General features: G+C 42.1%; 6 protein-coding genes and 1 long non-coding RNA gene across 12 annotated transcripts in view; 4 read left to right on the top strand and 3 right to left on the bottom strand.

The window, feature by feature from the left end:
- taf6 (TAF6 RNA polymerase II, TATA box binding protein (TBP)-associated factor) overlaps nt 1–5,340 on the top strand; it is a 13,176-nt gene extending 7,836 nt beyond the window's left edge. The window contains exons 10-15 of one of the 2 annotated variants that reach the window (XM_049483216.1): nt 1,216–1,398; nt 2,014–2,088; nt 2,168–2,293; nt 2,404–2,574; nt 3,437–3,631; nt 4,804–5,340. In XM_049483216.1, the coding sequence (XP_049339173.1) occupies nt 1,216–1,398; nt 2,014–2,088; nt 2,168–2,293; nt 2,404–2,574; nt 3,437–3,631; nt 4,804–5,085 (1,032 nt within the window). In that variant the 3' untranslated portion in view covers nt 5,086–5,340. Of the gene's footprint in view, nt 1–1,215; nt 1,399–2,013; nt 2,089–2,167; nt 2,294–2,400; nt 2,575–3,436; nt 3,632–4,803 lie in introns of both variants that reach the window. The other variant, XM_049483215.1, reaches the window with a different exon arrangement.
- A 3,761-nt stretch (nt 5,341–9,101) lies between these two features.
- LOC125804042 (transmembrane protein 272-like) lies at nt 9,102–23,233 on the top strand. Of its 2 annotated transcripts, none has more exons than XM_049483195.1 (5): nt 9,102–9,353; nt 19,796–19,874; nt 21,580–21,630; nt 22,084–22,290; nt 22,797–23,233. In XM_049483195.1, the coding sequence occupies exons 2-5, from the start codon at nt 19,808–19,810 to the stop codon at nt 23,003–23,005; spliced, it is 534 nt and encodes a 177-aa protein (XP_049339152.1). In that variant the 5' UTR covers nt 9,102–9,353; nt 19,796–19,807; the 3' UTR covers nt 23,006–23,233. The 2 variants fall into 2 exon arrangements, with proteins under 2 accessions (XP_049339152.1, XP_049339165.1); XM_049483208.1 differs by lacking the exon at nt 9,102–9,353 and adding an exon at nt 11,064–11,148.
- Nucleotides 23,234–30,181: 6,948 nt separating this feature from the next.
- Nucleotides 30,182–32,320, top strand: sat2b (spermidine/spermine N1-acetyltransferase family member 2b). Its single transcript, XM_049483095.1, has 6 exons — nt 30,182–30,365; nt 30,668–30,719; nt 31,163–31,246; nt 31,327–31,428; nt 31,629–31,669; nt 31,850–32,320. Exons 1-6 carry the CDS (start codon nt 30,303–30,305, stop codon nt 32,042–32,044), a joined length of 537 nt encoding a protein of 178 aa, XP_049339052.1. The 5' UTR covers nt 30,182–30,302; the 3' UTR covers nt 32,045–32,320.
- A 527-nt stretch (nt 32,321–32,847) lies between these two features.
- Nucleotides 32,848–36,457, top strand: naa38 (N-alpha-acetyltransferase 38, NatC auxiliary subunit). Its single transcript, XM_007240841.3, has 3 exons — nt 32,848–33,038; nt 34,779–34,947; nt 36,142–36,457. The coding sequence occupies exons 1-3, from the start codon at nt 33,006–33,008 to the stop codon at nt 36,252–36,254; spliced, it is 315 nt and encodes a 104-aa protein (XP_007240903.1). The 5' UTR covers nt 32,848–33,005; the 3' UTR covers nt 36,255–36,457.
- A 524-nt stretch (nt 36,458–36,981) lies between these two features.
- Nucleotides 36,982–41,718, bottom strand: LOC103031271 (claudin-15-like). Of its 2 annotated transcripts, none has more exons than XM_007240843.4 (5): nt 41,278–41,718; nt 38,547–38,711; nt 38,143–38,224; nt 37,929–38,039; nt 36,982–37,646 (listed from the first exon to the last, which is right to left on the bottom strand). In XM_007240843.4, the coding sequence occupies exons 1-5, from the start codon at nt 41,489–41,491 to the stop codon at nt 37,550–37,552; spliced, it is 669 nt and encodes a 222-aa protein (XP_007240905.1). In that variant the 5' UTR covers nt 41,492–41,718; the 3' UTR covers nt 36,982–37,549. The 2 variants fall into 2 exon arrangements, with proteins under 2 accessions (XP_007240905.1, XP_007240904.1); XM_007240842.4 differs by lacking the exon at nt 41,278–41,718 and adding an exon at nt 40,399–40,934.
- A 5,214-nt stretch (nt 41,719–46,932) lies between these two features.
- On the bottom strand, nt 46,933–60,187 carry LOC107197245 (claudin-15). 2 transcript variants are annotated; one of them, XM_049482904.1, is made up of 5 exons: nt 59,768–60,187; nt 55,018–55,182; nt 54,686–54,767; nt 48,307–48,411; nt 46,933–47,575 (listed from the first exon to the last, which is right to left on the bottom strand). In XM_049482904.1, the coding sequence occupies exons 1-5, from the start codon at nt 59,982–59,984 to the stop codon at nt 47,488–47,490; spliced, it is 657 nt and encodes a 218-aa protein (XP_049338861.1). In that variant the 5' UTR covers nt 59,985–60,187; the 3' UTR covers nt 46,933–47,487. The 2 variants fall into 2 exon arrangements, with proteins under 2 accessions (XP_049338861.1, XP_049338843.1); XM_049482886.1 differs by lacking the exon at nt 59,768–60,187 and adding an exon at nt 55,782–56,546.
- On the bottom strand, nt 56,588–59,403 carry LOC125803989 (uncharacterized). Of its 2 annotated transcripts, none has more exons than XR_007440471.1 (3): nt 58,698–59,403; nt 57,156–57,642; nt 56,588–57,071 (listed from the first exon to the last, which is right to left on the bottom strand). It is a non-coding gene; the product is annotated as an uncharacterized LOC125803989 (long non-coding RNA). The 2 variants fall into 2 exon arrangements; XR_007440478.1 differs by having other exon boundaries at nt 56,588–57,642; nt 58,698–58,781; nt 58,866–59,403.
- Nucleotides 60,188–67,695: the final 7,508 nt, after the last annotated feature.

The raw sequence follows: 67,695 nt of genomic DNA, 5'->3' as shown, positions 1-67,695 counted from the left end.
CTGCTATATGAAGCTCCAGATGGGGTTTCCCGGAGATCGTGGGGGGTTTGGGTGGGGGGTTGATGCCTGTAAGTCATGGAGATGATCAGGGTGGGGGCGATGGTGTACAGAGTTACGTGTTACGGGCGAGGGGTCTGGTGTTACGCAGGATCAGGATCATCATTACCGAAATAAAGTAACATCTGATCATCTTCATTTTTCTTATCTGAGCTTCCCAGAAGCATCTTAGATAAATATATTACTGGTGATCACTAAACCCTCTCACTACCAGTTAATAACCCCCCCCCCATCTCATCTTCTTCAGAGGATCTTTATTACTTCATTATGATTCATTTATGATTAATGAAGTGATAATGCTCTATAATGCTGAGGGAGGGATATAAAGAAAAGAAAAACACAGGGAGAGAAATAAGGAAAAACACACAGTAATATGCATATATTGTTCAGTTTCAGTGAAATGTGAATATACGTTGTGTTTGTTGAGGGATGAAATAAGTAACGCTAGTGAATTTCTTGATTTCTTCTAATATAATACAACAGTTAGTTCAGACGCAGCAGTGTGATGTTCTATGAGTGCCGCTATCAGCCGGTAATGCACTGTCCCCCCTCTACATGTATTACTCCGCCCACATACAGGTAACCTAGCAACGATGCAGCGCATACAAGCCAAACAGCGCAGCTACAAACAGAGCAGCAATGGAACTATTTTAACTGGTGGAGTTTTAAAACCAATCAGATCCTATTTTCTCCTCCTCTTTAACTCTTTAAAATCTTTCAATAATTAGTGATAATGGATCTGTGGTATAATCACAATAATACACTTGAGATTCGTGATCTAACTACATGCTATGATCTAGATCGCAGCACAGTAGTGCCAATATTACACATTATAGCACAAACCTCGAGTGTATTATTGCTTAATTATAAATTGAGTCAGATTATCTTCATCACTTTAACAATAGAGAAAGTAAAAAAGAGGTGTTGTGCTGAAATGCGTCTCTCCTTGGTGAGGTACAGGAACATCATGCAGCAGTATGGGTACAACAGATTACAGTGCTGGTGAAATCTACGAGTCTTATATCATTCTGTCTCTCTCTCTCTGTATCTCTCTCTCTCTGTCTGTCTCTCTCTCTGTCTGTCTCTCGCTCTCTCTCTCTCTCTCTCTCTCTGTCTCTCTCTGTCTCTCTCTCTGTCTCTCTCTCCGGGTTGCGGTAGCTGCATGAGCTGTTGCCGGCGGTGGTGACGTGTATCGTCAGTAAGCAGTTGTGTCTGAGGCCGGATGTGGATAATCACTGGGCTCTGAGAGACTTCGCCGCCAGACTGATGGCCCAGAGCTGCAAGACCTTCAGCACCACCACCAACAACATCCAGTCCCGCATCACCAAGACCTTCACCAAGGTCATGACCCTGTCCTGCATCCTCCAGATCACTTACACTCTCAGCACAGTCACATTAACCACCAGTTCCACCTTAAAACACACTCGCAGTACAGTTACATTAACCACCAGTTCCACCTTAAAACACACTCGCAGTACAGTTACATTAACCACCAGTTCCACCTTAAAACACACTCGCAGTACAGTTACATTAACCACCTGTTCCACCTTAAAACACACTCGCAGTACAGTTACATTAACCACCAGTTCCACCTTAAAACACACTCGCAGTACAGTTACATTAACCACCAGTTCCACCTTAAATACACAATCAGAAGCTATTCCTAGTTGGCTTCTTATGTGAATTTTCCATTCCACCTTAAATGATGCAGGAGTTCAATTCTGCTGAAGTTAAACTTTTTGCCATTTTAGGTGGAGTTTTCTGTTCTATTCACGCAAGAAGCGAACTGTAACCATTTAAGGTGGAATGGACAATTCAGTTGGGGCTCCACTGCCCCCTGCTGGTTTGGATGAGTTAGTTTTGTGAATGTATCTAATCTGTTCTCCCGTGCTGTACGGAGGTTCTGGTTCTGTTGTTCTGCTGAATAAACCCGCTGTGTTTCTCTGTGCTCCTCAGTCGTGGTTGGACGACAAGACGCAGTGGACGACGCGGTACGGCTGCATCGCGGGACTATCAGAACTCGGACCTGACGTGAGTTCTGTTCTCCTGTAGCAGGTTCTTGAGATCGTCCTGTAGAAGCTGTAGATGAACGATGTGTCTCGCTCTGCAGGTGATCAAGACGCTGATTATCCCGCGGCTGACGGTGGAGGGGGTCCGGATTAAAGCGGTGATGGAGGGTCCGGTTGTGTCCAACATCGATAAGATCGGAGCGGATCACGTGCAGAGTCTGCTGCTGGTGAGCCTGTAGGGGGCGCTGCGTTGTGGGGAGCCGGTGGCGTTTGGTTAAAGATGTGATTGTGTTTGAACTATCGCTTTAATGAAGCTCCGCCCCCTTCTCTGCAGAAGCACTGCGCAAGTGTGATCGCTAAGATCCGGCCGGCGCCGGACGTGGTGGATCAGTATCGCACGGATTACGGTTACCTCGGACAAATGCTCTGCTCACACGTAGTGAAAGCCCGAACCCAGGCAGCCCTGCAGGCCCAGACCGTCAACAGAACCACCCTCACCATCACACAGGTACCGCACTACTACACACTACTATACACTACTACACACAGTATACACACTATACACTACTACCATACACTACTACACACACTATACACACTACTACACACTATACACTATACTAACACAGCCCTGCAGGCCCAGACCGTCAACAGAACCACCCTCTCCAACACACAGGTACCGCACTACTACACACTACTATACACTACTACACACAATATACACACTGCTACACACTACTATACACTACTACACACAATATACACACTACTTCACGTTATACACACCCTATACACTATGCACTTTATACACAGCCCTGCAGGCCCAGACCGTCAACAGAACCACTCTCACCATCACACAGGTACCTCACTACTACACACTACTACACACTCACTATACACTATTACACTCTACTACACACTACACACACACACTTGATGAATGATTAGATGGTGTTTCCTGTGCTCTGGTCTATATTTATCAGGTTGTTAATCGCCTAATTTTAGTTACTAAAGTGAGTAACTGTTTCAGACTCCGCTCCCCTGTCAGCAGCTCTAACTCTGTGCAGATCTCTGTGCTTTATTTATTTACACAGTTCAACTCAAATAATCAACTTTAACCACAATTCACCACCAATCTATCTGCTGTACCTCATAATTAAATCTGTCTCCCTCTCTCTGTCTCTCTCTCTCTGTCTCTCTCTCTGTCTCTCTTTCTCTCTCTCTCTCTCTTTCTCTCTCTTTCTCACTCTGTCTCTCTCTCTGTCTCACTCTGCCTCTTACTCTCTGTATCTCTCTCTCTTACTCTCTGTATCTCTCTCTTTCTCTCTGTCTCTCTCTCTCTCTCTCTCTCTCTCTCTCTCTCTCTGTAGCCGAGGCCGTCTCTCTCGGTATCTCAGAGTGGGGGGGTCGGGAGTTCTGGTGGGTCTCGGACTCCGAGCATAATTAAGGTCCCCAGTTCCCTCACCCTCATGTCCACTCGCCCAGCAACGCCCACCCAGCCATCGCCCCCGGCAACAAAGTACATCGTCATGGCAACCAGCGCCGGAGCCGCCTCCACTCAGCAGGTAACAAGACAAACACTCACCTCCTTCCTTAACCGTAACACTGCCCCTGCTGGAACATACACAGTAACCACAATACCACACCGTCCACCCGGGTTAGCTAAGCGTGCTACAGTAACTGCAGCTAAGCTCCGCCCACATTAACCGCAACACTGCCCCTGCCGGAACATACGCAATAACTACGATGTCCCATCCTCCAACCCCGTCCTCCAGCCCCCTCTCCAAACCCGTCCTCCAGTCCCCTCCTCCAGCCCCCTCTCCAGTCCCATCCTCTAGCCTCGTCCTTCAATCTCATTCTCCAGCCCCGTCTTACAGTCCCCTCTTCAGTCCCGTCCTCCAGCCCCCTCACCAGCTCGTCCTTCAGTCCCGTCCTCCAGCCCCCTCTTAAGTCCTGTCCTCCAGTCCCGTCTTCCATTCTCGTCCTCCGCCCCCTCTTCAGTCCCCTCTCCAGTCTTGCTCTCCAGCCCTGTCTTCCAGCTCCATCCTCCAGAGCCGTCCTCCAACCCTGTCTTCCAGTCTGTCCTGCAGCCCTGTCCTCCAGTCCTGTCTTCCATTCTCGTCCTCCGCCCCCTCTCCAGTCCCGTCCTCCAGTCCCGTCCTCCAGCCCCCTCACCAGCTCGTCCTTCAGTCCCGTCCTCCAGCCCCCTCTTAAGTCCTGTCCTCCAGTCCCGTCTTCCATTCTCGTCCTCCGCCCCCTCTTCAGTCCCCTCTCCAGTCTTGCTCTCCAGCCCTGTCTTCCAGCTCCATCCTCCAGAGCCGTCCTCCAACCCTGTCTTCCAGTCTGTCCTGCAGCCCTGTCCTCCAGTCCCGTCCTCCAGTCCCGTCCTCCAGTCCCTTCCTCCAACCCTGTCTTCCAGTCCTGTCCTCCCGCCTCGTCCTTCAATCTTGTCCTCCAGCCCCGTCTTCAGTCCCATACCTCAGTCCCCGTCCTTCAGTCCCCGTCCTTCAGTCCCCGTCCTCCAGTTCCCGTCCTCCAGTTGCATCTCTGATGTAATCAGATCTCTGATGGAGACAGCAGGTGTAATGGTATGTGGAGATGGTTTGTGATGAGATCACTAGTATAGTGATAAAGTCAGGTGTGAACAGAGTCTATCTGAGTTAATGATGATCGATCATTATGATCAGTTATTGAATATCAATCAGTTAATATCATTCTGTTCTTTCTCTCTGTGCAGGTGATCACGCTAAGCTCCTCCCAGTCCAGCTCCCCGGTGACCAGTACGGTTACCAGCGTCTCCACCCCCTTGCAGCCATTGGTTAAGCTGGAGTCAGGGGGCGGGGCCGTGGCGGGGTCACGACCCATGCAGAAATACATAGTGGTGTCGCTTCCTTCATCATCATCTTCCTCACTGGAGCACAAAGGTGGTGCCACGGCAACATCTCCCATCGCCATAGAAACCACCGTCAAATCAGAACGCTCGGAATCACCAGCCACACACACACACTCACCACACTGATCTTACACCACACACACTATACACACACACACTATACACACACTGTACACACACTTACACACACACAAACTATACACACTCACCACACTGATCCTACACACTATATACACACACACGCACACACACACACCCTCAGTACTGTGTAAAGCTGTAGTTAGTGGAGATGCAGGGTTTTGGGGGGGTGATCAGACTGTGGGAATTCACTTCCTGTTCATCTTGATTTTATATACTGAATAAAACTCATTTTATAATTAAGCGGCTGCTGATTTTATGCACACAAACACACACTCACACACTACACACACCACACACACACACACACACACACACACACACACTGTACACACATACCCTTATTTATAAACACTAATAAAAGGAATCTGAGGGGAATCTGTTTCTCATTTTGCTGCAGGATAAACCTGCACTTCAAAAATAGAGACACAATTCAGCACAACACCTGCTGAAATCCTACTCACTGCAGAGTGAAACTGAAACTAACCGGATCAAATACAGAACAGAAAACAGTGTAACACTCAGATCACACTCAGTTCACGAGTTTTATTATATTATTATAGTTGCCATACTCTCTCTCTCTCTCTCTCTCTCTCTCCTCTGTAACTCCTCCTCCTGCAGCCTCACCCCACTCTCACTGAACTGAATCATTTGTTATGATTCTTTCTTTAAGTGAATGAATTGATTCATTGATTCCTGAGCCAAACTGTTATTAGATCAAGTGAGTCAGATGCTAATATTGTTCACTGACACGCTCTCTTTCTCTCTCTCTTTCTCACACACACACACACACACACACACACTTACTCATACACACTTCACACTATACACACCCTAAAGCAAAGAAATCAGCCACATAAACACTGAATTCTCTGCATTATGAAACAGTGACACTGGGTATATAAAATACATACAGCTATGAAAAAAAGAGAGCACTTCAGTTTCTGAATCAGTTTCTCTGATATTTATAGGTTTATGTTTGAGTAAAACTTTATGAATACTAACTTTGCATTATTTTTATTTTAAGAGTTCAGAAATCAATATTTGGTGAATATCATAGACTGTATATAGCTGGACAGAGCATCGTCTCTTAAAAGTGAAGCCACCACAGGTCGGGCGCCCCCTGCTGTTCGGTTTCAGAAAGCTGTGTAACTCCACCCATCCCCATAGGTTTCAATGGCAAAACAGAACAACTTTCAATCACGTTTTTTTCTAATATACTGTAATTCTACCTCCATTATTTAAATGCAGCAGCTAGTGTAACCTCTGCTTATATTGTAAAATTTTTATATCCCCACAGAATTCGTTTTTTAAAAACGTTATTCGGCTCTATTCAAAAAAGGTGTGGTTATGGTAAAAGGGCTGCTTATGGGCGGGACCAATAACAGACCGTCAGCTCCGCTCCGCCCCGCTCTGCAGCCTGTGACCGCGAGGCAGCCCTCAGGGGCGGGGTTATTCAAATGAGTAGGCGGTCTCTCCACAGCCTTTCTCCCTCCTCTGGTCTCTACTGCGCAGACTCTGGTCTCTGAATCGCCAAAATGGCGGAAGATTTTGGCTTCATTTTCATTGAATGAATGGGAACGGTGACACGGCGTCCATCTTTATATACAGTCTATGGTGAATATAACCCTGGTGGATGCATCTTGTCATCATGTTCTCCTCCACCAGTCTTACACACTGCTTTTGGATAACTTTATGCTGCTTTACTCCTGGTGAAAAAATTAAGCAGTTCAGTTTGGTAAAATCAAGGAAACTCATCATTTGAAGTGGTCAATTACTTTTCCCATAACTGTGTATATATACTAGTGCATCTCAAAAAATTAGAATGTAATTGAAAAGTTACTTTATTTCAGTAACTCAGTTGAATGTTCAATGGAAAAGTTCAATGAAAACCCAAAAATCAGTATCTCAGAAAAGTAGAACTTGGTACTTTTGGCATTGTGGGCAGTGTGCCAAGTCCTGCTGGAAAATAAAATGAAAAAGTTGTCAGTAGCAAAGAGAAGCATGAAGTGCTGTAAAGTTCTGTGGGAAAACAAAACTGCACTGACTTTAGACTTGATAATAAAACACAGTGGATCAACACCAGCAGATGACAGACATGACTCTCCAAACCATCACTGATTGGTGGAAACGTCACACTAGACCTCGAGCAGTTTGGACTGTGTGTCTCTCCACTCTTCCTCCAGACTCTGCTCCCTTGATTTATTAAAGAAATGTAAAATTTACTGATGATCAGTGATGGTTTGTAGAATCATGTCTGTCATCTGCTGGTGTTGATCCACATAAGGGTGAAACAGTACTTCTCCCACTGCTCTATTTAAAAGCTCTCAGAGGCTGTGTTGGGTAGTGCACCTCCTAGTGAGAGACTGGTGACTGTTAGCCACACCTCTACAGCACACTCAAACATGTTTTACCCAGCTAATAGACTATGAGAGGCAGAGCATCACTGGACTGAGAGAAGCAGCGAATTACCCAGCGTCCATCTGGATCGTCCATCAGCCAGATGCTGTCTCCTTCAGTTGCAGTGGTGTCTGCATAAATGAGAAATCCTGAACGCTACAGACTGGAACCGTATCATCTTTAGTGATGAATGCAGGTGGTGTTTGGGATCTGATGATGATGATGTTCAGGTTTGAGTTTGGAGGTCTTTTCCCTGGACTGAAGAGTTCACACTGTAAACTGCAGGTGTGATTGATGATTTGAGGAGCATCATCTCATACAGTGAGAGTCGGTCACTCCTAGTAGTGATAGGAGGAACATTACTAACAGTGATCTCAGTGATCTGTGCAGAACATCCTGCAGATCCATGTGTTGCTGCTTTCTCTCCTGCAGAACTTCCAGCTGATAGCAGCAGCATTTTTCAGCAGTATAATGTTTAGCAACATTTTGAAAAGGTTCCAGGTAGGCTAGCCTGTAACTTTACAGAAATATAAAAAATATTTTCTTTTTGTTGAGTTTTAATTTGAACAGTGAATCGACTCTAATTAACCTTTGACTGCCTCTAACAATGTTTTGAATTACAACATTGACAGATTGTTTCTTACATAACATTTCTAACTAGATGAATACGATCATTATGCAAACATAACTTTCTCTAAACTAAAAATGAAATCTTGTTACCCAAACATAAAACATTTTTGAACATCCTGAAAACTTCTAACAATGTAAGCAACTGTAAGTAAATGAAACTCAAACGAATTGACTCCTATAATAAAGGTTTGAATCAAAACGTTATTAAAAAGTTTCTCATGTAACTTTCTAAGCTAGACGAATACTAACGCTGTGGAAACGTTAAAAGTAACATTCCTGAAACAAAAAATTAAAACTTTGTGTAGTAACACAAACTTTCATCCATAACATTCAGAAAATCTTCTACTAACTAAAAGTTAGTGTAGTTAAAATCATAAAAAAAAGTTCAACAATCTTCCTGAAAAATTCTAACAATGTAAGCACCTCTAAGTAAATTAAACTCCTATAATAAAGTTTTGCATCACATTATTACAATGTTTCTCACATAACACCCAGATAGACAAATACTAACATTGTTGAAACGTAACAAGCAACATTCCCAAAACGGAAACTGAAAACTGACAAGTAACTTGTTGCACGACGTTACAGATCGTTTAAAATTATGGAATGTTCAGAAAATGTTCTACTAACCGAAAATTATTTTAGTTATTTTTTCAATAGTGTTCTATTATTCTAGAGTCGATTTGAACTAACCTGTGACTCCCTATTATAATGATTTGTATCAAAAACGTTCCTCATGTAACGTTTTCAGCTAGTCCAATATTAGCGTTATGGAAACGTTAAAAGTAACATCCCTTAAAATAAAAATGAAAACTTTGAAGAATGACACGTTACAACGACGTTACAGAGCTTTTAAAAATGTTACAAAAAAGTTAACCGTAACGTTCAGAAAACGTTTTTTTTTAACTAACTTTAGTTCGTTTTTCATTATGTTTTGTTTTGAACAGTGAATCGACTCGAATGAACCGACTCCCTACCGAGTCGCCCCGCCTGTAGCCGCTGCTGTTCAGAGAGAGAGAGAGAGGTCGAGCTGCACTGGGTTTTAGTTGAAGTGAGAGAATTCTGTCTGTTTTTAACTCGAAAGCAGAAATAAAACGATTTACACTTGAATTTGGAGTTAAATCGGAGTAAAGGTGAATCAGATTGGGATTCGGTTCGTTGAACTTGTTTATACGCAGCTCGGTTCGCCTCTGGCCTGGAAGTTCCGGATCTTTTAGGTGTATTTGGTGAGTTTTAAAGGGTTTAAACTATATTTTCTGGTGTTTAACAGCATTTACACTGGAGTTAATCCGGATATTTAGTGTTAAAAGTGTTTAAATTCTCGTGTTCAGGCTGTTGAACAATGTTTGCATTTGTAAATGACGATTCTAATCTTGTTTAACGTTAAACAAATGAGGGTTTATCGCGTTTTATTGGGGGTTGAATGAGTGTTAAGGCTGTATTTGGATGTTTAATTGTATTTATGAGTTTTATTAAGCTTTAAAACTATGTTTTAAAACTTTTAGACCGATTTAAATTGGGCGTTTTATAAGAATTGTCCGTTCCACCTTAAATAGTGCAGCAGTTCCATTTCTGGCGCCCGGCGCCAGAAATGGAACTGCTGCACTATTTAAGGTGGAACGGATAAGATCGAATTTGAAACAAAAATCAATTTCTACGCAGTGTTTTATATTTTTCTCCTTTTCCACACCTTAATTCCTTTCCTTTCTATCATCCAGCACAAATTGTAACGTTATTAACCCTAAAATACCAAAGTTACACCTTCTTTCTCTTTTATACATACTCTACATAACCTATCATTCATTACATAGATTTAATAGGTTTATAGTGAGATTATAGATTATAGATTTGGGTTAGAAAAAGCTCAGAAGTCACACTCAGCAGCTTAATTAATATTAATACTTATATAATTATTAATGCATTTCTGTTTGTGAGTGTAAATGTAACGATCACATGATCACCTCACCTGGGACAGGTGTCATTTTTATATAATCCAGAGTGTGGTTCTTTACGACTATATAGAACGTTGAACAGCAGTTTATATACCCACCTAATCAGCCTACAGCAGTTTATATACCCACCCATTGGGCCCACAGCAGTTGATATACCCACCCAATGGGCCCACAGCAGTTTATATACCCACCCATTCAGCCTACAGCAGTTTATATACCCACCCAATGGGCCCACAGCAGTTTATATACCCACCCATTCAGCCTACAGCAGTTTATATACCCACCCAATGGGCCCACAGCAGTTTATATACCCACCCATTCAGCCTACAGCAGTTTATATACCCACCCATTCAGCCTACAGCAGTTTATATACCCACCCAATGGGTTCACAGCAGTTTATATACCCACCCAATCAGCCTACAGCAGTTTATATACCCATCCAATGGGCCTACAGCAGTTTATATACCCACCCAATCAGCCTACAGGATTTTATATATATAAGTTATGTAGTTATATTATAAATGTGTATGGATTACAGTTATATACATGTTTAATATTGGATATCAGCATCAGCCCATAATTCACTCCTTTTCACTTCCAACAACACCCGGCAAATACTCAGTAAACACCCAGAAACCTGGCCGCAGCACCTTAGCAACCAACCCTTTCCATAGCAACACCTTAGCAACCAAGAAGTTATACCCTAACAGAAGAACAGTAAATCAGCAGTTTAGCTGTTCTGAGGTGAGGTAGTGTGTGTGGCAGTGGGCAGAGTCTGGGGATTGTTCTGAATGGAGAGAGACAGACAGACAAACAAACAGACAGAAAGACAGACAGACAGAGAATCACATGACCTGTTTTTTGCAATTTTGACCTGTAATTGAGAAACAGTCATGTGTTAAAGTGTGTGTGTGTGTGTGTTTGTCTGAGAGTAAGTGTGTGTGTGTGTGTGTGTGTGTGTGAGGAATGAGGATGAGTATGAGGAAGTTAAGAGTGTGTGTTAAGGTTCAGGTAAATCACTGAATCATTTAGTGCTCTACCACCAATCAACTGCCCTTAATCTGTACCGGTATGTATTAGCTATGTAGCTTAATGATATGTATCTGTTGTGTATGGGTGTGTATTGACTGTGCGTCGGTATGTGTGGCTGTGTATCCTATGTGTTTTCTGTGTATGGGTGTGTTGGCTGTGTATGGGTGTGTATCACCCGATTATAGTTGTGTATTGGCTGTGTATGGGTAGCCTATGTATTGGCTGTGTATCGGTATGTGTCGGCTGTGTATCGTATGTGTGGCTGTGTATTGTATGTGTGGCTGTGTATCGTATGTGTCGGCTGTGTATCGTATGTGTGGCTGTGTATCGTATGTGTGGCTGTGTATCGTATGTGTCGGCTGTGTATCGTATGTGTGGCTGTGTATCGTATGTGTGGCTGTGTATCCTATGTGTTTTCTGTGTATGGGTGTGTTGGCTGTGTATGGGTGTGTATCAGCCGTGTATAGTTGTGTATTGGCTGTGTATGGGTAGCCTATGTATTGGCTGTCTATCGTATGTGTCGGCTGTGTATCGGTATGTGTGGCTGTGTATCGGTATGTGTGGCTGTGTATCGGTATGTGTGGCTGTGTATCGTATGTGTCGGCTGTCTATCGTATGTGTGGCTGTGTATCGTATGTGTGGCTGTGTATCGGTATGTGTGGCTGTGTATCGGTATGTGTGGCTGTGTATCGTATGTGTCGGCTGTCTATCGTATGTGTCGGCTGTCTATCGTATGTGTGGCTGTGTATCGGTATGGGTCGGCTGTGTATCGGTATGGGTCGGCTGTGTATCGGTATGTGTGGCTGTGTATCGTATGTGTCGGCTGTGTATCGTATGTGTCGGCTGTGTATCGTATGTGTCGGCTGTGTATCGTATGTGTGGCTGTGTATCGTATGTGTCGGCTGTGTATCGTATGTGTGGCTGTGTATCGTATGTGTCGGCTGTGTATCGTATGTGTGGCTGTGTATCGTATGTGTCGGCTGTGTATCGTATGTGTGGCTGTGTATCGTATGTGTCGGCTGTGTATCGGTATGTGTGGCTGTGTATCGTATGTGTCGGCTGTGTATCGGTATGTGTCGGCTGTGTATCGGTATGTGTGGCTGTGTATCGTATGTGTCGGCTGTGTATCGGTATGTGTCGGCTGTGTATCGTATGTGTGGCTGTGTATCGTATGTGTCGGCTGTGTATCGTATGTGTCGGCTGTGTATCGTATGTGTCGGCTGTAGGGTTGTCACGATACCAAAAGTTTGACTTCGATACCGATACCAACTGTAGTATCACGATTCTCGATACCAAAACGATACTTGGAAGAAAAAAAAAACAATAAAAATATCTGAACATAAAATGTTTATTTTTGACTGAACTGGATTGAAAACTGAACAATCGGTGCAAACGTTTTTATTCTAAAATGAAACATTTGAACAAAAAACAAGTTTCGTTATTATAACCTTAACTATAACATAATTATCTAAACACTTCCTAAAAACTAAAACCAGAGGTAATGGTAGCCTGACTATGTGAACCTGACGGGCGGGCAGAAGTTAAGTTCTGAATAAGGAAAATAAAGAGACAGAAGAACATTACAATGTTATGTTCATTTTAACACTCACTGCTCCGTTTTATTAATCAACCGTTTACCGTTTTTAATAAGCCCATGTTCAGTGTAACGAGCAAGCAGGCTACGTGCCTGACCACAGATTTGCGATGGAAACGCGAAAACGTGAACATCTCGAGTTCATGTTTCACAGCCAATGGGATAATGGAGAAATAGAGAAAACCACGGGTCCAAAACAAAACTCCTGCACACTCCTCTCCGTGTTAACGTGATTTACTAGCAGTCGCTAGTAAATCTTAGTAAAGCTACAGACAGAGTGTATCTTGACTAACTCCACTAACCTGTCGACTTCTCAGCTCTTTGTAGAGATCAGGGTGCTTGTCTGCTAAATGAGCGAAATATGATCAGAATTATGTTAAATAACACTGTAACATAGAAGCATAGAACTATTATTTAATTAAAATGATTTTTAAGAACAGCTAAACACAGTGCTGCAGGTCAAACGCGGAGGCGTTCACGTGCGAGAGAGAGACACAGAGAAAGAGTGAGAGAGAGAGAGATTTGCGTGTTCTGATGTGAGCTACTCACAGGTAAAGGTTCTCTTTGATCTCCTCGTGCTCATATTCTAGTCCCATACATAATTCTGCAGTTTCTCAGTGTTTTCTGTCGTATTTTGCGGCTAGCGCGAGCGCTTACAACTAGAGACCGACCGATATGGGTTTTTCTAAGGCCGATGCCGATACCGATCATTAGTGGTCAGAGTCAGCCGATGGCCGATGTGACCTGCCGATTTTTAGGGCCGATATGCTATCGTATTATATTTATTTGGCATGCTTAAAATCATACTAGTAAGAGGAGGCACAACAGTTGTAAACTTCACACAATTTATTGAAAATAAGGTTAGCATTTTATAGTGACTTTAATGTTACTATATCACTATATGTTAATAAAAAAAATATTAATTTTATTTAGATTGTATTATCCATAACATTTTATTTTATTCATTATATAACATATGTTCTATATACACTATATATTCATGTTTATAGTAGAAATATTATGTTGGCTATTATATAAAATTTACTGTAGGGGCCTACTAATTAACAAATGTATGACTTGTTGCAGTCTGTTAGTCTATTAATTATTCATTTTAATATGTTTAACAGAGTGCAAGAAGACTTCCATAATGTGACAACTTTAGATAGTTACTCCAAAACGGCAAAGCTCATTTCTTCTTCAACTCCATGCAGTTGAAAACGAATGGACATGGGAGGACAATGTTATAAAATGTTCACATTAGGGCTGCAGCTATTATTTTACAAAAATGGGTGACGTTTAAATTAAGAATAAAATTATAAATAATGCAAAAACAGACAGGTGCTGTAATTTAAATATAGCTTTATCTGTTTTTTTTTTCTTCTTCAAATGAGCTCCTTAGCCAGAGAAACGCGTCTCATCAGCTGTACTGGAGGTTCGGTGCGTGAGCGGAAAATGAGTTGAGAAAGCTGAAGAGCGCGGACTTTATAGGTTCAGGATAAAATGAGCTTTTATCAGAAAAGTCTGGAGGGGGTTCTAAAGTAGAACCCGACAAAACAGAAAATTCTGCTCATCGTTTCATTTAATATCTAACAGCGCAAACCGCTTTAAACGGGTGAGTTTTACAGCAGAACAGCAGGAGGCGGCATGATTTAATGTCTGTTTGTAGTGAAGGAAAAAGAGATGTTTTATTTTAACTCCATTATTTTAGAAACTATTTGTTTTATTAATTCGTTTACAATAAAGCTTATTTATATACTAACGCCGTTACTTTTTTTCAGTAACGAGTAATCTAACTAATTACTATGACTGTAACTATAACGCCGTTACCATTTCCGACACCCCGTTACTGCACGTTACTTTAGCAGCTCTATGAACTTTTTTTTTTTATTTCGCTTTGCCCTGGTTAACCCCTCCTCTGTCCGGTGAACTTGAGCTTCTGGCCGCTGTGCCTGTGGTTTGGCGTGGTGAAGTGAGGCACAATTGTGACGATTTGCGTGCTCTAATCAATTCAGTGATTGCCGTGGACAACCCAAGTTCCGAATTAAGGACGTTAAGCTCTTTTTAGCTGCTCCGGTTTTTGTGGTGCTGCTGCTTTCTATTTTAGAGCTTAGATTCTCTGCCCGAACCCGACCTGACCCAAAGACCGTCCCAAAATCGGGCTCCTATTTTTATTTTATATAAAGCTCTGGTGTGATAATCACAATGTTGCTAAGTAACCAATTATTATTGTTCACTAAAGCGAACGAAATAGCGAAAATTGAAAGTGAAAAACATTTGTGTTAACTGAATCTAATAAAAACGGTAATTAAAAGGAAAAACATAACTATCTCGAACTGTATTTTGTGTTTATAAAACTAACTAAAACGAACTGAAATTACTGATGGAATACCCTCATTTTTGTGTTTAATTTATTTATAAGCGCTGTTGTAAAGCGGAGTTGTACAGCGGGAGTTGTTGTGCCGAGCGCGCGGCACTCGTGGTCCGTTAGTTCTTGTGTAAAGCGCTCGCGCTAGCAAGCCCACCCTAAAATGAACAGAAAAAATAAAAACAAAATAAAATTAAACTATAATAAAAATGAAAACTGTAATCACGTAGCTCTGGGCGCACGTGAACGCCTCCGCGTTTGACTTGCAGCATTGTGTGTAGCTGTTCTTAAAAATCATTTAAATTAAATAATAGTTCTATGCTTCTATGTTACAGTGTTAATTAACATAATTCTGATTATATTTCGCTCATTCAATCAGCCCGAAAACAGACAGTTTATGGGGCGGATCGGGTCAGGCTCATAATGACAGTTTATGGTTCGGGCTTGGGCAGAATGTGCACGGGCTCCGGCTGGGTCGGATTTTTTGGGCAGGATCTAAGCTCTATTCTCTTTTGGTGAAGCTGTTATATTAATACCATTTTAACGGGCATTAAATTGTTGTTTTTGTCCATTATTTTGTTTTATATATACATATTTCTTTTGAGTGTGGCTTGGTTTGTTAAATTTCATCCCCAGACGCGTTTTTCCGCTTTTTTCAGTATTACAAGTTTTAGTAATTTTCTTTGGTTGTGTGGAGAATTTCGTTTTATTTTTTTGAAATTCGTTAGATTATATTTTTGTCAACATTTTGGGTTTATTTTCGTTTGTTATTTTTTGTTATTTTTCTAATAATAATAGTAAATGCATAATTGATTTCCTTTTTTTGACGGGCGAATAATAAAAAGTAACGCGATAGTTACTTTTACTGGTAACTAATTACTTTTATAGTGGAGTAACTCCGTTGGTAACTCAGTTACTTTTTTGGAGAAGTAACGAGTAACTATAACTAATTACTTTTTCAAAGTAACGTGCCCAACACTGTTTATATGTAAGGAGAAGTACAGTCCTCTAATAATCCTGACTAACCAGTAATTATTATTTCAGCGCAGCTGATGCTGCAAATATCCTTAAACAGTTTTAGTCCTGCCCTTTTTCATTTCGTCTAAAAATAATTTAAATACTGAAAATATCAAGTGTTAATTTGATTTTATTTACTTAGATTTTCGTTTCTGAAGAAGAGACGTCAGTTATTTTATACTAGAGCTTATAGATAGGGCTTGCCTTGCATAGTCAGGGCGCATTCCAAATGCACTCCTGCCATCAACGCTAAGCATAGTTTCGTTTGGAGAGAAATGCTACAACACCGATGCAGTTGAAATTCTATTCTTTTTCAGTAAATGAAGCAACATCACAGATTACTAATCATGAGAGAAAATATAGACTTTGGGACACTGGATTGTAAAAATGGATGCCTTACCCGTTGAAAGTCTTGCTCACTCTTGAAACCTTGCGCTGCGTTCCAAGTAGCTGCCCGCAGATGTGCCGGATTAAAATCGGCGCGGCCAAATAAGAAAATCGGCCGATGCCGATTGATAAAAAAATAACAAAAATCGGCCGATTAAATCGGCTGGCCGATCGATCGGTCGGCCTCTACTTACAACTAACACCGCGGAGCGCGAGGTGCCGCCGCCCTTGTGCCGAATCCGCTACTGAATCCGACTCCCGCTTCGCGGACAGAATCGGCAAAACACCCCCCGCTGTACAACTGCGGGAGTGAAAACAGCGCTAATAAATACAGTAGTTTAGTTTCACTTTCACTGAAAGTGTCTTTCAGTTTTCGTTATTTTATTTAAAAATAAAAATATCAATAAAAAACAGATGCCTACATCTCAGACTATTTTCCCACACTTCACTCCTCGCGCCCGTTTTGTCCACAAGTCGCGGACGAGAGACATCTGTTATTTTAGCCGTCGCCATTCTACACTCGCTGCTGCTCTGCTGGCTTGCGCGTGAATCGATTCATTTGTTCAGAACACTAAGTTTATCTGAATCCTGCCACACCGACTGCTGCGGTGTGAATCAGTTTTCTTATGAACTGAATCAAATCGCGCCTACTAATTTGACTCATTTGAAGCTAGTGACTGGGCTATATACAGTATCGAAAGCATCGAACGCTAAAGAACCGAATCGTTTGTGATGACGTAGTATCGAAAAAGAATCGAACCTTCGGTACACCGTGCAACTCTAGTCGGCTGTGTATCGTATGTGTCGGCTGTCTATCGTATGTGTGGCTGTGTATCGGTATGTGTGGCTGTGTATCGTATGTGTCGGCTGTGTATCGTATGTGTCGGCTGTGTATCGGTATGTGTGGCTGTGTATCGTATGTGTCGGCTGTGTATCGGTATGTGTCGGCTGTGTATCGGTATGTGTCGGCTGTGTATCGGTATGTGTGGCTGTGTATCGTATGTGTCGGCTGTGTATCGGTATGTGTCGGCTGTGTATCGTATGTGTGGCTGTGTATCGTATGTGTCGGCTGTCTATCGTATGTGTGGCTGTGTATCGGTATGTGTGGCTGTGTATCGTATGTGTGGCTGTGTATCGGTATGTGTGGCTGTGTATCGTATGTGTGGCTGTGTATCGTATGTGTGGCTGTGTATCGTATGTGTCGGCTGTCTATCGTATGTGTGGCTGTGTATCGGTATGTGTGGCTGTGTATCGTATGTGTGGCTGTGTATCGTATGTGTCGGCTGTGTATCGTATGTGTCGGCTGTGTATCGTATGTGTCGGCTGTGTATCGTATGTGTCGGCTGTGTATCGGTATGTGTGGCTGTGTATCGTATGTGTGGCTGTGTATCGTATGTGTCGGCTGTGTATCGTATGTGTCGGCTGTGTATCGTATGTGTCGGCTGTGTATCGTATGTGTCGGCTGTCTATCGTATGTGTGGCTGTGTATCGTATGTGTCGGCTGTCTATCGTATGTGTGGCTGTGTATCGGTATGTGTGGCTGTGTATCGTATGTGTGGCTGTGTATCGGTATGTGTGGCTGTGTATCGTATGTGTGGCTGTGTATCGTATGTGTGGCTGTGTATCGGTATGTGTGGCTGTGTATCGTATGTGTGGCTGTGTATCGTATGTGTGGCTGTGTATCGTATGTGTGGCTGTGTATCGGTATGTGTGGCTGTGTATCGTATGTGTGGCTGTGTATCGGTATGTGTGGCTGTGTATCGTATGTGTGGCTGTGTATCGTATGTGTCGGCTGTGTATCGTATGTGTGGCTGTGTATCGGTATGTGTCGGCTGTGTATCGGTATGTGTGGCTGTGTATCGTATGTGTGGCTGTGTATCGGTATGGGTCGGCTGTGTATCGGTATGTGTGGCTGTGTATCGGTATGTGTCGGCTGTGTATCGGTATGTGTCGGCTGTGTATCGTATGTGTCGGCTGTGTATCGGTATGTGTGGCTGTGTATCGTATGTGTGGCTGTGTATCGTATGTGTCGGCTGTGTATCGTATGTGTTTAGCTACTTTAAGCCCTTTGCTGATACAGATGTGCAAAAGCACACTCAGCTCGTCTAGTTCCTGTTGAGAAGACCTGCAGATCTATCTATCTTCCTCCCTCCCTTTATTCCTTCCCTTCCTCCTTCTCTGGACTGTAGAGACAGTTACTCTGAAAGACAGGCGTCCCATTACTTTTGCCCATATGGAGGTCGCTGAGTATCTGAGGGGGAGGAAGTTGAGTTAAATCTAAGTCTTGTTTCCTGTTAGAGAAACTGAGCAGCAACAGTAGAAGAAAAACACTTTTATCAGCAAAGAACAGAAACAGCCTCATCAGCTGGAGACTGGATTAGTTTAGACTGGATTAGTTTAGACTGGATTAGTTTACACTGGATTAGTTTAGACTGGATTAATTTAGACTGGATTAGTTTACACTGGATTAGTTTAGACTGGATTAGTTTAGACTGGATTAGTTTAGACTGGACTAGTTTACACTGGATTAGTTTAGACTGGATTAATTTAGACTGGATTAGTTTAGACTGGATTAATTTAGACTGAATTAGTTTAGACTGGATTAATTTAGACTGGATTAGTTTAGACTGAATTAGTTTAGACTGAATTAGTTTAGACTGAATTAGTTTAGACTGGATTAGTTTAGACTGGATTAATTTAGACTGAATTAGTTTAGACTGGATTAATTTAGACTGGATTAGTTTAGACTGAATTAGTTTAGACTGAATTAGTTTAGACTGGACTAGTCTAAACTGGATTTATGGAAAACAGAGAATATAAATCATTATCAGAGTGTGATTATTTAATGACTCCGGCAGATCTGAATAAAACAGTCTAACTAAAGGGAGAGAACCAGAAGGTAACATAGACACGGAGACACCCTGACGTATATTTATGTTTATATTCTTCAAATCTCAGTTTAGAATCTTATAGTTTAGAGTTTTATATTTTTTGCTGTGCTCTCTTTCTGTACTCCCCCTATTGCTGTTCGCTTATACTGTGTTGTGTAACTGCTACTGGCTGCTAAATTTCCTTCGGGATGAATAAAGTATCCATCCATCCATCCATCTATCCATCTATCTAGAGGCGTGGCTAACAGTCACTGATCTCTCACCAGGAGGTGCACTACCCAAACAGCATTTGTAGGTTTTTGGGAGAAGTACTGTTACGCCCTCTTGTGGAGAAACCCAGCGTTTAATCATTTACACACCTGTACCCAGTGCTGTAACTGAGAGTGATTATTTGTGGGCGTGGCTAATGAATTTCTCTCTCTCTCTATAGGATGATTGAGGGATGATGGAGGACAGAACGTTATTACAGAACTTACGCCGCACCCCCAAACCCAGCACACCTGTACTGAGTACGACCACACACACACTATACACACACACACTGTACACACACACACTCACACACACACACACACACACACACACACACACACTATACACACACACACTGTACACACACACACTCACACACACACACACACACTATACACTATACACACACACACACTCACACACACACTATACTATACACACACACACTGTACACACACACACTCACACACACACACACACACACACACACACACACACTATACACACACACACACTCACACACACACTCACACACACTATACACACACACACACACACACTATACACACACACACACACTCACACACACACTATACACACACACACACACACTATACACACACACACACTCACACACACTATACACACACACTATACACACACTATACACACACTATACACACACACACACTCACACACACACTCACACACACACACACACACACACACTATACACACACACACACACACACTATACACACACACACACACTGTACATACACACACACACACTACACACACACACACACTATACACACACACTATACACACACACACTATACACACACACACACACACACACTGTACACTAGGGGTGTCACGATTCTCTAAATCCTCGATTCGATTTTATTTCCGATTTGAGGGTCACGATTCGATTCAATTCTCGATTTTCTTTTTTATTTTATATTTACATTTTATTATTTTATGCCTCATAAAATTTAAATAATATATTATTTATTATTATTATTATTATTATTATTATTATTATTATTATTTATTAATATATATATGGTAATGCCATCTAGTGACTTTTTTGGTAGCAACAGTGTGCACTATTAAAACTGCAACGTGCAAAATAAAATAAAAAAATAGGAACAATTAAAGCCTTAACAAACTGAACTCTATCCTACTATAACAGTTAAACATGAAAAATAAGACTCGGTCCCTGAGAATTACAATTTTTTTTCTTTAAGAAAGATATATTATTAACTTTATCTGAGAGAAAGTTGTTTTTTTAATTCAATGGAAAGCAACAGGTGTAGTCAATTATAAGTTTAAGATTTTTAATCCACCTGACTGTGATCTATAGTCAGTGTTCTCAAGTCACACTGACACACGCATTTCAGCGAGTTCACACGCTCTCACCTGCGCGCACCCACCCCTCCGTTAGATACAGATACAAAACCTGCGCGCCCAACCCCCGCCCCCCCTCCCCCGTTGGACAGATAAAAAACAGTGATCACACTCCCGCCGACACTCAAAACTTGAGAGCCCTTTCTTTAATTCTATAAGTCCGTTTTCAGTTTCTCCTCCGTGGCTGAAAGGCAGCTGTTCTCTGCCTCTCACACAGCAGAACTGAGGGCGGGCTCTCTCTATTTAAATGAATAGGATGCGCTGTGTTGGTGCTGCCCCATTTGCGTAGCGCGCGCGGGAGGGATCGTCGATTCTCGTTTTGACTTCGATACTCGAGACCATGACCTCATTTCGATCGATTTCGATAAAATATCGAGATCGTGACACCCCTACTGTACACACATCCTTATACACACTACACACACTGAGTTATAGTGAGAGGAGGAAGTGAGGTAGAGATTCAGCACAACAGTCATTATCAATACTGTAAACACTTCCTGTTTACTGTTGTTTTACTGATGTTTGTTTGTTTGTTTGTTTTCTGCGCAGTAATCAGTAAGCTGCTTGCGATCGCGTTACCCATAACCCAGCTGATCATCGGTACGAATCTCTACACTCTTCACTTTTATACAGTAAAATCTGCTGTGTGAACTGAGGAGGATAGCGCTGAAGATAATGAGGATAGAATTAAAAAGGATAAAGAGGATTAAGTGGATTAAGATAATAAGTATTGAGATACTAAGTATTGAGATAATAAGTATTGAGATACTAAGTATTGAGATACTAAGTATTGAGATAATAAGTATTGAGATAATAAGTATTGAGATAATAAGTATTGAGATACTAAGTATTGAGATACTAAGTATTGAGATACTAAGTATTGAGATAATAAGTATTGAGATAATAAGTATTGAGATAATAAGTATTGAGATAATAAGTATTGAGATAATAAGGATGAAAATAGTGATGATGAAGATAAAGAGGACAGAGATTATTGTTTTTGGTGTTTCTGGTTCACTTTCTGCTCTTTAACTCTTCTTCTGCTTCCTGTAGGTGGGCTGTACCTCCACGACTGCCCCGCCCAGCCCTACATCTCCATCTACCTGCTGGTGTCGGGGGGGTTTGCGGTGGTCCTGGGGGTCCTGTCCTGTCTGCCCTGTACTCAGGAGCAGGAAGACGGGACTCAGACCCCCTTCAGCTCCCTCTGCACCGCCTGGAACTCCCTCGTCACCCTCTTCCTCTTCTGCTGGTTCATCGCAGGTAACCAACCACGCCCTGCAGTGGAAACCATGGAAACAACACCACAGAAACCCCCCGCATACAGCAAGCACCCCCCCACCCCCCCCTGCATCCCAAAGAAACTCACACGCACCCCGCAGAAATCCGGTGCACACGACAGAAACCGCCTTACACTGCAGAACCCAGCTGCATACCACAGAAACCCCCCGCACACAGCAGACCACATAGCAACCACATACTTCCTGCTTAGTAAAATTTGTGAGAATGTGCATTTATAAATTTATGAGCTGGCAGACTTTTTGTGTTTTTATTTGCGTATACTCTCGACCAATCACAGGTGTTGCTGTGTAGTGCTCTTCATCACGTGACACGGTAAATTAAGTCCCCAGAGTTACGTCACATTATTCGCTGTAACTAAGTGAACGCCGTGTTCGTATACCGAGGCTTTAGAGCTGCCCAGCTGTTATACTGAACTGTACCAGTCTTCAGTAGAGTTAACGTTAACGTGTTTTTGTCTCCCTCTGCAGGAAACGTGTGGATCTATAGTATCTACCAGCCCAGTTATGATCCGGGTTCTGGGAAGCTGTACTGCGCTAAGGTTCTGTACCTGTTTGCGTTCTGGAGCACGACGCTGGTCTACATCCTGCTGGGGCTGCTGATGCTGGGTGGTTGCTGTGCTCTGTTCTGTATGTGTGTTTTTGGACGCAGCGGCCTGAGCGACTCGGACCGGGTCTAACGGAACCGCCCCGCCCAGGTTTACCCCTGCGGCCGTTCAGCCCGGCCTCGTCCCAAACGTCCTGCTGAGACACATCGCCTCCTACTGTTACACCCCCACCTTTATGATTTACACTTATATAATCTATATATAATGTTAAACCTGCTGTGTATGAATATGTATATTCGGTTTATAAACTTCAAACAATAATAAACACTTCTGTCCACAATAAACAACTTTATTTATTTATCCCTTTGTTTTTCATAATATGCAGATTTACACACTAAAAATGGAGCTAAACTGCTGTAGGCTAAAGGGGTGGGTCTATAAACTGCTGTAGGCTAAAGGCGTGGGGCTATAAACTGCTGTAGGCTAAAGGGGGTGGAGCTATAAACTGCTGTAGGCTAAAGGGGTGGGGCTATAAACTGCTGTAGGCTAAAGGGGGTGGAGCTATAAACTGCTGTAGGCTAAAGGGGGTGGGGCTATAAACTAGTATTTCACTACATTAATGTGCATTTTTAATACCAGGAAATGGTTATTAACTTTAATAACATTGTTACTGATAACATCATGATTAACATTCATAAAAAAACATTATATACAATAAAAAACATTTGATGATAGTCTTATTAAAATACATTTCTGGATTATTTCCATAAAAGGAATATTAACAATTATTACACCAATATTTACATTTAAATCAGGAATGCTGGATAAATCAAAGCGCTGAGTTAAAATAAAAGAAAACAATATTAAATTTGAGAGCTGTTTACTGTGGGATTAAGGTTAGTTGCCCATTCTTGTTGGATTACTGTAGGATTACTTTTTGAACAGTGTGAGATTACTGTTGGATTACTTTAGAATTAGTCCTGGATTAGGGTGGGATTAAGGGTGAATTACTGTGATGGTAGTTCTGGATTAGTGTATGATCAGTGTGAGATTACTGATGATTTAGTGTGAGATTACTTTGGTATCAGTGCTGGATTACTGTGGGATTAGTGTGAGATTACTTTGATCACACTAGGATTAGTGTGAGATTACTTTGGGATTAGTGTGAGATTACTGTGGGATTAGTGTGAGATTACTTTGGGATTAGTGTGCGATTATGCTGGGATTAATGTGAGATTACACAGGGATTACTTTGGGATCAGTGTGAGATTACTTTGATCACACTGGGATTAGTGAGAGATTACGTTGGGATTAGTGTGAGACTATGTTGGGGTCAGTGCTGGTTTAGTCAGGGATTATGTGGGATCAGTATTGAAAGACTGTGGGATTGGATTGTGTTTTGGATTAACAGAGTCTTGTATCTCTCAGCTCTGAGGGACCGTGCTCCTCTGGCTCCCCCTGCTGGACGGGAGTTTAATAACGGTTCCTCCAGTCGGTCCAAACACTGTTTTATTTTCTGATTCTGGTTCTCTTCTCTTCTAATTCACTTTTAATGAGTCTGCAGAGTGGGTGGGGCTTTCTTCCTGTTGCTCTCTGATTGGTTGGATGCTTTTTGTCCGGTCCTCCCCTTCCTGCCAGTCTTTTAGTGCCCGCTGGAAAGATGACGCCAGGCAAGCAGTGATGTCCCGGGCACGCTCCGGCCGGTGGCACCAAAACACCCGACACTGCAACTACACAACAGCTCTACATTAACTCTACACAACAACTCTACATTAACTCTACACAACAACTACATTAACTCTACACAACAACTCTACATTAACTCTACACAACAGCTCTACATTAACTCTACATTAACTCTACACAACAACTCTACATTAACTCTACACAACAACTATACATTAACTCTACACAACAGCTCTACATTGACTCTACACAACAGCTCTACATTAACTCTACACAACAGCTCTACATTAACTCTATATTAACTCTACACAACAACTCTACATTAACTCTGCACAACAACCCAACATTAACTCTACACAACAGCTCTACATCAACTCTACACAGCAGCTCTACATTAACTCTACACAACAGCTCTACATTAACTCTACACAACAGCTCTACATTAACTCTACACAACAGCTATACATCAACTCTACACAAACAACTCTACATCAACTCTACACAACAGCTCTACATTAACTACATAACTCTACACAACAGCTCTGCATTGAATCCACACAACAGCTCTACATTAACTCTACACAACAGCTCTACATTAACTCTACAAAACAGCTCCACATTAACTTTACATGAACTCTACACAACAGCTCTACATTAACTCTATACAACAACTCTACATTAACCCTACACAACAACTCTACACAACAGCTCTACAATAATTCTACTTTAACTGTACATTCAACTCTACATTCAACACTACACAACAGCTCTACATTAACTCTACACAACAGCTCTACATTCAACACTACACAACAGCTCTACATTAACTCTACACAACAGCTCTACATTAACTGTACATTCAGCTCTACATTAACTTTACATGAACTCTACAGAACAGCTCTACATTCAGCTCTACACAACAGCTCTACATTAACTCCACATAACAGCTCTACATTCAACTGTATATTCCATCCACAAAACAGCTCTATGTTAACTCTACTGTCTGGACTGTCTGCTGATAGTTACCTGAACTTGTCCGGACTGCCTGCAGATGTAGAGGAAGACGTTGGGCTGGGTGGAGTGTGTGGTGCAGCAGGCCACATCCCTCAGGAAGGTCTTGGTCAGCTGCCGGCCTGTGCTGACCTCCTTCACCTCCAAGTAGCGCTGTCGCACCACCAGGGCATGGTCCTTTCCCAAAGACGTCAGGGTGGGGTTCTGAAGTAAATGGGTAATGGCTTCCTCTGCCTGACTCACGTCCAGACTGTATACCTTCTCCGAGCCCAGGTAGTGCAGCCTGAAGAGTGGGTCGCCATGGGACAGAGAGCGGTCTCGCCGGAACCGACGCCGGAACACCGCTGGTGATCTGCGCAGGGTCTGCACCACAGGGCAGGAACCGCCCACTGACATCACTAACCTGTAACAGAGGTTATGCTCATAATCACACAAAAATCACTATTTCAGTCCAACATGTTAACATGTTGTGTTCAATAACATCATGCAAACTGGTATTTTGGGTGGTTTTCGTTTAAGCAGACTGTGTTTGTTTACTGTTGTGACGTAGATGAAGATCAGAACACATTTAATCCCCAATTTATGCAGAAATCCAAGTATAATCCCAAAGAGTTCACATACTTTTTCTTGCAACTGTAGTTTATTTTACCTCCATCTCTGATCCCATGAATATTTAATGTCCAGATGTTCACATGTGTTCAGAAATATAAAGGTTTTTAATAGGTTTTCTAATTTTTACACATTTTACTGTATATTTTAGGTCTGAATGTAAACATGTTTGTGTGTGTGTGTGTGTGTGTTTGGGAGGGGCTGCTTTTCAGTTAAAAATGCCTCCTAAACTCTTATCACACACACACACACACACACACACACACACACACACACACACACACACACACTGCCACAGACAACATACAGTCTACACTGGTTCTCTGGAACATTACAGTAAACAGTAGTAAACAGTAGGTCAGTAGTAAACAGTAGGTCAGTAGTAAACAGTAGGTCAGTAGTGAACAGTAGGTCAGTAGTAAACAGTAGGTCAGTAGTAAACAGTAGGTCAGTAGTGAACAGTAGGTCAGTAGTGAACAGTAGGTCAGTGGTGAACAGTAGGTCAGTAGTAAACAGTAGGTCAGTGGTGAACAGTAGGTCAGTAGTAAACAGTAGGTCAGTGGTGAACAGTAGGTCAGTAGTAAACAGTAGGTCAGTAGTGAACAGTAGGTCAGTAGTAAACAGTAGGTCAGTAGTAAACAGTAGGTCAGTGGTGATCAGTAGGTCAGTAGTAAACAGTAGGTCAGTAGTGAACAGTAGGTCAGTAGTGAACAGTAGGTCAGTAGTAAACAGTAGGTCAGTGGTGAACAGTAGGTCAGTAGTAAACAGTAGGTCAGTAGTAAACAGTAGGTCAGTAGTGAACAGTAGGTCAGTGGTGAACAGTAGGTCAGTAGTGAACAGTAGGTCAGTAGTAAACAGTAGGTCAGTGGTGATCAGTAGGTCAGTAGTGAACAGTAGGTCAGTAGTGAACAGTAGGTCAGTGGTGAACAGTAGGCGGGTAGTGAACAGTAGGTCAGTAGTGAACAGTAGGTCAGTGGTGATCAGTAGGTCAGTAGTGAACAGTAGGTCAGTGGTGAACAGTAGGTCAGTAGTGAACAGTAGGTCAGTGGTGAACAGTAGGTCAGTAGTGAACAGTAGGTCAGTAGTGAACAGTAGGTCAGTGGTGAACAGTAGGCGGGTAGTGAACAGTAGGTCAGTAGTGAACAGTAGGTCAGTAGTAAACAGTAGGTCAGTGGTGATCAGTAGGTCAGTAGTGAACAGTAGGTCAGTGGTGAACAGTAGGTCAGTGGTGAACAGTAGGTCAGTAGTAAACAGTAGGTCAGTGGTGATCAGTAGGTCAGTAGTGAACAGTAGGTCAGTGGTGAACAGTAGGTCAGTGGTGAACAGTAGGTCAGTAGTAAACAGTAGGTCAGTAGTGAACAGTAGGTCAGTGGTGAACAGTAGGTCAGTGGTGAACAGTAGGTCAGTAGTGAACAGTAGGTCAGTGGTGAACAGTAGGTCAGTAGTGAACAGTAGGTCAGTAGTGAACAGTAGGTCAGTAGTAAACAGTAGGTCAGTAGTGAACAGTAGGTCAGTGGTGAACAGTAGGTCAGTAGTGAACAGTAGGTCAGTGGTGAACAGTAGGTCAGTAGTGAACAGTAGGTCAGTAGTAAACAGTAGGTCAGTGGTGAACAGTAGGTCAGTGGTGATCAGTAGGTCAGTAGTGAACAGTAGGTCAGTAGTGAACAGTAGGTCAGTAGTAAACAGTAGGTCAGTAGTGAACAGTAGGTCAGTGGTGAACAGTAGGTCAGTAGTGAACAGTAGGTCAGTGGTGAACAGTAGGTCAGTAGTGAACAGTAGGTCAGTAGTAAACAGTAGGTCAGTGGTGAACAGTAGGTCAGTGGTGATCAGTAGGTCAGTAGTGAACAGTAGGTCAGTAGTAAACAGTAGGTCAGTAGTAAACAGTAGGTCAGTAGTGAACAGTAGGTCAGTAGTAAACAGTAGGTCAGTAGTAAACAGTAGGTCAGTAGTAAACAGTAGGTCAGTAGTGAACAGTAGGTCAGTAGTGAACAGTAGGTCAGTGGTGAACAGTAGGTCAGTAGTAAACAGTAGGTCAGTGGTGAACAGTAGGTCAGTAGTAAACAGTAGGTCAGTGGTGAACAGTAGGTCAGTAGTAAACAGTAGGTCAGTAGTGAACAGTAGGTCAGTAGTAAACAGTAGGTCAGTAGTAAACAGTAGGTCAGTGGTGATCAGTAGGTCAGTAGTAAACAGTAGGTCAGTAGTGAACAGTAGGTCAGTAGTGAACAGTAGGTCAGTGGTGAACAGTAGGTCAGTAGTAAACAGTAGGTCAGTAGTAAACAGTAGGTCAGTAGTGAACAGTAGGTCAGTGGTGAACAGTAGGTCAGTAGTGAACAGTAGGTCAGTAGTAAACAGTAGGTCAGTGGTGATCAGTAGGTCAGTAGTGAACAGTAGGTCAGTAGTGAACAGTAGGTCAGTGGTGAACAGTAGGCGGGTAGTGAACAGTAGGTCAGTAGTGAACAGTAGGTCAGTAGTAAACAGTAGGTCAGTGGTGATCAGTAGGTCAGTAGTGAACAGTAGGTCAGTGGTGAACAGTAGGTCAGTAGTGAACAGTAGGTCAGTGGTGAACAGTAGGTCAGTAGTGAACAGTAGGTCAGTAGTGAACAGTAGGTCAGTGGTGAACAGTAGGCGGGTAGTGAACAGTAGGTCAGTAGTGAACAGTAGGTCAGTAGTAAACAGTAGGTCAGTGGTGATCAGTAGGTCAGTAGTGAACAGTAGGTCAGTGGTGAACAGTAGGTCAGTGGTGAACAGTAGGTCAGTAGTAAACAGTAGGTCAGTGGTGATCAGTAGGTCAGTAGTGAACAGTAGGTCAGTGGTGAACAGTAGGTCAGTGGTGAACAGTAGGTCAGTAGTAAACAGTAGGTCAGTAGTGAACAGTAGGTCAGTGGTGAACAGTAGGTCAGTGGTGAACAGTAGGTCAGTAGTGAACAGTAGGTCAGTGGTGAACAGTAGGTCAGTAGTGAACAGTAGGTCAGTAGTGAACAGTAGGTCAGTAGTAAACAGTAGGTCAGTAGTGAACAGTAGGTCAGTGGTGAACAGTAGGTCAGTAGTGAACAGTAGGTCAGTAGTGAACAGTAGGTCAGTAGTAAACAGTAGGTCAGTGGTGAACAGTAGGTCAGTGGTGATCAGTAGGTCAGTAGTGAACAGTAGGTCAGTAGTGAACAGTAGGTCAGTAGTGAACAGTAGGTCAGTAGTGCAGTACCGGTTCTTACCTCTGAGCTGCAGGAGGTGCCGCTGAGTCAATAAACCCTTAATCAATACGTCCCAATAATCACAGGTTCTGCACTGTGTGTGTTTATAGTGTATAGTGCAAAGTGTGTGTATAGTGTGTGTGTGAGTGTGTGTGTGTGTGTGTATAGTTTATAGTGCGTATCGGTTGATCCTTCTCCAGCAAAAGCTGAAACTTCTGCTCGCGCTCCAACTGTAATCAGAGTGGGCGTGGCCAGCCGACCAGGGGCGTGTGTGTGGGCGGGACCAGACGTTGAAGTGCAGGGTCTTAGTGGATCAGAGAGGAAAGAGGAGTGTGTCTTACTGATCACTACTGAATTACAATCAATAATCAACCATTAATCAATACCTGATTCCAACTACAGCCATTTATTCAGACGATAATAATGATTTTTTTTAATAACTATTTTGTTTAAGTTATATTATGGGATATAATTCTGTTCTCAGTTTAATAGAATATGTTTATATAAATCTGTTTATAAAAGTTTAGTTTTCTACTCAGTCACATGATCTTAATTAACATAATAACAATATGATTATTATTGTTATTATTATTATTATTATTAAAATTATTATTATAATTGTGTAATTAATGTGTTTACAGTACTATTATAATATACTAGTATAATATTAAAAACTCTAAATCTGATAGTGTGTGTGAATATATATATATACATATACATACATAGTGTGTATAGTGTATAGTTATATATAAAGTGTGAGTATGTCATTGCATATGACTGCGCAGCTGCGTAAATGCTGCGCAGCAGTGACGCTCTGTAGTTCTGCGGAGGAGCCGCGTGTAGAAAGTGCGGCAGTGCTGCGCGCGCGGACGCTGATCAGTGATCAGTTACTGCGGATCGATTAAACCAATCAGTCTGGTCAAAAATCTCACAGCATGAAGTACAGCATCCGGCCAGCGCGCGCTCAGGACTGCACTGATATACAGCGCATGATCATGGTGAGGGGGGGTAATTACATTAATTACACTGTACAATTACAATTACTTTAATTACATATAACAGTTACAGTAATTGCACGTAACCGTTACTATAGTTACAGTAATTTCAGTACATTATATTAATATTTATAACCTGCTCTTATATTTAATTTACTGAGTTATTTTCAGGAACAGAGGAACTCTGTCTAACTAACTCTGACTAAAGTCCAACTTACTCTCACTGTGTGTGTGTGTGTGTGTGTGTGTGTGTGTGTGTGTGTGTGTGTGTTGGTGTGTTTGTGTGTGTGTTGGTGTGTGTGTAGGATCTGGCTGTGTATGAGAAGATGCCTGACCAGGTGAAGATCTCTCACAAAGGTTAATTTAAGTTCAGGTGAACAGCTTACAGGTGTGCAGGTTCAGTGCAGGTATTATTCAGGTGTGCAGGTTCAGTACAGGTATTGTTCAGGTGTGCAGGTTCAGTACAGGTATTGTTCAGGTGTGCAGGTTCAGTACAGGTATTGTTCAGGTGTGCAGGTTCAGTACAGGTATTGTTCAGGTGTGCAGGTTCAGTACAGGTATTGTTCAGGTGTGCAGGTTCAGTACAGGTATTGTTCAGGTGTGCAGGTTCAGTACAGGTATTGTTCAGGTGTGCAGGTTCAGTACAGGTATTGTTCAGGTGTGCAGGATCAGTGCAGGTATTGTTCAGGTGTGCAGGTTCAGTGCAGGTATTGTTCAGGTGTGCAGGTTCAGTGCAGGTATTGTTCAGGTGTGCAGGTGTGTGGGTACTTAGTGTGTGTGTGTGTGTGTTGCGGTTTCAGAGCTGGAGCGGGATGGGTTTGGTCCGAACCCGTTTTTTCAGTGTTTGGTAGCGGAGGTGGCGCAGGAACACTGTTCTCCTGAAGGTACAGTAACTCACCTGTTTCACCTGTATCAGGTAAACGCTCCCCTCGGTCTGACTGTGTTGGGGTTTGGGGGGGTGCAGGTCACACGGTGGTGGGCTACGCTCTGTATTTCTACACCTACAGCACCTGGAGCGGGCGCTGCGTCTACATGGAGGACCTGTACGTCATGCCCAACTTCAGAGGTGTGTTAGTGATACTTACACACCTGTACCTGTATAAATACGGTCTTGCGTGCAGGTCTCTGAATGGAACTGTCTGTTCCACCTTAAATACACCTCAGGCATTACTACTGTAACTGCTGCAGCATTTAAGGTGGAACGGAAAATTCCAGCAAGAGGTCTGCAGTATGAAGTTAACTTTCGGTTACTCTGCTTACTTACAGGTAAAGGTGTTGGGAAAGCTCTGATGGCGACAATCGCCAAGGTGAGTCTGTGTTTATTATACATATAATAATTATAAATACAAAAATAATGAATAAAAAATACACTAAAATAAACGCTAACTAATATGTACTAAATTTACTGATTTTGATTAGGTCTACAGGTGTGCAGGTTGTATACAGGTGTTGTTAGGTGTGTGATTTCTGGTGTGTGTGTGTTGTAGGTAGCTACAGAGCAGCAGTGTGTACGGTTGCAGTTCTCGGTTCTGGACTGGAACAAACCTTCGCTGGAGTTTTACCTGTCGAAAGGTGCGCAGGACCTGACGGATAAGGAGGGCTGGCACTTCTTGCGCTTTGATGGAGAGGCTCTGGATAACCTGGCTCAGGAAGCTCCGCCCACTTCCACCTGTTCCACCTGAATAAACACCACCGGTGTTATGAACAGTGTTCGGTTAGCGTACAGCGGTTAGCCGCTCGCCGTGCTAACTCCGTTAGAGTTAATCTGTCCCAATAAAATCAAAGATCAAAGAGTTTTTATCACATTATTAAAAATTATAATGATTTTTGAGTGAATTTAGGACTTAATTTAGAAAATAAGAGTCTTGTAGCATTATTTTACTCTATCCTGTTAAAAACTGACAGAAATCATTAGTTTTGTTTTTTATCCAGATCAATAAAGAGATTATGTTGTTTTATACAGGATGATGTTTATTTCTGTGTAAATTTAATTCTCTGCTGTTTATCCGGCTATAGTTTGTTTCACTTTTATATAAATAAATAAATAAATGTCAAATAAATGAATTATATTGCTTTATTTGGGGTGATGTTAATGTCTGTGTGAATTAAACAGCACTGTTTATGCCTATAAAAGTCATTTATATTAATCAAACATGTCATGGTTAATTTGTTTCTTGTTGTAATAAATAAAGAGATTATATTGTTAGATTCGGGTGATTTTTATTTATTTTAGTAATTAAGGGTCCTGCAGCTTTAGCAGTAATTTACTTCATGTTAAAAACTGACAGATATGATTTGTTAAATAAAATAAATAGATTGTATTGTTTGATGCAGGTGACTGGAAAATAAACTCTTTTGTGTGTAGCTGTACAAGTGTTTATATTTGTGTGAATAAAAAAAAATACTAGTAATTAGTGTTAGCAATAACGGTTAGCATTAGCGGTTAGCGTTAGCATTATCAGGGTGCAGTACCGCTCCGCTGCGGCGGGGGCGCTGTGAGTTTCCCGGGCTCGGTGTTTGGGCTCCGGCTGCAGGCTGGTTGAGTAGCGCTGTGTTTATTGTTAATAATCAGTAAATAATAATCGATATTCGGTTTTAAATCGCTCCGGGATCAGTGTTAGATCATCTCTGAGTGATTAAAACATGGAGGAGAACGGCACCGAGCTGCAGGAGGGGGTAAGCGCGGCTAATGCTAACGCTAATGCTAACGCTAATATTAGCCGCTAATGTCTCAGTGTTTGAAGTGATTATAGTGAGATTATGATTACTGTTATTATTTACTTCAGTACTACAGGAGCTCAGTGTTACTGTGATTATAGTGATATTATTAATACTGTTATTATAGAGGAGAGGTTTCAGCTCAGTGATGTTTTTCAGTATAAACTAAAGTATTGATGAGAATAAATATCTTTATAATAAACAGAGGATCAGTATTTACTGATTAATCTGATTTATTAATCCTGAGGAAGTTTATAATCCAGTAATTTTATCACTTTACCACAGACACACTCAGAGAAACAGTAGATATCTACATAAAGACTGCAGGTACTAGATAAGTACTAGATAAGAGTTAGAGGACTATAAGGTTAGAGGTAATGGAGCTGGTAGTTCATGTTTTGTTGGAATCTGTTGTTAATGCTGATCTGCTGGATCATACGGGTTATACTGGTAGACCAGCTAAACCTCTGTAATAAAGTCACTTTAACACTACAGTGTAAATCTATTGGATTTCTTTACCAAATTTCAGGATGATCAAAATGCGGTAATAGAGGAAGTAAAAGAATATGTTATACATTTGCCTTTGTTTTAAATAGAATTAATGCAAAATAACAAACTTGTTTGTATCAAAAATAACAATACCTGCACAATGAGACAAAGTAGTGCAAAATAAAATAAGTTTAAATATAATGATTTTAAAGTGCTGCCTGTATATACGATCTATTAACAGTTAAATGTGTTCTTTTTAAAATCGTTTGTAAACATTTACATTAAATATTCTTGCCTTGCAGCTTCCTGTAGCTCTTCTCCTATTGGTTGCCAAGTCTCAAGACATATGATTAATGTTAAACACGGTTGATTTTATCTGAACTTTATCTGAACGCAGGACGAGAAAAATACTGACTTAAACCTTCAATCTTTTAAATACCTTACACTGAACCATCGAGACGACGCCCCCACAACTCCCCTCTAACAACACTCAGGATTTTATTCAGACTCGTTTAAAATCGTTTGGTGTAAGATCAGGATTAATCGCTCAGTCACCGAACTGCAGTGTGAAACCGAAACTAACCGGATTAAATAAAGAACAGTAGCTTAGTGTGGAGTTTTAGTGTTCTGTTGTAAGAGCTGTTCAGAGATCCTGATTGCTGAAGATGGAAAAAAGCACTTCAGTTTCTGAATCAGTTTCTCTGATTTTGCTATTTATAGGTTTATGTTTGAGTAAAATGAACATAGTTGTTTTATTCTATAAACTACAGACAACATTTCTCCCAAATTCCAAATAAAAATATTCTCATTTAGAGCATTTATTTACAGAAAATGAGAAATGGCTGAAATAACAAAAAAGATGCAGAGCTTTCAGACCTCAAATAATGCAAAGAAAACAACAAGTTCATATTCATAAAGTTTTAAGAGTTCAGAAATAATCCATATTTGGTGGAATAATCCTGGTTTTTAATCACAGTTTTTTTCATGCATCTTGGCATCATGTTCTCCTCCACCAGTCTTACACACTGCTTTTGGATAACTTTATGCTGCTTTACTCCTGGTGCAAAAATTCAAGCAGTTCAGTTTGGTGGTTTGATGGTTTGTGATCATCCATCTTCCTCTTGATTATATTCCAGAGGTTTTCGATAAAGAAACTCATTATTTTCCAGAGCTGTATATATTTATATATGTGTGTGTGTGTGTGTGCAGGTGGAGGAGTGTGTGTACTCCTCGGCTCGGCAGAAGCTGGAGAATCTGTTGAATAAGAGTATGAGGATCCGGATGACGGACGGCCGGACGCTGGTGGGACTGTTCCTCTGCACCGACCGCGACTGTAACGTCATCCTCGGCTCCGCCCAGGAGTTCCTCAAGTCCACAGGTGGGCGGAGCTCGCGAGAATTTACAGCATCCCTATTGGTCCATCCACCGCCCATTTTATTACAGTATAAACCGATTTATTTTGCAGAGAAAATGATAAAGAGCTGAAAGTGAAGCAGCAGAACTGCGTTATAACCAGCAGAGGGCGCACGAGTCGTGTGTAAATTATCAGCAGTAAATAAATATATTTATACTCATTTTCCACTTGTTTTAGGAGCTACGAGGTGCACGTCTGGAAATGTAAAAATGAATATTTACAGTTTATTTAACAATACAATATTAACAATGATAAAATAAGTGATCAGAAAGCTGTTAATACACTTATATATCATTTATATAGTGCTGTAATTCCATACATATTCTCTTACATCTACAATGTAGAAAAACACTGAATGAAAAGGGGGTCCAGACTTTTGAGATCACTTGATTTGACAAGTAGTACTAGAAGTATGTGTTTTAACATATAACATATAAGTTTCAACACATAGAATTACGCCAATCCTGTTTAATAAAGACACTAGTAATAGTATTACATATAATTAAAATAAAGGTTTTGCAAAACACAATATATAAAATATTATAGACAGACTGATCTGTGTTTTTGGGACCAATCTAATTGCAGATACAGATCGAGGGCGTGGCCTAAACTGACTGTAGATTTCAGAAGAGATATATATGTGTAAAAACTTTGTTATATAATTATGTTTTTGTCTATTTGGCCGCTCTATCTCTAAACTATATACATATATTTCATATTGTGAAATTAAGGAGCTTAGATGCAAGTTGTCTTACTTTCACAAACCATTTTAGAACTACAATCATATTATCATACTTTAACTATACATTTACCTCAGCCGAGCTACTCTAACTTTATATTTACCTCAGAAGAGCTATTCTAATCATACATGTACCTCAGCAATGCTATTCTAGTCATACATTTACCTCATTAGAGCTATTCTCATCATATATTTACCTCAGTAGAGCTGCTTTACCTATACATTTACCTCAGTAGATCTATTCTAATTATGAATTTACCTCAGCAGAGCTACTCTAATCATACATTTACCTCAGCAGTGCTATTCTAATCATACATTTACCTCAGCAGAGTTATTATAATCATATATTTACCTCAGAAGTGCTATTCTAATCATAGATTTAGCTCAGCGGTATCATATTTGCTCTCTCTCTCTCTCAGACTCGTTTTCTCAGGGTGAGCCGAGGGTTCTGGGTCTGGCGATGATTCCGGGTCATCACGTCGTCTCGATCGAGGTGGAGGCGGAGAGTTTACAGCCGGCTCACGGACTCTGAGTGCTGAACTCCTCCAGAGGATTATGGGAAGAGTAGTTTTTTTTGGACACTGCTGCTCCTGCAGGGCAGGTTAACACAGTGTGTGTGCTGTTCCTGAGCGTACCTGAGGACAGGTGGACTCCTGTGTGTGTGTGTGGGTGTGTGTGTGTGTGTGTACAAGGGTGTGGTTTTGTAAATATCAATAAAAAGAAAATATTGGGAAATTGGGAGTTGTATTTTTCTTCTTATTCTTTTTATTATTAGTAGTAATAAATAAAAGGTATGTTTGAAGATGAAGGTGCAGAACTGCATGAAGAGACCGTCTCTTACTGTTAAACATGGGGGTGGATGGATCATGCTGTGAGTTTGTGCTGCAGCCAGTGGCACAGGGAAGGATGCACAGTTAGAGGGAAGAATTTAATATAGTTAAATAAATATAAATATAAATGTGTTCTGTCTGACAAAATCCTTTGTATCTAAAAAATTAAGATTTTATGTTTTAATGGAAGTCAACATAAAGCTTTTTTCCCCCCTGAAAGTTTTTTTTTTTTTAGCATTTCTATTGGTCGATATATTTGTTGTGTTGTTTTTGAATATCCTAAACTTTTTTGGGAGACTTATGAACAAACGTATAAATTCTTAGCAAAAATATGTGGTAATACTGATGTGAATGAATATTTTATTTTCTGTGATATTAAGATGTTTATGGTTATGAAAACATGTATGAAAGAAATACCAAAAAGAAACATTTTATTTACAGATCAGTTTATTTATAATCAGTTTATTATTTATTACTCTTTAATTACAAGTTTCAGACTGATATTAACCAAAGATTTACATTAATTACATGTAATTATTCACATGAATTACTAATTACATGTCTCACATTTGTTCAGAACAGACAAACAGTGTGGATAATAGATAATGGCAGCAGAATGTTAAATATATTGTGTTAAATTGAGTAAACAACAGTGCCTGTGTTAGCGTGTATCTGTACATAAAGTCGAAACAGGGGTTTCCAAACTTTTGCACAAGACTTTCCACTGCTTACTTACAGGCAGCTGATTGGACGGATGGTACATGTGACATGAGTCGTGGTAAACAGGTAGGGTGGTTTAAGAGTCGGGGGGTTTATGTACACGTGGTATGTCGGGTGGTACCCGTGGTGTACAGTGGACAGGTGTGTTCCGGTACTGCGGTGTTCCGTTGGTTAGCCATACCGTCCAGATGTTCATTCTGGGGTCAGTGTGGTCCCAGTCATCTCCATGACAACGCACTTGAGTTCATGGCAGTGGTTGTCATGGTGACAGTAGTGGTTATACGTAAGCGTTTCGGTCGTATGGGTGGGGGGTTGTGGTAGTGACGGAGGTGGTGTATGCTGTTCCTCTGGTCGGACCTCGGTATGCGTACGATCTGCAGCAGAAAGATCGGAGAACCGTTTACAGAACCAACAGTACCGACAGATCCATCAAACCCTAACAAACTGTAGCCTTAGCATCCTTATATACCCATATAAACCCTCCCCCTGGGGGCGGGGTTAACTGTACCAGCCTGAGGAAGGGGGCTGTAACCATATAAACCCTCCCCCCTGGGGGCGGGCTTAACTGTACCAGACTAAGGATGGCGCTGTAACCATATAAACCCTCCCCCTAGGATGTTGTAACCATATAACCATGGTAGGTGTGGTAAACTCACAGTTTCTTCTCTTTGGTGGTTACGCTGCAGGAGCACAGCAGGCAGGTCCCCCCGAGCAGCGCCAGCGTCGCCGAACACCAGCCGATATACAGCCCCTGCCCCAGCTCGAACCTGCAGCACAGATGTTCAGATGGCAGGTGCACAGTTTAGAACCAGGTCTAGCTCAGGTAAGCAAGGTAAAGTTAGACAGGTGGTCTATCTCAGGTGTACTCACTTGGTCCCGGGGTAGAGGGGGTCGAAGAACTCCTGGGTGATGTTGAAGGCGTACCAGGACACAGCAATCATGGTGCACAGACCTGCAGGGGCAAAGGGAAAATCTCAGTTATTCACCTTTATTCACCTGTTCTCACTGTGCCTTTACTGCACAGTCCAAAGGTCAATTTATAACACAGCAAATCGCTGTAGCCTAATGCACAGGCAAGTACCCTGTGCCATACTCCATACCGTAGCCTGTGCTGTACCCTGTAGAGTACCCTGTGCCATAGTGAGTCTTGTACCCTGTGGCGCAGGGTATGCTGTGGACTGTGTGTTGACTTAGTGCTAAGGTATAAATTGACCATAACATGTCAGCTTATACACTTGCAGTTTATCCCCCAGGCCTCCAGGGAGAGCTCTTACCCTGCAGGATGAAGAAGATTCCACCGAGAGCTGCAGTTCTTCCCTTCAGGATGTAGTTATCCCCCCCAATTTTGGAGCACTGCATGCCCACCAACGTGGCGACCAGCCCAAAGGTTCCCAGCACTATCGATGCAATCATGAGGGCACGAGATGCCTGAACGTGACCTGGAACACAAAAAAACAACTGAACAGTGATCAACCACACCCCCAGAGCAGCACCAATCAGCAGCCATGATCTATAAGCAGCACCAATCAGCAGCACCAATCAGTAATACCAATTAGCAGCCATAATCTATAGGCAGCACCAATCAGCAGTACCTATCTGCTGCCATGGGCTCGTTTAGGCAGTACCAATCAACAGAACCATCAAACACCATATGTAAAAAAATTATAATTTGGAATGAAGCAGAGATTCTACAGCCAACACCCACAGTGTGTTCCTTCAGGGGGAGCAAACTAAAGATCTTATCATGTTTCTGTAAGGGTTCAGCAGCAGCAAGACACTGTTCCCCAGGGGGACTTCAAATCCCAGAGTTCTCAGGGGTAATTAGTGCCAACTAGCCTCACCTGCTGGTTCCTGTATTTAAGTCTGTGTTTCCTGCTTGTTTTTGTCACACCATTTTAAAGTGATGACCGGTAAGTCAAACCAGGCCAAGCCAAGCCAAACCAAACCAGGCCAAGCCAAGCCAAGTCAAGTCAAGTCACGCCAAGCCAAGCCAAGCTAAGCCAAGCCAAGCCAAGCCAAGCCAAGCCAAGCCAAGCCAAGTCACGCCAAGCCAAGCCAAGCCAAGCCAAGCCAAGCCAAGCCAAGCCAAGTCACACCAAGCCAAGCCAAGCCAAGCCAAGTCACGCCAAGCTAAGTCAAGTCAAGCCAAGCTAAGTCAAGTCAAGCCAAGCCAAGCCAAGTCACGCCAAGCCAAGTCAAGTCAAGCCAAGCCAAGCCAAGCCAAGTCACGCCAAGTCAAGTCAAGCCAAGCCAAGCCAAGCCAAGTCAAGTCACGCCAAGCCAATTCAAGTCAAACTAAACTTAAAATAAAATAAAACACTGAACCTAAAGGTTTCAGGGTTGAAGTTTTCAGCACCTATTTTTATTTTTAACAGAAAAGCAAATTAAAAAAGGTTGATCAGGGTTTTTTTTTTTTAGCTTTATTGGGAAAGCTGTTGAGGCACATCACTTTGTGATTTCTCCTTTGTTTGTTTTCCCTCTTTTTCTCAATCACCTCAAAAATCCCCTACAGTCAGTTACACTTGTCTGATTACAGACCTACAATAAATATATGTGTTTATGTTTGATAAACACCCCCTCTATTCATTTTTCTCTCAGTGCTTTGGTCCATTCACTGGCGTCCAGTAACAGTTCCTCAGAGTTCCCAACCTGACCATCCCCAAACATCGGTGTGGATCTCACAGGTTTAGGCTCTTGTCGGTCCCAACGTCCATGTCCACTCCAGCACTGTCCTACACAGTGGTGAAAATCAGAACCAGAACCCACCAGAACTCCACAATCCAGTTTTATTATCTATTAGAGTTCATTATGGAAACTAGTGTTGTTCAGAACATCTATTGGAGTTTTTTGTTCACTTTTAGAACTTCTAGAAAAAAATAATTGTATTTGTGACAATGTTTTATAATCTATATAAGACTATGCAAATTTTATTATAAGAAGATCTGATTATCAGAGTTTCTTTTTCACTGTTTACAATAAGTGTACATGTTTATATTGCAGTTTCTGTCGAATATTAGAATCTTTTTTAGTGGACTTTTTAGTACAGTTGGTATTCATTATTAGAACTTATTATTTCTATTCTCTCTGTCCCAGTTTCTACGGGTTGACGGTGTTGCGGTGACGTACCGGACAGTCCGAGCATGGAGGGGAAGTCCTGGCAGTTGTGGACGGCGGTGGAATCCACCAGGCAGGACATCCACAGGTTCTCGTAAACGGTGGCGGCCGTGATCACGTTTCCCTCCATCTCCGCCACCCTCCAGAACCGGTTCGGTATCGCCACTCCGGCCATCACCCAGCCGAAGAAACCCAGGAAGAAGGCCATGGCCTCCACCGCCGCATTCATACTGCTCAATTACTCTAATTACTACTCTAAATACTCCTGTAATTAGTACTGTAATTATTATTATTATTATTATTATTAATTTATTTTTATCTCTTAAAACCAGACAGTGATCTTCACTCCTCACTCCCAGCCTCACACTGCCCTCCTCACCTTCACACACACTCTCACACACTTCTAGACACGCCCACACACTCTCAGACACAATCTCTGAAATCAGATCTCTGAGATCTGCACCCAATAGAAATTCTTCTTCAGCCTCAGCTCCTCCCACCTCTGCTCTTACCTGCACAGAGAGAGCATCACCCTGCCCTGTTATTCCTAACACACCTCCATCCTCAGCCCATCAAAACAACCGAAAACACAAACACATACTCAACATTATAAGTAATTACTGACCACTGAAATTACTAACCAATATAATAACTGAACACTGAAAATTTTAACAACTATAATTGCAACCACTAAAATAACTGATCACTGAAATTAACATCCATCATTAAACATGTTCATTACTGGAGCTGCTGGACACAGCTGTTGTGTTTGAGCTGAAACTGATTGATTAGTGATCGGTGCTGCAGATTAAACTGTGACTCATGATCAGTACATGATTCAGATCAATAATCCTGATTAGTAAGAAATGTGAGATAATAGATGGGTTTTACCGGACATGGCGAGTAAACTCTGGAAGTACCAGCAGTCGTAGATGCCGGTGGAATCTTCAGCGCAGGACATCCACAGGTTCTCGAAGATGTTGGAGGTGACGATGACATTCCCGAAGTCGGACGACTCTTTCCAGTGGCTGTGGAGGGAAATAAACGCTGTCACACAGCCGAGAAACCCCACGGCCAGAGAGACGATCTGCAGAGAGCTCTTCATCCTCGCCTGCTCCTCTTCCTCTCAGAGTTCCTGCTCCTCTTCCTCTCAGAGTTCCTGCTCCTCTTCCTCTCAGAGTTCCTGCTCCTCAGAGTTCCTCCGGTTCCTCAGCGTTCCAGTTCCTCACAGTGCTCCTCTTCCTTACAGTGCTCCAACTCAGCGCTCCTAAGGCAGGTCCCGCCCCTGGCACACAGCCCGGCACTTCACTAGAGGCTTTAAACAGATAGTCCTGCTCAAATCTCCCCTTCACCCCCCCAACACTGATGAACCTGTAACCCAGCTGGGGGCGGGACAACCGTCAGTCACTCTCATCACTGCAGACCAGGAACACCCCACAACACCTGCCTGATGTTCTGGAGATGTTCTGACCCAGTCACTGTCTAGAACCTCACAATTTGGTACTAGTACGTGTCTCAGATTCTTACATCTTAAAGAACTGAGTATTTACTCGCGGCTGTGTGTTGACCTGGCACTGAGAACCCGGCACTGAGGATCTGGCACTGAGAACCCGGCACTGAAACCCTAGTTCACCATAGTGGCTACCTTTAAATGCTATGATAAATAATATTATTATTAATATTAGATAATAATAATAATACCGCTGGTCCCTGGGCGGATGCAGGGTGTGTTCTGGTTTAGGCTGTAATAAAAAACAGCTCTCCTGAGGATTCTGGGAAGTCTAGTTCTCAGGCAGGTGAATGGGGGTGGAGTCGGGTTCGAATGACAGGACTTAACAGAGTTACCAAAAGCAGAGATACTGAGATGCTCCTGGAAGAATTCTGCATTTTCTTCTCTGAAAGCCTTTTGTGTTTTTACAGAATAATGAAATCCACTGGACCGATGTTTCCATGACGTCAAGAGACAGACCGTCGGCCGAGTGATGAATCTGTGCAGATCCTCTCAGATTATCCCTGTCTCTTACAGTAAGGTGTTCTCTTTAACAGGAACTGTGAAGAACCAGGCTAAGAGAACTTTCAAAGAGAACTGCTTGACTGATAGATCTCTGTGGAGCACTGTTCTACTGTGCAGTGATACCTGCACTGAAATCACTTTCATAAACATCATCAGTAGAAAAGCTTTCCAGATTTCTCACCACAAAATTCAGCTTCTGATGATTACAGAGGAACATCTAACAGGTCCTGTGGGCTGATGAAGATGAGATGTTTTTCTCAGACGTCCTCTGAGAAAATTACAGGCTGAATTATCTACTGTTTTTCTCTGAACTCCTCCGGTAATTTTAGTCCCGTCCAGAGTGAATTGAACTGGTAGAGGAACACGTTCTCTAGGCAGCATCACAGTGCTCCGAGGACATCAGCTAACAAACGCCTGTACCAACCAAGAGAGCGCCACCTACTGTACCCAGCATGACCTTTTGTTCTCTCTCTCGGACTCCGGCTGCAACATCTGTGAGATAAATGTGCTGCAGGATGCCATAAGTACGGTGGCCGAGAAAGCCCAGCGCAGTGCAAATTGAAAAGCGCTGCAAAAGCACAAAACACATCCATCAAAATTACAACACGGGCGCAGCAACTAGAAAAACGCGCTGCAAATAGAAAAACGCGCTGCAAATAGAACCACAACACAACGGAAGTGAGTCACAACACAACGGAATTTTCCCGGGGGACCTTAAAAGATGCTGTACCAGCTGTATACAAAGGACAATAAGTGGCAAACAAGCTTCTGAAAAGTAAGTTATGTTTATTACCTGTGATTACCACGGTTGTGTGCATATTATTAAAAGTTCTGCTTCACAAAACGCCTTGTTTGCCACTTATTGTCCTTTGTACACATAGTGAAGTCCGAGACGTTACTGAAGACGCAGCTTAGCTATTACAGTATCTTTTAAGGTCCCCCGGGAAAATTCCGTTGTGTTGTGACTCACTTCCGTTGTGTTGTGGTTCTATTTGCAGCGCGTTTTTCTATTTGCAGCGCGTTTTTCTATTTGCAGCGCGTTTTTCTATTTGCAGCGCCTGTGTTGTAATTTTGATGGATGTGTTTTGTGCTTTTGCAGCGCTTTTCAATTTGCACTGCGTTGGGCTTTCTTGGCCACCGTACATAAGATAGAAGAACCAACAGAGAATTAGAACCTCCTTTCAGAACCGTTTTCCCCAATAAACATATTAATAAAGTCTAATACTGTAATCACTCTAATATATCATAATTATATTCACACTTAAAAAGCACCTTAGTTCCACAATATCAGCGCTTGAGTGCCTGAAGGACTTCTTTGTCACACCGGTTGTTTCAGGGTACAGGTGTCTCGGCAAAAGGTCACTCTTTTTTTGCGTAGTTTGGATTAAAAAAGCAGAACATTAGTAACATAAAACTCGATTAGCTCCACTGTGAGTGTTTGAGTGTTTATCAGGAGGCTGAGAACTTCCCGCAGCTTTATTTCCTAGAAATCCTACGATTTACTGATTCTGTACAAATAAAAGGCCATAAATATCCCTAATGTGATTACACAATGCCAAAAACACACCTGCTCTATTACAGCTTGTTTCCATTGTTGAGCCTGAATTACCTGTAAGATGATCTTCATGTCTGAGGATGAATTATTTCCTTTTTCAGGGATCTGGAGCTGATGCTGTAATGTAGCACATTGAGATCTGCAGGAACACTATACTGCTGATTAGGTCACAAAGAACATGAGTACGTTCTGTTGAGATTCTTTAATAGAACACGTCCACCTACATTTAAACTTTTAAACTCCTCACAACTTTATATTATTAACACTTCAATTCAGCCATTCTGCATTTTTAGCATGTAGTTACTGAATATTGATCCATCCATCCATCTTCACATCCGTTTTCTCCTAGTCAGGGACTCTAACCTACCTGGAATCATTGGGTGTAATTCAGGAAAATCTGTTGAGTAATAATCACACATAACAGACAAGTTAGCATAGCCAATTCACCTACCTTAAGTACCTGGAGGAAACTCCTTTAGACAGTGACCAGACCTGGGATTCAAACCCCTAACCCTTAACCTTAAGCCCCTATAACTCTGACACATAAATACGCTACCTGTTGTGGTCTTGAACCCCTAGAAAAGCGTAACACCTATATTTAATGAAAGTCTCAGGAGTATAAGGAGTTAAACCCACATCCTCTCAGTCACCCTGCTGAGGGTTTATCCGGGTCACGGCACCAATTAAACAGGATCTGATCTAATCTTGAGGTTTAGAAGCAGATGATTACAGGTGTTCATTCTGAATATGCACAGGTAGTGAAGGTGCTGATTGAGCATTGTGTACTCACACCTGTACCTTTGTTCAGATTAATGGGTTCACATGCTACGCTATAGTGCACCTGCCTGCAGATTATAAATTATACTGCAGTATTTACTACCTGATAACGGAGTCTTCAAAAGAGGACGGGATGATCTATAGAATTTATATTTAGTGTTGCTTTAATAAATGGATAAATGTTTAGGAGGACCACAGCTTGGGATGCTGTGAAAGCTAACTGATTAGCCTTTTCTCATGCAAATACATGTCGGCCATTGCAGCTGAGAATAAGATGAACTAAATACAAAAACAAAACCAAACCTGGACACCTTCAGACGGTTCTCCTTACACAAACATCTAGAACCACCATCCGTTCCTCTGCATGAGAACATTTCACCAACCAGTAAGATATGGAACCCTATTTTAGTGATCTATAGTTGAGCTGTTAATCGTACAGCTTGATTTAGGGCGTGTCAGTGTGTCTTTGCTATCGTAATGACGGGAAAAGTACACCTTGCTCGGCTCGAAACGCAAAGCAAAAGGCATGTATTAATGTATTATTTCTCTTAATTATCATGTGTGGTTAATTTTGGGTGTAACGTGAAATAAACCAATCAGATAATAAATCATAGATGAAAGGAAAATAGACTGTTGATGCGGTAAAAGGTAGCAATGAGCATCACACCACACCTTGCAAATGGGTTAAGATAGAGCCCATGGTGATGATGTTGTTTTTCTCGGGTCATCCTCCTTGGTTTTGACCTTCTTTTAGTGGTTTAGGTTTTACCCTGCTGCACCGGCTGCTGGTGGACCCAATGAAGACCCCCGTCCTGCAGCTGCAGAATACATTACGACTTTATCGAGCATCAATCATACCAGATAACCACCTGCTCCCGAAAACAGAGGAGCTCATCCTCTCAATCCACAGATCCACAATCTATTCCAAGCTGGATCTCTGCCAGGTTTACCTGCAACTACACCTGTACACCTCGCTGCCTCCATCACACACAGAGCATCTTCAACTACAACAGCATGACTTCCTGTCTAAGCTCCACCCCTGCCTGCGTTCAGGAGATTATAGACTCTATCCCAGCAGGTTTTCTGGGAAATTCTGCCAGTAGAATAGAACTCGCTGGAGCAGATCCATAAACATGATGCTGTTGGCACCATGCTAATGGTTCTGAAGGTTGGGTTCTAAAGGTTGGGTTTGAGATGGGTTCTAAAGGTGGGGTCTGAAGGTGGGGTCTGAAGGTTGGTTCTGAAGGTGGGTTCTGAAGGTGGGGTCTGAAGGTGGGGTCTGAAGGTGGGTTCTGAAGGTTGGTTCTGAAGGTGGGTTCTGAAGGTGGGGTCTGAAGGTGGGTTCTGAAGGTTGTTTCTGAAGGTGGGTTCTGAAGGTGGGTCAGTGGCCGTTGCTAAGACCCTCTCAGCAGTAGCCCTGTTGTTGTTGAGAGATGGCGAGTGTTGGAATCGAGACAGGAAACAGCGCCGGTCTTTTCTCCTTCGTAACTGAGAGCGCTACCTGATACGGTCGGCACAGCGACGATTGTTCTGTACCTGGGAGTCCAGGTGTTCACACCCCTCTCACATCCCCCCCCCCCCACACTCAATACCTATTGTTCCCTGTCTGAGTCCGATAAAGTGGAACACTGAGAACCTGGTGCTCCGGTTCACCAGAGTTCTGCTCACCATCATAATCATCAAAACCATCAAATCCATCATAATCTGATACCAGTCACCTGCTGCCACTAGATCTATCAAACCAGATCATCAGTCTCTTTATTTCCCGATCTGAACTGTTACATAATAATCATCAGTTTAATCACATTTATTATTATACTGTCATTTTTACCCATCAAACATTTATCAATTCACCACTATTATCACTATTACCACTTCATTTTAATGTTATATAGAGTTAATTACAGGTAGATACTCTTACTGATCACTGACTTTATGTTTATTTGGGTTTAGTATTCTTATGTTATATAACATTAATTACAGGTAGATGATTTCAGTATAATTCACTGTTTAGGAAAAAAATGGACGTGTATTCCTAACAATTAGGTATACTAACTTTCTGTGGGGGCGGAGCTTAAGGTTTCAGACATTGTTTACTGATTGAATTTGATTATCCAGAACCGAAGATTTAACACCAATAACAATAATAATTCTTAACAGAATAATATTTAATTCATAGAGATGAAGCACAAGATAAAACTTAAGGTGAATAAATACAGTTTATTATAACAGCAGTGAAATATATATTTTAATGTACAGAAACTTATTTCTTATCACTTTATTAAACACCATTACATCAGCAATCAATAATCATCAACAACATCTGAAAAAATATTAGTGAACTGATTATTTAATATTATTCTCACTGAATCATAACGTTTCTAAACATTTACTATCCATTAAAAATATATAAAATTTTATATATAAAAAAACACAAATATCATCAACTTTTCCCTCTGTGAAGGGATTCAGTCTTTAGGGTTCTCTCGGGTTCTGTACGGAACTCGTCTGGTCACAGTGTTCTTCTCCAGTTCTATTCAGAACCGTATTTATGTATCGTAGATCAGAAGGTCCAGGCTTCTCAGGCACATCCCTCCAATCAGAAACTTCGGTTCAGTAATGTGGTTCTTTAGCTCCGCCCACTTGCTCACCATCCAGTGAACAGTTCAGCTCAGTTCACAGTTTCCATGGCAACAGTTTTATTAAAAAATCATAATCAACACAGGTGGGCGGAGCTGATTACGATGTGACTCTGTTAGACGTATGCATTTCGTCCGTACTGACTGGAGGAGGCGGAGTGAGTAAACCCCGCCCCTCTGCTAGGAGGAGGAAACCGGTACTCACTGAGGAGAGAGAGATGTAGAAAAAGAAACAGCACATTTAGTACTTTTTAGTATATTTTAGTAATTTTGTGTATTTAATACGTTTATATAATTTTATTTATAGCTATATAGTTTTTATATTTATATTTTTTATCCCATTTTCTCCCCAATTTACACAGACAATTATCCCAACCACCCATTATGACTGCCCCTATTACTAGTGCTGCTCCAACACCAGGAGGGTGAAAACCAGCACACGCCTCCTTCGACACATGTGAAGACTCCGCCTCTTTTTGAACTGATGCTGTAGCATCACAACGCTAACACTCGGAGGAAAGCGCAGCGACTCGGTTCTGATACATCAGCTCACAGACGCAGCCTTGTGCTGATCCACATCACCCTAGGAGTGATGAGGGGAAAGAGAGAGAGCCATCTACTGTACTGTACCCACCCAGAGAGAGAGCAAGACCTACTGTGCTCTCTCAGGACTCAGGATTCGAACCAGCGATTTCCCGATCATATTGGCAGCGCTGAAAGACTCAGACCCCCAAAGACCCCCAAATTTAGGAAATACTTTTATGATACTGACCTTCTGCCCTTCATAAAAACTAAATTCACACTTTCATACTTACCGAACTCAAACAGCAATTTCTACCATGATGGTGATGATGATGGAACAAGGAGATTACTTTTATCCTAAGCCCCTCCCACTATATATATTTAAATATAAACAGGGTTAGAGATGAACTCACAGCTTCTCCTGCTTCACATTACAGGAACACAGCAAACAGCATCCTCCAATCAGAGCCAGCGTACCCGAACTCCAGCCAATATACAGCCCATCCCCGATCTCATACCTGCACACAACAACACACAATCACACAACATGTCCAATCATCACAACTCAGAACACTGATACTTCAGAATGAGATATATCATAGTGAATGAGATAAATGTGCAGCAGTTTCAGATGATTGGTCCAAACAGCAGAACTGGAGTTTTTAAGCCAGGCGGACACTGTGCGATTTTAGCCCGATCTGGTCGGATGCGACTGAATTTCATGATCGGGCCGAATTTTAGCTTGATCGTGCATCGTTTGTCGTGCAGTGTGACGGTGAATTTACACCGACGCGACAACGCACAGCGACGGATCCCATTCATTTTCAATGGGAAGCGTCACCTCCGTCAGACGCAGCCGCGCGGTGCATCATGGGTCCGATGCGTCGCGAGCGGGGGATGCGATGCGATGAAAAGTTGAGCTCGGCTCAACTTTATGCAAATAAATCTGCCCAACGCGATGCGTCTGTCCAATCAGAGAGCAGGTGTTGGCCTGTAACGCGTCCTCAGCGCAGCGCATGAAAACATTTTAGTTCCGCTTTCAAGCGTCCAGAGAAGCCTGGAAGAGAAGTTTCAGGCTTCCCTGTTCTTTATAAAATCCCTGATGATTCACAGGGACTCTGTCAGCGAGGAGAAAGGCTGCTGTGATTGTTGGAGTCTCTGGTGGGTTTTTAAAATAGTAATATGTAATTTAATTGGAAAAGTTTGCTTTTGTCAGCTTATATACTGCTCACTAGACAGTGTAATGAAGCTCATTCAAACATTTATATCTATAAAGACACATTCATAGATATTAATTATTGGAAATAATAATAGCTTATATAAAAAGCATTTCCCATTTATTAAAACGATTTAATTGGATGACGCAGGGAACGCCTTTGTCACGCCCACATGCGACCAGTTGGAGGGGGGTAGTGCGACCATGTGCGTTGTCGCGACGGAGCAGTGTAAATTCACAGTGAGAGGGGAAGCGATGTCCGATTAATTGCCCATACGAGCTGCGAATGAGCAGTCGGACGCGACCAGGGATTTCTGACATGCCAGAAATTTTGGTCGCTTGTCTCACAGTGTGAGCTGTTTTGCGGGCCGATTTCTTAACGTCACGACCTGTTTTCCCAAAAATCTGCACAGTAACTATAAATTATTATTAGTCATATTTATTTCTGTCAGTTATAAGGATTTATATTTATGTTCGGTACACAGACTTATAGCTTAATATAGCAGACACAGGCATTCTGCTGTTTAAGAATTTCAACAGATGCTTATTCTCAGTCAATAGCTGGAGTTTTTGAAAAGAAAAATTAAAAGGAAAATAACTTTGACAAACATAAATTTATTTTATTTCACTTTGCTATTATATCTGAAAAATAAAGCACATTGTCAGCCTCTGGTGCTGCCCGTCAATTATATAAAACATGCAAATATAAAGCTATATTTTATAATTCGTTTCTTTTCGCCAAGGCAAATTTATTAAAATTATAAATATATTAATTTATTAATTAAAATCTCGTCCAGTGCTCCAGAATATTAGCCACGCAAAGCCAGCTTAGCGCAGCGCGCGGCATTGCACGCAGAATAACCTCTGTCTTCTAAAATAAACGTTTTAATAAATAAGGTCGGAGAAGTGCAGTAAAATTAATGCTATTAAACTTACTAAAGCTAATAAATGTACTGATAATTAATCAAGATAAATCGGACAAAATGCGCTGCGCCTCTCTTTCGCAGCGCGGAGCTGAATTCAGCGCGAGGCTACAGATAATATAAAACTCAGTTCAGTTGAAAAAAAATAAGTAAGGGCCTGTAAGTAAATATTGTCAAATATAAAGAATAGTTTGAAGTTTTGGTGAGCTGTTTTCATGATTTGAAACTGAAACTAACTGAAACTTTGATTATTCTGCAGAAAGCCTGGGTTATTTTAAACGAATTTTTAATGAGTTTATATTTTATATTTTTTATTTATTCATTTTAATTATTTTTCTTCTTTTATAATCAAATCATTAAATATATATCTTCATAAGATATAAATTTTTTACCTTTTATGTCAATTTTTATTATTTTTTTAAAAGGTCCTATTTTTCCTTTTTTACGTATATATTTTATTCGTCTATAATAAATGTCAGTTTTTATTTCTATTTTTTATATATACCGGTCTCACTACTACCCTTTCTCTCTAAAACACTCGAGAGAGCAGTTTTAAATCAGGTCTCTGGCTTCCTCTCCCAGAATGACCTTCTGGACCAGAACCAATCTGGGTTCAAAAAAGGACACTCTACCGAGACGGCTCTGTTGTCTGTGACTGAAGCGTTGAAAACTGCTAGAGCTGCAGGTCAGTCCTCAGTGCTCATTCTGCTGGACCTCTCGGCCGCATTTGACACAGTCAACCATGACTTCCTCCTAACTATACACTCAAACATGGGGATCTCAGACAATGTGCTGTCATGGTTCAGATCATACCTCACTGGGCGCTCGTTCAAGGTGTCGTGGCAAGGACAGCTGTCCTCAGCCCGCTCCTTATCCACTGGGGTTCCCCAGGGTTCGGTACTGGGACACCTTCTCTTCTCCATATACACCACCTCTCTTGGTCAGGTTATCCGCTCACACGGATTTTCCTACCATTGCTTTGCTGATGACACCCAGCTATACCTGTCGTTCTCACCTGAAGATAACTCAATCTCTGCACGGATATCACAGTGTCTCTCTGACATATCCTCATGGATGAAGGAGCATCACCTCCAACTAAATCTCTCAAAGACTGAACTTCTGGTTATACCAGCAAAACCATCTTTTCAACACAACTTCTCTATAAGTATCGACTCTCTCTCTCTCTCACCCACAAAGGTTGCTAGGAACCTGGGTGTTCTGGTTGATGACCAACTCTCCTTCACGCACCATGTGGCCTCAGTTGCTCGATTCTGCCGCTTCGCGCTTTACAACATCAGGAAAATTAGACCGTTTCTGCCACAACAGGCCACCCAACTCCTGGTGCAAGCAGTCGTCATCTCACGCCTCGACTACTGCAATGCCCTGCTAACTGGCCTCCCGGCCTGTGTAGTAAAACCACTCCAGATGATCCAGAACGCAGCAGCACGTCTGGTCTTCAACCAGCCAAAACGGGCACGTCACCCCGCTGCTCATTGAGCTGCATTGGCTACCAGTTGCTGCTCGCATCAAATTCAAAGCTCTTACAATCGCCTACAAGGTGATACAGAACAGCTCCTTCCTACCTGCACTCGCTCCTGAAGGCTTACGCTACCTCCCGGCCGCTGCGCTCCTCCAATGAACGTCGCCTCGCTTTACCAAACACTCACACAAAGCAATCCAGACTGTTCTCATACAGAGTTCCCCAATGGTGGAACAAACTACCTTCTACTACCAGATCAGGAGAATCTCTCACTATCTTTAATAAACTCCTGAATACAGAGCTATTCAAAGAGCACTTACTCTCCTAACACCTCTAACTAACTACCTTCCACTACCAGATCAGGAGAATCTCTCACTATCTTTAATAAACTCCTGAAGACAGAGCTCTTCAAAGAGCACTTACTCTCCTAACACCTCTAACTAACTACCTTCTACTACCAGATCAGGAGAATCTCTCACTATCTTTAATAAACTCCTGAAGACAGAGCTCTTCAAAGAGCTCTTACTCTCCTAACACCTCTAACTAACTACCTTCCACTACCAGATCAGGAGAATCTCTCACTATCTTTAATAAACTCCTGAAGACAGAGCTCTTCAAAGAGCTCTTACTCTCCTAACACCTCTAACAAACTAACAAATTCTAACCTCATTTCCTTCTTCCCCTCCTTCACTCCTCTATCCCTTTATTTCCCTTCGACCTCCTTTAAGCCCTATCTAAAAATGGGTTATCTTAATTCCTATTATTTTTGTACTTCATTATTGTAAGTCGCTTTGGACAAAAGCCTCTGCCAAATGTAATGTAATGTAATGTAATGTAATGTAATATATTTTTTAAATCCCTTTTAAACTGTTAATGCTCAGCGGCACTGTAAATGAGGGTCCCTATCCAGTGTGAATAATCGATTGCTTGTTTAATATTCAGTGTTGCAAAACCAGTTTTTACATAAACAATAAACAGACTAAAAAATAAAATTATTTTATTTTATTTAAGCTGCTGGTGTTTCTTTCGCAGCCTGACGCGCAGTCATTTTTCTATGCGCTCTCCTTCTGTAAAACGGACAACCCGTAGAGTCCACGTCGCCTCAGCCACCTGCGAGTCCATGTACGTCTCTTCCGTGGACTTTCAGCGCACAACAGGGCACAAATAAGCAAAGCTAAGCGCTTTCTTTTGCAAGGCGTTGTGTTGAAGCGAGAGTTTGTACGCAAAGAAAGCTCCGCCTACGGGCTGCGTTTAGACGTGCAGTGTAAGCTCCCCCGTCGCAGAATCGCAGGCGTTGTTCATACACGACAAACGATTCAAACGTGCAGTGTGAGTTCTCCAGAACGCATCCGATTAAAAAAATCGCACAGTGTCCGCCTGGCTTTAGGCACTTATCTCAGACTATTAGGGCAAAACATGTAGCTGATAATGATGATGATGAGGAGGAGAATGATGGCGGTATGCTGACCGGTGGATAGGGAAGTATAGGTGCTAAAGGATTCAGGCTCCACCATAAGCTTGTGTGGTTTTGGCAGGTCACCAGGGTTAGGCTGGAACTGGTGGAAGGGCAGGGTGCTGATTTGGAGCGTAAGCAGCTAATTGGCCAGGTATCTGGTTGATGGGAACCTTCAGAAAAAGAAAGGGTGTGGGGTGGGTCTATAGGGTCTTCCAAAGGAAGGGGAGGGCCAGTAGAAGGCATGGAGGGGGGAGGTTACCTTCTAGAGCAGTTGTGCAGGAACCTTCATGTAAAGGTTTGTAGAAGAAAATGTTCACTGAAGCACCTTAAACCTTTTTCCACAGCTTTTATTTTGAAGGCCCCTAGAAGTTCATCAATAATGAACAGGTTTAACAGTGGTAGGTGAGTGTAAACAGATTTACAGCTTGTTACCAGGATTGTGAAGACTTAATTCCTGCATTTTGTTGCATTCCTGATGATTTGTTGTTTGATGCAGTAAATTTTAATCCTGCTTTGCAGGGACTGAGGGATGTTTTTAAGAACACTGCAGCGGCAAGCTTTCTCTGAACCCCAGGAAGTGAGTGTTACACCAAGAAAAGGCCTTTTTAAGACATTGGTTGGGCCCCCAGGGGGTGTTCGGATAGCCCATACAAATCAGGCAACCAAAGGATGGCTTTTCCTGGCACCGAACATCAGGTTCTGCGTTTCCTGGGGCTGGCGTCATACTACCACAAGTGTACAAAAGGACTTATGAACATCGCATGTGTTAAGCATGCCCTGACTGAGCAGAGCTGGCAGTTTGAATGGTTATTCACTTGCCAACAAGCCTCTGAAGCACTGAAAAATCACCCCAGTAACCCGACCAGAGAACAGGGAGCCTCTCACATTGGAAACTGATGCCAGTGTTCATAAAATCAGAGCAGAACTCCACCAGCAGTCAGAGGAGGGGAGGTTGTGGTGGGTTTCTCCAGCAGAGTTCCTCCAAGAGTCACAAACCACTGATCCCCGCACTGGTCACTGAACTTCAATGCAGTCCTTCCAGTAGCACGCCACACATCGGGCAGGACAGAAACATGCTAATGCTAATGCTCACAGGTTATTCAGATCAGTGGCTGGGAAAGTGGTAGATGCTTTTAACCCTTCAGAAGCTCAGGACATGGAGGAGCTGTGCACAAAACAGAGGGCAGATCCTGTACTTGGGCCAGTATTAGGGTGTTTTTTTGTTCTATATATTTTAATGTTATATTTGAGAAAATGATGAATATATTTATTACATTTATTAAATATACATTGTATACCGTATACATTAGTATACACTTTTTGTTTCTAGTTTCTAGTTTTTATATGAAGAAAAATCTCTTAATCTGGTCTCGGAGTCGAACTCCACTGCCAAAAGTCTTGGTCTTGTCTCTGACTCGACTACTATAAGTCTTGGTCTTGACTTGAGCCAATGACTAAAAATCTTGGTCTTGACTCTGACTCTTGACCCAGACTCGACTACAAAAAGTCTCGTTCGTGACTTCAGTTAACTTTTAAAAATCTTGGACTTGACTCAGACTCTTGACTTGGACTCGCCACCTGGCCCATCTTTACAACACCAGCAGGGTATAACCAAGGGGACCACTACTGTTCAGTAAAGCACTAAAACCTGTTCTAATAGAATCTCACAGGATTTTATTGATATTGCTGATAATCAGGGTAAAACAGAAACACTCACTTTGTTCCGGGGTAAAGCGGATCAAAGAACTCCCGGGTGATGTTGGCGGCATACCACGAAACAGCGACCATGGTGCACAGACCTGCAGATCAAACACTTTCCTCAGGTAATTATGCAACACTGAGGGTAAAAACATTCAGTTCTATTATATAAAAGAGTCCCCCCCCAATGTACTCTGACATTTATCAGCTAAACCCTTTACTTATTCTGAGGAACACGCCCGTCACGCACTCCTGATGTTTCTGTGCTTCAGATCCGTGTAAAGGTCAAAGCCTCCAGGCATTAATTCCCCCATGCATTAATTCCCCCATGCCTCCAGGGGGGGCTCTTACCCTGCAGGATGAAGAAAACTCCTCCCACTGCAGCGATTCTTCCCTTCAGGACGTAATTCTCCCCCCCGACTCTGGAGCATCGCATGCCCACCAACGTCGCAACCAGCCCGAACGTTCCCATCGCAATCGCCGTGATCATGAGCGCCCGACACGCCTGGATATAACCTGCAACAGGAAGCAGAAAAAGCTATATATCAGCTAAACTTTCATTGTAATGAACTAATAATTAAAAACGTAACAATTACAAAATTATATGAATGATGTGTGAGTGATGTCTGTATGTCCGGAACTTTACCGTAACCTAAACCGTAACTTTAGCACAGAGTCAAACAGCAGCGAGGAAGGAAAATTAATCAGCATTAATGTGTTAAATATTTCTGTGATTAATTACCTAAAATTAGGAAGGTAATTTTACAGCCCAGGTAAAAAGTTTATTTACATACTGAATAAAAACAGTAAAATTCCAGTATCCAGACCCAGTAATCACGTGACCCTGAGAACTGAAACCAGTCTGTTTGCTAACCTACAGCACTGATCCTGAACTCAAACAGGGAATTATCTTTACATAAACAACAATAGAAATCAATAGAAACACTGCAGTAACCGTGGTAACAAGGGCCAGTGTGTTACTGCGTATCATTTACTGCATAATCAATAACAGTCTCAACTAAGCCATACATAAACATAAACATGAGCCCAATCAAAAACCACCTGTAATAATAGACCAATAGCCACCAGTCAGAGTTCTGGCTCCGCCCACATACCGGACAGCGCCAGCAAGGAGGGGAACTCTCTGCAGTTGTGGACGCCGGTGGAGTCGGAGGCGCAGGACATCCACAGGTTCTGGTAGATGGTGGAGGTGGTGATCACGTTCCCGTCCACCGTCGACACTTTCCAGTACCTGTTCGGCAGCGTAACGCCAATCAGAACCCAACCCAGAAAACCCAGAACCAGAGACAAGACCTCCCGACCGGGCTGCACCAAGCCCATCGTCCCCACAATAATAATAATAATAATAATAAACTATATCTTTAATAAACTACAGCCTTAATAAACTACAGCCTTAATAAACTACAGCCCTAATAAACTACAGTCTTAATAAACTACAGCCTTAATAAACTACGGCTTCAATAAACTACAGCTTTAATAAACTACAGCTTTAATAAACTACAGCTTTAATAAACTACAGCCCTAATAAACTACGGCTTCAATAAACTACAGCTTTAATAAACTACAGCCTTAATAAACTATATCTTTAATAAACTTCAGCCTTAATAAACTAAAGCTTTAATAAAGTACAGTGTTAATAAACTATATCTTTAATAAACTACAGCCCTTATAAACTACAGCCTTAATGAACTACAGCTTTAATCAACTACAGTGTTAATCCCTGGTTCTGAGTGAATCCCCTCAGCAGCTCCTGGGTTCTGGTCCGGTTGTGTTCTTCGGGTCGAGTACAGAGCGGAACGGGTCGGTTTGAGTCCGGCTGGTTCTCGACTCAGACTGTTAATGTGGGGAAGCTTTTATACTGTGTGATTAATGCCCCCCAACCCCCCCCCCCCCACCACCACCACCACCACCACCAGCCCAAACACTACAACTCCCCTTATACACTCCCACTGATCTGACTGTTTGATCAGATTGTTTGATCAGATTGTTTGATCTGACTGTTTGATCTGACTGTTTGATCTGACTGTTTGACTGTTTGATTAAATATGATACTGCTTTGATAAACTTTTTTTGACTTTGATTCTGTAAATCAAAGAGTTTCAGTATAAGATGTCATTTTGAACTGATTCAGTGAATCGATTCAGTGGGTGGAGCTCCAGGACGACTCACTCCTAAATCGATTCACTGAATTAGTCTGTAATTCATCCTATAAAATCACTGAATTGAACATCATAGTGAAACATGGTTTTCCATTTACAGTCCTGTGGGCAGTGTCCTGTAAGGGAGGAGTACTGTGGGACACTGTCCTGTAAACTGTGCAGCAGCATATTCAGAGCTTCTGTCTTTGTGTCTCTGACTACTACCAGCTCAACACTCACTAACACCTCATACACCACCACCATGCTAATCAGTGCTAATCACTGCTGTATCTGATCCACTCACTGTACCAGCTCAACACACACTAACACCTCATACACCACCACCATGCTAATCACTGCTAATCACTGCTGTATCTGATCCACTCACTGTACCACCAGCTCAACACTCACTAACACCTCATACACCACCACCATGCTAATCACTGCTAATCACTGCTGTATCTGATTCACTCACTGTACCAGCTCAACACACACTAACACCTCATACACCACCACCATGCTAATCACTGCTGCATCTGATCCACTCACTGTACCAGCTCAACACACACTAACACCTCATACACCACCACCATGCTAATCACTGCTGTATCTGATCCACTCACTGTACCAGCTCAACACTCACTAACACCTCATACACCACCACCATGCTAATCACTGCTAATCACTGCTGTATCTGATCCACTCACTGTACCAGCTCAACACACACTAACACCTCATACACCACCACCATGCTAATCAGTGCTAATCACTGCTGTATCTGATCCACTCACTGTACCAGCTCAACACACACTAACACCTCATACACCACCACCATGCTAATCAGTGCTAATCACTGCTGTATCTGATCCACTCACTGTACCAGCTCAACACTCACTAACACCTCATACACCACCACCATGCTAATCACTGTTTATCACTGCTGTATCTGATCCACTCACTGTACCAGCTCAACACTCACTAACACCTCATACACCACCACCATGCTAATCACTGTTTATCACTGCTGTATCTGATCCACTCACTGTACCAGCTCAACACACACTAACACCTCATACACCACCACCATGCTAATCACTGCTGCATCTGATCCACTCACTGTACCAGCTCAACACTCACTAACACCTCATACACCACCACCATGCTAATCACTGCTGTATCTGATCCACTCACTGTACCAGCTCAACACACACTAACACCTCATACACCACCACCATGCTAATCAGTGCTAATCACTGCTGTATCTGATCCACTCACTGTACCAGCTCAACACACACTAACACCTCATACACCACCACCATGCTAATCACTGCTGTATCTGATCCACTCACTGTACCAGCTCAACACACAATAACACCTCATACACCACCACCATGCTAATCAGTGCTAATCACTGCTGTATCTGATCCACTCACTGTACCAGCTCAACACTCACTAACACCTCATACACCACCACCATGCTAATCAGTGCTAATCACTGCTGTATCTGATCCACTCACTGTACCAGCTCAACACTCACTAACACCTCATACACCACCACCATGCTAATCAGTGCTAATCACTGCTGTATCTGATCCACTCACTGTACCAGCTCAACACTCACTAACACCTCAAACACCACCACCATGCTAATCACTGCTAATCACTGCTGTATCTGATCCACTCACTGTACCAGCTCAACACTCACTAGCACCTCATACACCACCACCATGCTAATCAGTGCTGTATCTGATCCACTCACTGTACCAGCTCAACACTCACTAACACCTCATACACCACCACCATGCTAATCACTGCTAAACACTGCTGTATCTGATCCACTCACTGTACCACCAGCTCAACACTCACTAACACCTCATACACCACCACCATGCTAATCACTGCTAATCACTGCTGTATCTGATCCACTCACTGTACCAGCTCAACACACACTAACACCTCATACACCACCACCATGCTAATCACTGCTAATCACTGCTGTATCTGATCCACTCACTGTACCAGCTCAACACTCACTAACACCTCATACACCACCACCATGCTAATCACTGCTAATCACTGCTCTGTGGTGGTTTTCTATCCTGTGGGTTCTGAGTGTTGAAGAACAGGTGAAAATCAGGAGGAAAATAATAAAATATACAGAGAAACACAAATACATCTGTAACTATTATACAAATACAGAATTATTATACAATAAAACACCATATTTAATAATCATACAGTAATAACTACAGTCTGGAATTATTATACAATAATACGCTGTAGTTTAGATCAGGCTGTGCTCAGGATTCACCATGCAACTTTAAAACTGGTCACATGATCTGCAGCAGGAAGTGTTCTGAGTGTTTACAGATATATAGACCAAAAACACACGTTCATAACTTCAATAACTAATATTACAAAACACATCTTCATCTGAGATCAACATAATCATAATCATAGAAAAGAAATGCATTTTAGTTTTCCATTATTTTGTCCATTTCAGAATATTTCTATAGTATTTTATTGCACTACATTATCATTATTACTATATTTTATAACAATATGTTATTGGTATTACTGTGTATTTCTACACTGTATTATTGTACAAATAAACAACTTTATACTAACTATTCTAGTTACTGTAGATTGGTATTCTTTATTTTTATTATATACTCTTTATTGTGTATTATAACAGCATATTATTACTATATAATACTTCAGTATAATACTACATTACACATAACTACATTAGTACATTTGTAAAGTACATTAGTACAGTATAATACTACAGTACAGTACTACAGTACATTAGTACAGTTTAATACTACAGTACATTAGTGCAGTATAATACTACAGTACAGTACTACAGTACATTAGTGCAGTATAATACTACAGTACAGTACTGCAGTATGTTAGCGTGGTGGTTAGCGTGGTGTTCTTACCGGGCAGGGCGAGTAAACTGGGGAAGTACCAGCAGTTCCAGGTTCCGGTTGAATCCTCGGCGCAGGACATCCAGAGGTTCTCCAGCAGATTGGAGGTGACGATCACGTCGTCGTAGTCGGACGATTCCTTCCAGGAGTCGATGTGCAGCGAGACGAACCCAAACACACAACCCAGAAACCCCAACACCAGCCCGCACACCTCCACAGCACCCCTCATCCTCGCCCCGTCCCGTCACACCTGTCCCGTCCCGTCCCGTCCGTCCTCCTGGACCTCAGAGTCCGGTCTGAACCCCTGCGCTCAGATTCCTCTCTGAAGAGGAAACACTTCTGCACATCTTTACCGGAACCAGTGGGGGAACCACCATGTGGGTCAACACAACATCACTGCTACCTCACACACACACACACACACACCTGCGAGTGTTTGAGGGGGCGGGATGAAGAAGATAAAGGTGTAAATGTAGGAAATGATTAATGAAGGCTCGGGTCTGCGGGTCCAACAGGTTCAAAACCTGCCGCCTGTCAATTATTCACACATCACTGGGTGGGGGGGGGGGGGGGCTTTGTGGTGTTGGGGTGGTGGGATGTGTGTTGGTGGATGTATGAATCCGATGTTGCCGAGTCGTTCCACTGGCTGTTCAGAGGCTTTACTGATACCCTGATCCAGGTCTGGGAGAATATCCCCGAGTCTACCCCCCATCAGCCTGCCCAGACCCTGCTAGAAGCATCACGCCCTCTCATGTGTCATGCGACTCGTTAGAGGGCTGTAAAATTTGATGTTTTGGGTAAAATTCTCTCATACTGACCACTGGATAATTAACATGGCACCTCATAGTAAAGAACTCTCTGAGGATGTGAGAAACAGAATTGTTGCTCTATTTAAAAATGGTCTAGACCAGGGGTCGGCAATTAAGTTTGCCCATGGGCCAGATATTTTCCAAGTCATCATGTGGCGGGCCACATGGGGGGGTGATTGGGGAAGGAAAATAAAATAATAATAAACATACCGCTCCTCATGCGGGATTAAACCTGGGACCTCAGGCTCGCGGTCCAAAAACACTACCCTGCCCCAACTAGTGAATTCAGGCACAACCATAAAAAAACGCCCTTATAAGGAAAGGAGGCCCGAGAATAAACAGAAATACGAAACCGGGCGGAAACTAAAGTCACCACAGAGCGACAGAGAGAGAGACGGGGGAGGAATGTGAACAAAATCGGGCCAGAGAGGCATTTCATTTATTTTTTTCATTATATTTCAAACAACCTCACGAGCCAGATGTTTCATGCTTGCAGGCCACATCTGGCCTATTGCCGACCCCTAGTCTAGATTATAGTAAGATTAAAAACACCCTGAAACTGAGATACAGAACGATGACCAAGATCAAACAGCAGTTTATCAGGACGGATGGGTTTCACTCAGAACTTTCCTCTTTCACCAGAGAAGTTGAGTCCACGTGTTCAGTCTAATATCCAGAGATTAGCTTTAAATTATAGATTTATGAGTGCTGCCAGTATTGCTGCAGAGGTTGAAGAAGTGTGAGGTCCGCACTGTTTAAATCATTTACCACACACTGCATCACCTCTGTCGTAAAAGAAAGCCTCTTCTGAAGCTGATGCACAAAAAAGCTGTAAGCATTTTAACAAAGACAAGCTCTAGTGAACTCCATACCCAACAGAGTTAAAGCAGTTCTGGATAATAATGGTGTTCAGTGCGAGGGGAACTTGTGTCGTAGATATTTAGACATAAATGTCTGTGTGTTGAGTTATATATTGATATATAAGCTGTGCACTGAATAATCTAAATGACTGTAGTGTTTCCCATAGAAATATATAATAAAATATTTACAGATGTGTGGGGAGTGTTTAGTGAGTCATATTTTCAACTTTACTCTTTCATTCTTAGAGATCAGGTGTGTGATTCAGGTCTTCCCTTCATTTCACATTTTATTACTCTTTAAATTTAGATATGGCACACTGCCCCCCCTCCTGCCCCCCCTTCAGCAGGGTGTCCTCCGTAAGGTCAGTGTCCTCTACAGAGATAAGATTCTATTATATTTATATTACAACATGAACAATCCGGAGGAGGACACCACGCACCGCCATAAAACACACCTCACTCAGGTATTGCACAAAACAACAATACGTATACAGACCTCATACTCACACCATACACACCTCACTCACACCTCACACACTCCTCACACCCTCCTCACACACTTCTCACCCACACCTTACACACTCCTCACTCACCCCTGGTTCAGCAGCTAAAAACCTTGGAGTTATCATAGATTCAGATCTAGCATTCGATAAACACATATCTAATGTTACTAGAACAGCTTTTCTACACCTACGTAACATCGCCAAGCTAAGAAATGCCCTATCACTGCATGACGCAGAAAAATTAGTACATGCCTTTATTACCTCAAGGCTAGATTATTGTAATGCGCTACTGTCTGGATGTTCCGGCAGTAACTTAAATAAACTTCAGCTAGTTCAAAATGCTGCAGCCAGGGCGCTGAGTGGTCCAGCGGTCTAAAGCACTGTCACTATGAGCAGGAGGTCGCCGGTTTGAACCCCCGCTCATGCAGCTTTGCCATCAAGCTGCCATCGCTAGAGGGAGCAAAATTGGCCATGCTCCCTCCGGGTGGGTAGATGGCGCTCTCTGCAGCCAAGGTCCTTACTAAAACTAGAACATTTACTAAAACTAGAAAACTTACGAAAGCTAGAAAATATCTGCACAGCATCCAGTCAAATTCTGCATAGACTATAAAATGTTCCTGTTAACATATAAAGCTAAACACGGCTCATCACCTGAGTATTTACGAGACTCATCTCCACTGCGATTACTCAGATCTCAGGGTGATGGTTTCTTAGTAGTTCCTAAAATTCAGAGGAGCTCTGCAGGAGGAAGAGCTTTCTCTTATAAAGCGCCTCAACTCTGGAATAATCTCCCCGAATATGTTCGGGACAATCTTTAAGTCTAGACTAAAAACTTGTTTAGTTTAGCTTTTGGTAATTAATGTTTTTCCCTTTAGATAAGGCATCATGGACAGAGGGAATTTAACCAACATTTTTAGGAGGTACAGAGTTAAAATTAAACTTTCTGAACTACACCTCAGAGCTGGAGTCGTCTGAGAATCAAAACTCTAGTAATAATGTTTCATGTTTTTCAGTAATTATCTTCATATCCGTCACGTAGGTGCAGATCTGGATCTGCATTAATTAACCTGACCTTTCTCCTGAATCTGAGAATCTGCTGAGGTTTACGAGAATTTTACGACAGGTTTTATGGTAAAATCGTGTTTATAAGAGTTTATATGAGTTTATGGATTATTTCCTCCAGTCCTCTGATTGAGTTTTAGATGATTCTGGATGGTCGTAACTTTTATTTGTTATTGATCTCAGTTCAGTGTGGAGATGATTAAATATTCCCTGATCTGATGAAACCCAACCTGTACCCATCTCCACACTTTCTGAATCACTGTGAATCACTCTGAATCACTCTGAATCACTCTGAATCACTCTGAATCACTCTGAGTCAGTCTGAATCACTGTGAATCTCTCTGAATCACTCTGAATCACTCTGAATCACTCTAAATCACTCTGAATCACTCTGAGTCAGTCTGAATCACTGTGAATCTCTCTGAATCACTCTGAATCACTCTGAATCACTCTAAATCACTCTGAATCACTCTGAGTCAGTCTGAATCACTCTAAATCAGTCTGAATCACACTGAATCACTCTAAATCAGTCTGAATCACTCTAAATCACTCTGAATCACTCTGAATCACTCTGAGTCAGTCTGAATCACTCTGAATCACTTTGAATCAGTCTGAATCACTCTGAATCACTGTGAATCGATGTGTATCAGTCTAAATCGATGTGTATCAGTCTGAATTGATGTGGATCAGTCTGAATGGTTGTAGATCAGTCAGAATCAATGTGGATCAGTCTGAATCGATGTGGATCAGTCTGAATTGATGTGGATCAGTCTGAATCAGTGTAGATCAGTCAGAATCAATGTGGATCAGTCTGAATCGGTGTGGATCAGTCTGAATCGATGTGGATCAGTCTGAATCGATGTGGATCAGTCTGAATTGATGTGGATCAGTCTGAATGGATGTGGATCAGTCTGAATGGATGTGGATCAGTCTGAATCGGTGTGGATCAGTCTGAATCGGTGTGGATCAGTCTGAATCGGTGTGGATCAGTCTGAATCGGTGTGGATCAGTCTGAATCTGTGTGGATCAATCTGATTAATCTGTGTGGATCAGAGCGGTTCAAATTGAAGTTTGAATGAGTTGTTTTGGATTTGACTCAGTTCTGGTGGAACCGGACTGGTTGTGAGTGTTTATTATGGGCTGTAGTGAACAGGTAGTGAACGGATAGTGAACCCTTGTGCTCGGTTCCGGTCAGTCCGACCCGGTCGGCGCTGTAACTCCGGGAGGAAGTGCTGATGGTGGGAAGAGCTGCTGTTTACGAGATTGGGCTTTATGGGAAGTTTATGGTGTAGATGGTTTATGGAGTTATGGTTATGGAGCTCAGTCTGGTGCAGATGATCGAGTCACGCCAACCAGATAATGATTCCAGCAGAACCACGTGATCCGAACGGCCGCTGCAGGTTTCTCAGGATCTCAGTATCTCAGAATTTAAATACGATACAGAACATCAACTAAACATCAAACAAATTTAATTTAAAAATCAGTTTAAATTATTATTTAAATCCACACAGAAATAGAAATATCTGTAAACCTGGTTTTACTTTATTAATTCATCATTAATTCATCCTTGATTCAGTGGTGCTGAAAGTTCCAACATGACTTTTAAGTTGTAACAACTAGGAGCTCCCAACTTCCTGTTAGTGATCATGATGGATCAGATCTGATAAAGATGATCTTGGATCTACACAAATCAGAATCTCCTGGATCCAGTTCTAAACATCAGCAGTTTAGACAGCTGTACATAAAAAACAGTTTCAGAGTTTTAACCAGATCTGAAAGAAGACCCAAACTGTCCAATCCGCTTAGAGAATAATGATTCTAATGATCAGAAACAACCAATTTCCACCAACACCAATACAAAGCTGCTGGAGCTCCAGTATCACCAGTATCAGAGTTTTACATCACACAAGCTCCGCCTCCAAAATCCAGACCTTCAGTCTCCACCCACGTTTTCAGCTGAAGCTCTCGGAGGAAGAACCTTGTGGAAAATCAGTTTTATGTTCAGAAGGTTTATGGTCAGGTGGGATGGAGGTGTGTACAGGAGTGCAGGTGAGACGTCAGGAGCTGTTAAACATGGTGGCGGGAGCTTCGTGCTGACAGTGAAACTTATACACTGCATCACACAGTAGGTGGAGTTATGAAGGAGCAGAACCTCCCCAGCTAAAAGAGAACATTGTAAGAATTTGTAGCAGCGTTTTGAAACGGTTGCAGGAAGGTTAGTCTGTAACGTTACTGTAACGTATCATAATAATGGTTTTGCACAACGTTATTAGAACGTTTCTCACTTAAACTCCCAGCTGGACAAATACTAACATTATAGAAACGTTAAACGTAACATTCCCAAAACTAAACATTAAAGCACTGACACAACGTTAGCAGAATGTTTAAAAACATTTTCCAAGAACACCCAGAAAACGGAACAGATTGAATGTTACCTGTAACATTCAGAAAACATTAGAACCAAAATCTGTCAGCTGGACATAAACCCCCCTCCAAAAGTACTGATCCCTTTATATCTGAGTACAGATTCAGTATTTTAGTACTTAAATACAGTAACAGTGTGTATATATAGTGTGTGTGTATAGTGTGTGTCTGTGTATATAGCGAGTGTGTGTGTGTAGAGTGTGTGTAGAGTGTGTGTGTATATAGCGAGTGTGTGTGTGTAGAGTGTGTGTAGAGTGTGTGTGTATATAGTGTGTGTGTATAGTGTGTACATAGTGTGTGTGTGTGTATAGTGTGTGTGTATAGTGTGTGCGTGTATAGTGTGTGTATGTGTAGTGTGTGTGTATAGTGTATATAGTGTGTGTGTGTGTGTAGTGTGTGTGTGTGTGTATAGTGTACGTGTGTGTATAGTGTGTGTGTGTGTGTATAGTGTACGTGTGTGTATAGTGTGTGTGTGTAGTGTGTGTGTATAGTGTACGTGTGTGTATAGTGTGTGTGTGTGTGTATAGTGTGTGTGTGTGTGTATAGTGTGCGTGTATAGTGTGTGTATGTGTAGTGTGTGTGTATAGTGTATATAGTGTGTGTGTCTATTGTGTGTGTAGTGTGTGTGTGTGTATAGTGTGTGTGTATAGTGTATATCGTGTGTGTGTGTATAGTGTATATCGTGTGTGTGTGTGTGTGAGTGTATCGTGAGTGTGTTGTATCTATAACACCCTTGTTGAGTGTATATGTATTTCCAGCACTACATTTATAGCACTTAACCTCCACACACTATACACACACACACACTATACACACACACACACACTATACACACACACACACACTATACACACACGTACACTATACACACACACACTATACACACACACTATACACACACACACACACTATACACACACACACACACTATACACACACGTACACTATACACACACACTACACACACACACTATACACACACGTACACTATACACACACACACACACTATACACACACGTACACTATACACACACACACACACTACACACACACACTATACACACACGTACACTATACACACACACACTATACACACACACACACACTATACACACGTACACTATACACACACACACACACTATACACACACACACACACTATACACACACGTACACTATACACACACACTACACACACACACTATACACACACGTACACTATACACACACACACACACTATACACACACACACACTATACACACACACACACACTATACACACACACACACACTATACACACACGTACACTATACACACACACTACACACACACACTATACACACACGTACACTATACACACACACACACACTATACACACACGTACACTATACACACACACACACACTACACACACACACTATACACACACGTACACTATACACACACACACTATACACACACACACACACTATACACACGTACACTATACACACACACACACACTACACACACACACACACACTATACACACACGTACACTATACACACACACACACTACACACACACACACACTATACACACACGTACACTATACACACACACACACTATACACACACACACTATACACACACGTACACTATACACACACACACACACTACACACACACACTATACACACACGTACACTATACACACACACACACTATACACACTATACACACACACACACACACTATACACACACACACACTATACACACACGTACACTATACACACACACACACACTATACACACACACACTATACACACACACACACTATACACACACTATACACACACACACACACACTATACACACACTATACACACACTATACACACACTATACACACACTATACACACACTATACACACACACACACACACTATACACACACACACACTATACACACACGTACACTATACACACACACACACACACTATACACACACACACTATACACACACACACACTATACACACACTATACACACACACACACACACTATACACACACACACACACTATACACACACGTACACTATACACACACACACACACTACACACACACACACACTATACACACACGTACACTATACACACACACACTATACACACACGTACACTATACACACACACACACACTATACACACACGTACACTATACACACACACACACACTATACACACACGTACACTATACACACACACACACACACACACACTATACACACAC

Source organism: Astyanax mexicanus, chromosome 1, assembly GCF_023375975.1.
Source record: "Astyanax mexicanus isolate ESR-SI-001 chromosome 1, AstMex3_surface, whole genome shotgun sequence".
In the NCBI taxonomy this organism is placed as follows: Eukaryota; Metazoa; Chordata; class Actinopteri; order Characiformes; family Acestrorhamphidae; genus Astyanax; species Astyanax mexicanus.
The sequence above is the reverse complement of the archived record's forward strand: the minus strand, read 5'-3'. Positions and strand labels throughout refer to the sequence as shown.

Bases quoted from the DNA above. Each gene is read 5' to 3' on its own strand.
- LOC103031271 (XM_007240842.4), bottom strand. From the start codon at position 40,615: ATGAATGCGGCGGTGGAGGCCATGGCCTTCTTCCTGGGTTTCTTCGGC. The intron at 38,712-40,398 runs GTACGTCACCGC...TTTGTGTTCCAG, and splicing joins CTCCATGCTCGGACTGTCCG to GTCACGTTCAGGCATCTCGT. The intron at 38,040-38,142 runs GTGAGTACACCT...TCTGTGCTGCAG, and splicing joins CCCCTCTACCCCGGGACCAA to GTTCGAGCTGGGGCAGGGGC.
- naa38 (XM_007240841.3), top strand. From the start codon at position 33,006: ATGGAGGAGAACGGCACCGAGCTGCAGGAGGGG. The intron at 33,039-34,778 runs GTAAGCGCGGCT...GTGTGTGTGCAG, and splicing joins GCACCGAGCTGCAGGAGGGG to GTGGAGGAGTGTGTGTACTC. The intron at 34,948-36,141 runs GTGGGCGGAGCT...TCTCTCTCTCAG, and splicing joins GGAGTTCCTCAAGTCCACAG to ACTCGTTTTCTCAGGGTGAG.
- LOC107197245 (XM_049482886.1), bottom strand. From the start codon at position 56,007: ATGGGCTTGGTGCAGCCCGGTCGGGAGGTCTTGTCTCTGGTTCTGGGT. The intron at 48,412-54,685 runs GTGAGTGTTTCT...TGTTGTGTGCAG, and splicing joins CCGCTTTACCCCGGAACAAA to GTATGAGATCGGGGATGGGC. The intron at 47,576-48,306 runs GTGAGTTCATCT...CTCTCTCCTCAG, and splicing joins AATGTGAAGCAGGAGAAGCT to TGAGTACCGGTTTCCTCCTC.
- LOC125804042 (XM_049483195.1), top strand. From the start codon at position 19,808: ATGATGGAGGACAGAACGTTATTACAGAACTTACGCCGCACCCCCAAA. The intron at 21,631-22,083 runs GTACGAATCTCT...TGCTTCCTGTAG, and splicing joins CATAACCCAGCTGATCATCG to GTGGGCTGTACCTCCACGAC. The intron at 22,291-22,796 runs GTAACCAACCAC...CTCCCTCTGCAG, and splicing joins CTTCTGCTGGTTCATCGCAG to GAAACGTGTGGATCTATAGT.
- sat2b (XM_049483095.1), top strand. From the start codon at position 30,303: ATGAAGTACAGCATCCGGCCAGCGCGCGCTCAGGACTGCACTGATATA. The intron at 30,366-30,667 runs GTGAGGGGGGGT...GTGTGTGTGTAG, and splicing joins ATATACAGCGCATGATCATG to GATCTGGCTGTGTATGAGAA. The intron at 31,429-31,628 runs GTGTGTTAGTGA...GCTTACTTACAG, and splicing joins CGTCATGCCCAACTTCAGAG to GTAAAGGTGTTGGGAAAGCT.